General features: G+C 31.4%; 1 protein-coding gene across 2 annotated transcripts; it reads right to left on the bottom strand.

Annotated features, from left to right (window-relative positions):
- Positions 1 to 13,402: 13,402 nt before the first annotated feature.
- LOC127124559 (pectinesterase inhibitor 2-like) lies at positions 13,403 to 52,976 on the bottom strand. Of its 2 annotated transcripts, none has more exons than XM_051054168.1 (2): positions 52,606 to 52,976; positions 13,403 to 13,563 (listed from the first exon to the last, which is right to left on the bottom strand). In XM_051054168.1, the coding sequence occupies exons 1-2, from the start codon at positions 52,904 to 52,906 to the stop codon at positions 13,409 to 13,411; spliced, it is 456 nt and encodes a 151-aa protein (XP_050910125.1). In that variant the 5' UTR covers positions 52,907 to 52,976; the 3' UTR covers positions 13,403 to 13,408. The 2 variants fall into 2 exon arrangements, with proteins under 2 accessions (XP_050910125.1, XP_050910124.1); XM_051054167.1 differs by lacking the exon at positions 52,606 to 52,976 and adding an exon at positions 49,887 to 50,256.
- Positions 52,977 to 72,089: the final 19,113 nt, after the last annotated feature.

Raw genomic sequence — 72,089 nt, 5'->3', positions numbered from 1 at the left:
AAGGATTGGCATGAGATGTTGCCGTTTGCATTGCATGGGTATCGAACGTCGGTGCGCACATCTACTGGGGCAACTCCTTTCTCATTGGTATATGGGATGGAGGCTGTATTACCTGTTGAGGTTCAGATTCCCTCTTTAAGAGTCTTGATGGACGTGAAATTGCAAGAGGCTGAATGGGTAAGGACCCGGTATGAAGAGTTGAGCCTGATCGAGGAAAAGAGGCTAGCAGCCATCTGTCATGGGCAATTGTACCAGCAAAGGATGAAGCGTGCTTTTGACAAGAAGGTACGACCTCGGGTGTATCACGTAGGTGATTTAGTGCTGAAAAGGATCCTTCCTCCTCAAAACGATCGAAGGGGCAAATGGACACCGAATTATGAAGGTCCGTTCGTGGTTAAGAAGGTTTTCTCTGGTGGAGCCTTGTTGTTGACGACCATGGATGGCGAGGATTTTCCATCCCCTGTGAATGCGGACGCAGTTAAAAAATACTTCGTGTAAATAGACCCGCTGGACGAAAAGAACAAAATAGTCCAGGCAAAAATGGGCATCCCGGCGAACCAGAAACAGAAAGAAAGGTTCGGGCAAAAATTAGGGATATAAAATGAAAATTGTACACCCGGCAAGTCGAAAACCTGAAAAGGCAACTTGGGCAAAAAAGGGTATCCCGGTGGGCTGAAAACCCGAAAGGGCGGTCCAGGCAAAAGAGGGATTGAAACGAACAACTACGTTTAGCATGATCGTTTGCGCTTTGGTTAAAGCATCATGGATAATACCCGGTAGGGATCAATCAGAAGCGTCTTGTTCAGAAGGCAGAAAGCATGGAGAGTCTGAGGACATATGGGGTGTAACTGAGTTGGAACTCGATGAGATCACGGGTTTCACATTGCCATTAGGATAGATTTTTCCTTTTGAGTGCAATTACCTCTTTTCAGGAATTGCTTCCTTTTGTATTGCTCATTTGAGCCGCACTTTTCCAATCAATAAAATGCATATTCAGTCAAATAATTTTGTTTTTGTTTTTCATTACCGTTTTGATTGCAAAAACATCCCGATATTTTGATAAAGAATCTTGCATTTTTAAAACATACAGGTTTCCTTCCAATGCATGTTTATAAGATTGAAAGCTTGAAATCTTATTCGGAAGGTTGAGTGACCCAAGTGTTGAAATCTTGACACGCCTGGGGCACGGTTTTATCTGACGATCTGTTTTACAGGTACTGTTAGATATTCTTCACTCACTTGTAGGTTGTGATGTGGAAGCTTGGTCAAAATAAATCCCCAGAGAGTGCGCTCGGGGACGAATCAGTAAAAGAATGACGAAGTGACGTTGCGGCGTATGATGATCCTTGATGTTAATCAAGAAGACTCTTCAAAGTCGAAAGACTTGAAAGTATGTAATTCCCCGCAGAGTTCGATCAGGGACGAAGAAGGACGGAGAGACGACGAGACGTCCGACGACCTTTGGAATTAATCAAGAAGACTCTTCAAAGTCGGAAGATTGGAATTTCTGTATAAATCCCAGGAGTACGTCTCTCATCGAGCGCAGAGCGATTTTGGATACAAGATGATGGAGCAGAAAAGGTCCAGACGAGTCTGGGAATTCTCAAAAGTGGAAAGCTGATACGAGATTGGAGGTAGACACCATGGTTCGACGAGTTGACGGGTGTTTTTATACCAACTATTCTCATTTCCCAGCTAAGTCCCCAAGCAGAGTTATAGGACTAGCTCCCCAGCAGATCCAATGTCTGTGACTTCTCCAGCCGAGTCGGGATGGTTATCCCGGACAGGTTACAACGTTGTTTCCTCAGCAGCCAGGCCAGAAGGTTGCAGTTACCCGAGTGGAGCGGGTTCTTTTCACTGAAATATATCTCCAGCAGTGTTCATCCTACCTGTGGATTGAACAAAGTCCCGTAGCAGACGGATATTTACATCCCCAGCTGAGCGGATTATACCTATGGGTTGCATGGGTTGTCCCCAGCGGAGTAGTATTCGTTTCCCTAGCAGGGTCAGGATGGTTACCCAGCAGGTGATAGAGTGGTGCATCCCCAGGTGAGTCCGGAGATTGCTATTCCCCTAGCAGAGCCTCTGTGAGTGTTTCCCCAGTGAAGTCAACAGGTATCTGTGAGGGTTTTCCCGAAGCGGAGTCAGGGTTGATATCCCTGGCAAGTCAAGACAGTTGTATCCCCGCAGAGTGTTGGTGGTGCTTATCCCCAGCAGTTTCTCGAGCGGATTGGGTGCAAAGGAGGTTCTTCCCCAGCAAGGGTTACCTATTTCCCAGCAGCAGTGTTATTCCCCAGCAGGGCGGAATTGGAGCAGTGACGAGTTCCTCAGCAGAGTGTCTCGTACTCCTCGGGAGAGTCCCTTGAGGGGGATGTTTTTATTTTTATGCATTCATCATGAAAAAATAGCATGGCATATTGCATAGAAAAGTAAATAATCGCGTAGCATTTCCATGTTTATGGAGCATTACGCAGAAAAAAATCAATCATGCATCATGGCAAGCATAAGCTAGTCTCAAGCCGTGGTTACCGTTTGAGAGGTGGTTTTGCCCAAAGGTGAAGAGGTGTCACTCCGAGGAGTTCAGCATCGTGATTGAATCAAAGGTATTTCCCCAGTGGTGCGATACTGGAGTAATTGTTTTCCGTCGAACAGAGATGGGAAGGTTATGTGATCAGCGCAATTCAAGCCGTGGTTACCGCTTGAAGTTTTGTTGCATCAGATGGTGGAGGTGTTACTCTGAGGAGGTTAGCATCATGACGTCAGATCAACAATGTTCCCCAATAGTGCGATATTGGAGGAAATGTTTCCGTCGAGCAGAGATGGAGATGAAATCAAAGGACGTTACGCGATCAGCGCGATTTTGGGGTTCAACTGGAGAAAAGGAAGTGCTGAGGCATTTTCTGGGGTTCGAACGAAGATTGGAGTTGAAGATTGTATCCGGGATGAGGTCCTTAGGAGCGTCTTCTGTTCATGTGTCACCTTAGACTCTGGCTGAGGCCAATGGAGGTCGTTATAGGTGTCTTCTGAGGAAGAGATACACATGTTACCTTCTTTATGAAGGTTTACCCTCTGACATGTCGCCCTCAGAGTGGTTGGGTGTTATTTCCGACGTTGCCAGCGGAATTATCACGCGAGAGATTGGAGAAGAGGATATGCTGAGGCATTTTCCTGGGGTTTAAACGGAGAAAAGGATATGCTGAGGCATTTTCCTGGGGTTCAAATGGAGAAAAGGAGATGTTGCGACATTTTCTGGAGAACGGGGTTCATATTGGCGATCGTGAGTTATCGTCAGGCGACTGGGGTTCAAACTAGAGATGGGGTTCATTATTTTGGCAAAGAAGGAGTGCTGAGGCATTTTCTGGGGTTCAAATGCAGAGATCCGAGGATCGTTTGCGCAAAGAAAAATTTCGGGGTTCAAGAAAAGGATAAAGAGAAGAATGATAATCCCACATGGATGTGTGGTGATCAGACCATGATTATCCCTGCGTTACCATTTATTTTGGTATCCAGGTCGACGTTTGTTCAGAGGTTGTTTCTTCGCCGATGCTGACGGGCGTTGTTAATTATTATCCCATTAGAGTGCAAATTGTTCGTCTGTTCTTGGTATTCAATCACTCTTCATCCTGATCATCTGAAAGCCGAGGCTGTTCATATCAACAGGTTCACAGTGGATTGAATAGGGGCAGCTGTAACACCTCAAAATTTGCCCTCCTTTTTTAAAAAAAAAAAAAAAAAAAAAAAAAAAAAAAAAAAAAAAAAATTTTGCTATGAGTCGACCATAGGGGTCAGCGCATAGACCACGGGTCAGCGCATAGCATGTTTGAGCCGACCTATGGTCGACGCATAGCAGGCTATGGTCGACGCATAGCAGGCTATGGTCGACGCATAGCAGGCTATGAGTCGACCGCTCGCGCGAAAATGCAGTTTTTTGAGTGTTTTTCACTGTGTGAAGCTGTTTTTTGGTTGTTAAGTTAGTTATTTTCCAGATTTTGTTCACATAACTCATTTTTCACTAATTTCACTTCATTTTGCTAATTGAGGTGATTAAGGATGGATTAAGTTGGAGTATATATTCCTAATCATAACAAACTCCTAACAGAATACACACTTTCCAAAACCAGATCTGAAAACTCATCACATTCTCTCAATTTCCTCAAGAATACAAAACCTTCAACTTCATCAAACTTCATCAAATCTTGATCAATCTTCGAAATTCTTCTTGCATTGATCTTGTATCATCATCTTCTACATCTGTTTTTGCTTCTCATCATCAATCGAGCCTCCAAACACGACTGTTCAAAGAAGCATCATTCATGGTGGATTGTGATTTCGCGCGTTAGGAGCTGTTTCAATCAAACCTAATCGCATCATTCAACTCCCTGAAGCATCTAGTTCATCTATTTGAGGTTGAAGCACGCAAAGAACAGCTAGAACACCACTGCCATTACAGGTATGTGATTTTTTCGAGTGTCACGATTCTTCAAGTGCTTAGGTGCGTTTTGTAGAGCATAGAACGTAGGTTATGGTGATGTGAGTAGTTTAGCAGATGATGCACTGTAGGCTAAGAGATCTGGATTTGAAATTATGAACCAAAACCCTAAGTTGATCGATTCATGAGATAGAGGAACAATTAGGATAAATTGAATGGATGTTTGGAATGTGCTTGAGCAGACGAGTTCAATGACTATATGCATGTCCATTTCTTTTGACGTTTGATGTTCTTCGATTTTTCGATTTTTCTGGAGAATTTCGTGAGGAAGACGAAGCTGGAAGGTGTTTTGATCTGAAAATCTGTTCAAATTTTCAAACTGGAGGTTTCCCTCCCGCGCCTGTTTTATTTACAATACTGCCACTGTGCAGTTTTAATTAATTTGCTTAATTCACAAAAAATCATTAACATGTTTAAAAATTCATAAAAAAATAGTAAAAAATCCTAAAAATATGGAGATTTTTTCCTTGACTTTGTTGACTTGTGTAGGATTTTTTTGACCTATTGGTCAAAGTTGTGCTTGGCAAATATTTTATTTGGCATAGGCTTTTCTAATGTATGTCCATTTTTGACACATGTTTGTAATTTGATCATGAAATACTCATATCATAAAATAAATGGCTGAAAATTTTTGTGGTGGTTCTTGACTCATTGAGGATTATTTATATGTAAATTTCATGAATTTTTGATACCTGGTTAGAGAGCAGCAAATTCTGGAACTTAGGTGTGACAATTTGTGTCACACCTCTTGATGTCAACTTGTTGAATTTAATTGGATAACCTATGCATGTTAGAATTGAATGAAATTTGGCATGGTGAATTGTTGATATGTTAGGATGTTGTATGAATTTTTGTAGAATTTTTCACTGCCTTTTCTAATTGATCATGATTTTTCATTTCTGGTGATTGAAATTGCAAGCTCATGTGATACATGTTGGTAGATTGATTGGGAAATCCTCATATTGTATTGTATGGCCATGAAATTTGATATGCATGAACTAGACACGTTGTGTGACCTCCCTGTTTTGGTCTCATCCATTTCTTTTTTGTTTTCAATGAGATATGAATTTTTGAAGTGGATGTATGCATTGATGTTGTGAATTGAAGCATGTAATTGTGTCTGTTTTTGTTGATTTTCATTGACATGGTTCCATTTACCCAATTGAGCTCAAATTTGACATGGTAGACCTTGATTGACCCCTGTTTAGGTGTATTTAGTTTGAGATTTTTTTGATGTGTTTTGGCATGGCTTTGAATGCAATACTTCTGTTTGTATATTTGGTGCTTCATTTGAACCAATATGGATTGTTTTGTGCATGAATTGAACATGATGGATGATATAAACATGAGACCAATGATGTTTGCTCTTGTTTGATGTTAATTTGATGTTGGTTGATGAATACCTTGCTGTTTTAGATTTTTTTCTTGCTTTTTGACCCTAGGCTTGGCCTAGTGGTCTAGTTGCTAATGTTTGCTTGATTTTTCAGGATTAAAAAGCAATGCACATGGATAATGGTCCAAATCAATTTTGATTGATGTTGTTGATGTTTGTACACTAACATAGCATTGTTTTGTAGGTGTTGAAGCTTGGGCTTAGGCCTTGAGCTTGCCTTGTGTTGTGTATAGTTTGTTTAAGATGGTTAACTGTTTATTGTTTACAGTTTGTCTGATTGAGTACTAACTGTGTTTGATTGTTTCCAGGTACTTTAGTTGCTCAGTTCCTTGTGAACTTTTGCTTTGCGTTGCTTAAGCAACTTGCATTTGAGGTATAACCTTCTTACTTCATGTAGTCTGGAGACCCGGCTGTTACCGAGCCGGGCAAATTGTCTGAAGTCCTCCTTAAGAGGCAATGCTTGTGTCTGTTTATTTTTAAGCCCAAGCAGGAAAAGCCCTTCAAGTAAGGCAATTGGTGGAAGGTAGGGACAAGCAACCTGTCCCCCACTATTCAGTGAGTCTTCTCCTTGCTCCCATTACATGGTTGTAGCATTGAGATCAAAAGCCCAAGATCTGTTGTGTCAGAGTCATCGAGTATAGAAGGGTTCCCCTATTCTGGACCCATGCTCATTTGTCAGCTCTCCCTGGTTAGGGATAAGAGCTGTGAGGTCTCATCCTCACTTCATCCTTTCATCTGCTTCACCTTAGCCTCGTAATGGCAAGGTTAAGAGCAAAACCAGCTTGTACAGACGACTCGCTTCGGCGGTCAAACCCCATTGATTGAGCCTCTTGTTTGGTTATAGTGGGTGTTTTGTGATTATTTGATTGACATGTTTGTTTGAGATGCCTGTTCTCATTTAATGTTGATATATGATTGTATGCTTGTGTGCTAGCTTCTTTCCTGGTTAGGTTAGTTTGCTTATGCAAGTAGGATAGAAAACCGAACTTAGGGTTGACGATGCATGACAACATTAGGCTCGAGTCTCAGCTCCCTAGTTGTGTATCTTTCCCCGGTTTCTGGTTAGCAATTTAGTCCCTTTCAGGGGAACTACATCGCCCTGATCCTTGTTCCAGACAAGGTATGTAGGCAGGTGGTCGTGCGAGACCACTCCGGGCAACCTTTTTATTTTGTTGGTTTGTTTGCCTTGTTATCTGATTGTTTGGTCTGGGTTCGGATGCTGACATAAGCCCAGGATTGGCTGTCGGGCTCCTCGTTTGCCCATTTGAGTGTGTTTTGGTTCGGATGCCGACGTAATTCCATCCAGTGGTTGTCGGGCTCCATGTTTGCCATCTGTATGATTGTTTTGTGTTGTTTGGCGTGCGTAAGCCGAACTACAGCGGCTCTGATTCTTGTTCCAGACAAGATATGTAGGCATAAGGTGCGACGCCTTATCGAGCCCGTTTCTCTTAACCCCACCTGCGTTCCCCGTGTGTGTGTGTGATGTTTAGCAACCTTTTCTTTATTCTAGGACGTGGATCCCGTCGAGTACGACGGACGTGAGGGGTGCTAATACCTTCCCCTCGCGTAACCGACTCCCGAACCTTTTCTCTCTGGTCGCGAGACCATGTCTTTCCAGGTTTCTCTGAGCGTTTCCTTTCCCTATCTTGGGATAAATAACGTTTAGTGGCGGCTCTGTGTGTTTTTATTTTTAGGCTCGCCGGTTGATTTTTCGCAGGATGCGACATCCATCTCCTCAATCGAGAGTTGTTTGGGGGTTGTGCCCAAACTCTTAATCCAGTCTTTCCTTTTGGCTTTACCCTATAGTGGCGGTCTTACTAGTCCATTTATTGGTAAATTTCTACCTTGCTCTTCGATTCAGAGTTTACCTCCTTCTTGGATCTAAGATACTATCCTTCTTGATCTCGAACTGTTTGTCCCCTAGCAAGTGATACGCTATTCCTTTTACTATACAGTGCTGCAATCATTCCTTGAATTGGTTTTTCTCTTGTGAGCCCCCATCGCTTAGACAAATATCTCTCTCCTCATTTCATGGCAGTTAACCTTTTTATACCATTCTGTTGGTACAAGTTATACTCTTCATCATTGTATGTCTCTCTTTCTATTCTCATGGTTCCGAACTACGATTGCTTTGATTTTCTCATTACACTATGAGAATACGTAGGCATGAGGATGTGAATCCTTAGCGAGCATACTTATAATTATTCTTCCTTTTACCTTAGGGAACCATCCATATCTTTCACAGTCCATTATCTACCTTCGATCATAAATCGTTCACCCAGTGACATATTACTCCTTTGACATCGAAATACACTTTCTTTGGAATTCCATACATACCCTATCTGGACATATAACGAATAGTCCTCATTTCTACCTAGAGTTGTTTGGGCTACACCCTCAAACACTTAATTCCTTCTTTTTTGCTAAACACACTATAGTGGCGGTCCTACTAGTCCACGTATCGGTTAAAGTTGTTTCCCTCTATGGTACAAATCTCATTTCTCTTATTGATTCCAATACACTTTCACCTTTCGGTTCCAAACAATACTTCTTCAGTCACTTATTTCTAAATATGCAATTTTGTGACTTCGGTCACTTCATTCCATTCATATCCATGATACACTCGTATTCTACGTTCCTTCATTCCATGTGATATACCAGTTATTTGAGCCAAATACACCACCTCTTTGCGCTCCTTCTTGCGTCACCTTGAGGACCAAGATATTATTATCCATGATACACTCGTATTCTAGACTTTTCTCCTTGGATATTAGCTTTGATTTTGTTCATAATTAATATGGAATATGTTTGATATTATATGTTCCATAAATTTATCAAACAAGATATTATTTGTTTCAATTTAAATTCAAATTTAAATCTTCATTCAAATATGAATCAATCTTCGTCCAACTATCAAACAAATCACCTAATCATATTGTTAATCCAATTAGCAATAAAATCTTATCCAATCTTTGACCAGAAAGTCTTCCAAAACATATCATCAATGACCTATTGCGCAAGACCCAGATGTCATGTAAACATGTTGTGACATTGTGTCCAACATGTGTTCCTTCTGCACCTCCATATAGCTTAAGCAAGTTAGATTAATCTTGAATACTTTGAGAATTTCTCTATATTTTTATTTTCCAAAATGCAGTCAATCCAAAAGGAACAACAATAATGAAAATAGTTTGAATCAGTTCACATTCGATTATAACATAGTTATAATTAATATATGAAATAATTTTAGAAAACATTTGATCTAATAGGCTTCATAATCGATTATACATCAATCATAATTAATTGTTCATCCAAAAGTAGATGCATAATTGATCATGGCACACCCATAATCAATTATGGGGTGAGATACACTACATAATCAATTTTGCACATAACCATCATATATTATCGAATTTAATAACCATTTTACTTTCCAAAAGAACATTCTTAAGAGCTTTGAATGAGTGATGTTAAGAAAACTACTTTTGTGAGTGTATGTATGTTTTAATATTAAGAGAGATATACATTACCATTTACAACATGATCCTAAGATAAAAATGACTTTGAATCTTGGATCATATTGCGCTTTTTGGTTCAGATCCATTCTTTGATGATGTTTGAGATATTTAATCATGTAGTGTCGGTTTTCAAAATTTGTTCAATGTTGAACCACATTCTACAATTTTTAATGATGACAAAATATCTCATAGGAGGTTGGTTAACATGACAACTAGAGATAAATGAAAGATAGAATGTTAGCTCCCGTAATAAATAGGAAAAAACTACTCCTTAAAAGTATACTTCTTACCATTTAATATTATTAAAAAAAAACAAAAAAAATATTTATTGTAGAAAGGTGTCAAAATTGAAAATGGGTGGCAAAGACCAACCCTGAGAGACACAAAATTAAACTAACTCAACTAGTCAACTAGAAATGTAAAGCCTATAATATATACATGATCCTAACAAATATTAAATATTTAGATTTTAGATTCGTTAAAACTATTTATTTTTTGTTTTCATAATGTTTTACTTTTTATCTTTATATTTAATTTAAATTGTACAATATATATTTATATTGAAAAAAGTAGTTGTTATATTTATTTTTATTTTTATTTTGAAAAACTAAAATTCAATAGTATACATATTATAAAGATCATTTTTTATTGAATAACTTTTACAAAGACTAAAATTAATATTAAATATAAAAACTAATATAATTACAAGAACAATTTTTTTTAATAATAAATAATATTATATTAAATTAATAAAAAGTGACAAAATCACTAAAGAGTTATAATAATAGTCTCAAAGAATAAGAAGGACTAATAAACATTTAAAAAGCAAAAAGATTAAAAAAAACTCATACAACAAAAAAAAAACTCTAACCAATTCTAGTGGCTATCAAATTAGATCATAAGCCACCACATCCATTATCAACAAATCAAAATCTATCTAAGAACCCCAAAAGAACCAAAAACCACAACCTACTAACACTCGATCCACTAAAAAAGAATTTTTTCTAATGAGTAAAATTGCAATTCTTAATATTTAAATTTGGGTTGATTACAAACAGAAAATATGATTCTCTATTAATATCATTTATTATTATATAGACAAAATATATTTATTGCATGTTTATTCAAACATTATACATAATAATAAAAATTGAACAACAATCAATTAGTTAGACAATAAGAAAGTTGATAAAATTTGAATAATTTGATCTGCTTGCAACACATCTCCAACAGATTTTGGAAGGGAAGAAGTATCTTGGAAACTCGGATCATTAATACAATTATTGATACCAGTCATGATATCATTTGCACCAACATTCATGAGCTTATAATTTCCTTCCTTCAAAACTCTTTGAATGTTTTCAAGCACAAAAAGAGCACCTCCATCATTTATAAATATTTGTAAACAAAGTTTGTAATGGTTTAATGCTTTGATACTACCAGGATGGGCGATTAGGGTATTGATAAGTTTCACTATGTTGGTCATATCAACACGAACCACATCAATTATGTATTGTGCAAGAGTTATTAGGTCTGCGCCTGATTTTGAATTGAGAAGATTTGAACAAAATGAAGGATTTTTGGCTTTTTGACAAATGACATTTATTGGAACAACTTTGGCTGCATACAAAGATGAAGCACATAGAAAAAACACTAACTAAAATGAAGAATAATTAATCATTATTTTACTTTTCGTATTAACTTTATTATATTAGTGTTTACTTTGATTGATTTCTACTTGATTTTATACTCATCAATGAAGATAAAAAGATGAATTAATAATTCTTAAATAGATTAATTATTTTAATTTTACCAAAAATATATATTTAATTAAATTTGACAACTTTTATATATGTATAAACATTGCATAAAAAGAGATTTTACTTGATTTCTATAATTAAATTTTTACTTGATTTCTATAAGCATTCCAAAAAAATATTTTTAATTAAATTTGACAACTTTTATATAATTAAACTTGATTTCTACTTGATTTTATGGAATTTTTCCAAATTAAGCTTAACATACAAATATTCCATAAGATGATATTTTTATTTAAAATATTATTTTTGAAATGATTATATTGTTATTAAAATATTGTTAATATATTAATTATAAAAAGAGTGTTTTATTAAATATTTTTCTATCATGTTTAATACTTTAAAATTCTATAAAAAGAGATTTTCGTAAAAATAGTTTTCAATTCATTATCATTATACTTAATTTTAGAAATTTCAATCCTTCTATTATTTTAAAACTCATGATAATTCAAGAAATGAGTTAGGTAACTTGTGGTAATTTTTGAATTAGTAATCACTATTGTAATGATTAAATTAAAATATTAGGAGTCTTGTTTGGTTTCAAAAATAATTTTAGAAAAAATTAATTATCAAAATAAATTATGAAAAATAAATATAATTATATAAAACTTGAGATACAATGTTAAAATAGTTTTTTTTTAAATCAATCCATTCTATAAGAGTTAAGATTTTTCAAAGTAAATTATGACACGATTTTACTAAAAAAATTAATATTAGGAAGATTAGTAAACAATCTATATTTTAAAATTAATAATTTTTTTATATATTTTATTTTGGAATTTTATTGTAGTCTTCATAAAACAAGATGCCTAATTGATCATGGCACACCCATAATCAATTATGGGGTGAGATACACTACATAATCAATTTTGCACATAACCATCATATATTATCGAATTTAATAACCATTTTACTTTTCAAAAAAACATTCTTAAGAGTTTTGAACGAGGGATGTTTAGAAAACTACTTTAACAAACATATACACTATCATTTACAACATGATCCTAAGAAAAAAATGACTTTGAATCTTGGATCATATTGTGTTTTTTGGTTCATATCCATTCTTTGATAATGTTTGAGATATTTAATCATGTAGTGTCGGTCTTCAAAATATGTTCAATGTTGAACCACATTCTACAATTTTTAATGATGACAAAATATCTCACAGGAGGTTGGTTAACATGACAACTAGAGATAAATGAAAGATAGAATGTTAGCTTCCGTAATAAATAGGAAAAAACTACTCCTTAAAAGTATACTTCTTACCATTTAACATTATTAAAAAAAACTAAAAAATACTTTTGGTAGAAAGGTGTCATAATTGAAAATGGGTGGCAAAGACCAACCCGCAGAGACACAAAAGAAAACTAACTCAACTAGTCAACTAGAAATGTAAAACCTATAATATATACATGATCCTAACAAATATTAAATATTTTGATTTTAGATTCATTAAAACTATTTTTTTTTGTTTTCATAATCTTTTACTTTTTATCTTATATTTAATTTAATTTTTACAAAATATATTTATATAGAAATAAGTAATTGTTATATTTATTTTATTTTTATTTTGAAAAACTAAAATTCAATATTGTACATATTATAAAGATCATTTTTTATTGAATAACTTTTACAAAGACTAAAATTAATATTAAATATAAAAACTAATATAATTACAAGAACAATTTTTTTAATGATAAACAATATTATATTAAATTAATAAAAAGTGACAAAATCACTAAAGAGTTATAATAAAATTCTCAAAGAATAATAAGGACTAGAAAACAATTAAAAAGCATAAAGATTAAAAAAAACTCATACAACAAAAAAAACTCTAACCAATTCTAGTGGCTATCAAATTAGATCATAAGCCACCACATCCATTATCAACAAATCAGAATCTATCTAAGAACCCCAAAAGAATCAAAAACCACAATCTACTTCAAAATCAAAGCAACCACTCGATCCATTATAAAAAGAGGATAGGATTTTGAAACCACAATCTATTTTGGAACTAAAACAAACACTCGATCCACTAAAAAAGAATTTTTTTCTAATGAGTAAAATTGCAATTCTTATTATTTAAAAGTGGGTTTTATTACAAACAGAAAATTTGATTCTCTTCAATTAATTAATTAGACAATAAGAAAGTTGATAAAATTTGAATAATTTGATCTGCTTGCAACACATCTCAAGCAGATTTTGGAAGGGAAGAAGTATCTTGGAAACTAGGATCATTAATGCAATTATTGATACCAGTCATGATATCATTTGCACCAACATTCATGAGCTTATAATTTCCCTCCTTCAAAACTCTTTGAATGTTTTCAAGCACAAAAAGAGCACCTCCATCATTTACAAATATATGTAAACAAAGTTTGTAATGGTTTAATGCTTTGATACTACCAGGATGGGCGATTAGGGTATTGATAAGTTTCACTGTGTTGGTCATATCAACACGAACCACATCAATTATGTATTGTGCAAGAGTAATTAGGTCTGCGCCTGATTTTGAATTGAGAAGATTTGAACAAAATGAAGGATTTTTGGCTTTTTAACAAATGACATTTACTGGAACAACTTTGGCTGCATACAAAGATGAAGCACATAGAAAAAACACTAACAAAAATGAAGAATAATTAATCATTATTTTACTTTTCGTATTAACTTTATTATATTAGTGTTTACTTTGATTGATTACTACTTGATTTTATAGTCATCAATGAAGATTAAAAGATGAATTAATAATTCTTAAATAGATTAATTATTTTAATTTTACCAAAATCATATATTTAATTAAATTTGACAACTTTTATATATGTATAAACATTGCATAAAAAGAGATTTAACTTGATTTCTATAATTAAAATTTTACTTGATTTCTATAAGCATTCCAAAAAAATATTTTTAATTAAATTTGACAACTTTTATATAATTAAACTTGATTTCTACTTGATTTTATGGAATTTTTCCAAATTAAGCTTAACATACAAATATTCCATAAGATGATATTTTTATATAAAATATTATTTTTGAAATAATTATATTGTTATTAAAATATTGTTAATATATTAATTATAAAAAGAGTGTTTTATTAAATATTTTTCTATCATGTTTAGTACTTTAAAATTCTATAAAAAGAGATTTTCGTAAAAATAGTTTTCAATTCGTTATCATTATACTTAATATTAGAAATTTCAATCCTTCTATTATTTTAAAACTCATGATAATTCAAGAAATGAGTTAGGTAATTTGCGGTAATTTTTGAATTAGTAATCACTATTGTAATGATTAAATTAAAAGATTATGAGTCTTGTTTGGTTTCAAAAATAATTTTAGAAAAAATTACTTATCAAAATAAATTATGAAAAATAAATATAATTATATAAAACTTAAGATACAACATTAAAATAGTTTTTTTAAAAATCAATCCATTCTATAAGAGTTAAGATTTTTCAAAGTAAATTATGACACGATTGTACTAAAAAAATTAATATTAGGAAGATTAGTAAACAATCTATATTTTAAAATTAATAATTTTTTTATATATTTTATTTTGGAATTGTATTGTAGTCTTCACAAAAGTAGATGTATAATTGATCATGGCACTATTAGAAGTAATTCATATTTAGTTGTACTATTTTCTTAGCCCCTAAGTTTGTTAGAGGGTATTTTAGTATTTTATCCTATTCTAGTAACCCTAGTTTTAGCTTATAAATAGGGTGACAATCATTGTAACTGTTATCATGTTTTGTAGTCGTCATTCTCTGAATAGAATATTTCCATTCATCATTTATTCTACGTTTGCACCAACAATTGGTATCTAGAGCTCCGGTTCGGATTCATTGGGAAACACGGGAAACACGAGTGAACGTGAGGTCTTGTGTGTTTGATTTTGATTCTTAGATTCGTGTTGAATCTTGAACAAAATTTGATCAGAATTTTAATTTTGTGGGTTGGGAAACACTGTGTGAGAAATCTGAGTGTACTGCGCAAGGTAGAAAGATGAACGGAAACGGCAACATGAACACCAAACTTCCAGTATTTGACGGTAAAAACTGGAATCGTTGGATGATCCAAATGCGTGTACTGTTCGGTGCTCAAGATGTTCTAGATCTTGTCACTGATGGTTATGTTCCGGTAGCAGCAGATGCGACGGATGAACAGAAAAACGCACAGAAGGAAGTAAGGAAGAAGGATCAGAAAGCATTGTTCTTCATTCATCAATGTGTTGATGTAAATGTGTTTGAGAAGATTGCAGATTCAACAACAACAAAGGCTGCGTGGGACACACTGGTTAGATGTTATGGTGGTGACGCATCAGTGAAGAAGGTGAAGCTTCAGTCCTTGAGAAAGCAATATGAGAATCTCAACATGAAGAATAATGAGAAAGTTTCTGAATACATCTCCAGAGTGATTCTGATCACTAATGAGATGAAAGCGTGTGGAGAAACTCTTTCTGAAGAAACAATCATGGAGAAGGTATTGAGATCCCTTACCTCTCAATTTGATTACATTGTGGTAGCAATAGAACATTCCAAATATCTGAGCACCATGAGAATTGAAGAGCTGCAGAGCAGTCTAGAAGCGCAAGAGTTGCGTTTGACTGAGAGAACTTCTGAAAGGGAAGTAGAGCAGCAGGCTCTGAAAGCAACTTCTGATAGGAGGTATCAGAAGCAGTCAGAAGTCAGGAGAAGATCTGATGGTGGTCAGAAGTCAGAAAGCTCAACCTCTGATAGACAAAAGAATGCTCAGAAGGGAAAAGAGAAGTATGACAAGAAGAAAATCCAATGTTACTGTTGTAAGAAGTTTGGTCACTTTGCTAGAGATTGTTGGTCAAACAAGGAGAGAAAATCAGAAGAAGCAAATATAGCCAGAAGTTCTGATGACGAATCTGTGATATTGATGGCCTCTGAATCTGATGATATGGATCTGATAGACTGGTGGTATATGGACACTGGCTGTTCAAATCATCTTACTGGAAACAAGAAATGGCTGGTTGACTTTGACTCTGAAAAGAGGACAAAGATCAGATGTGCTGATGACAAATATCTTAATGCAGAAGGTATGGGAAATGTCAGAGTGATTCTGAACAATGGGAAAACAGCATTGATTCAGAACGTGTGGTATGTACCTGGCATCAGAAGCAATCTGATGAGTGTGGGACAATTAATTGAGAAAGGTTTTTCAGTTACCATGAAGGACAATCTTCTGAAGTTGTATGACTGCAATCAGAAGTTGATTATGGAGTCAGAACAGGGAAGGAATAGAACATTCAAGGTGAATGTCAGAACTGCAGACTCAGAATGTCTTAGTGCAACAAGTGCTGAGAAGGAGAGTGAGTTGTGGCACAGAAGATTTGGTCATTTGAATTTCAAAAGCTTAAAACATCTGAATTCAAAGAAGTTGGTACATGGAATTCCTGCAATTAAGAAGCCTGAAAAGTCATGCAAAGTTTGCATGGAAGGAAAACAACCACGATTGCCATTTGCGTCAGAAACTGTTCCAAGAGCAAAACATGCCTTGGGAGTTGTACATTCTGATGTGTGTGGTCCATTTCCAATAGCATCGATTGAAGGGAATAAATACTTTGTGTTATTTGTTGATGAATTCACAAGAATGACATGGGTATCCCTTATTAAGTTTAAACACGAGGTGCTTGATGAATTCAAGAAGTTCAGAATGAAGGCTGAGAATCAGAGTGGTCAGAAGTTGAAGATTCTTAGAACTGACGGTGGAGGTGAGTATAACTCCAAAGAGTTCCAGAAGTTCTGTGAGGAGAATGGAATTGAGCATGAGGTCACTGCTCCTTATACCCCTCAACACAATGGTCTTGCTGAAAGAAGAAACCGCACTTTGCTTGATATGGTGAGAAGCATGCTAAAGGAGAAGAAGATTCCTCAAAAGCTCTGGGGAGAAGTTGTTGCCACCGCAACGTATGTACTCAACCGATGTCCTACGAAGAAGTTGAAGGAAATAGTTCCAATACAGAAGTGGAGTGGAGATAAGCAAAGTGTTAGTCATCTGAAGGTGTTTGGTTCTGTTTGCTATAAACATGTTCCAGAAGCCAGAAGACAGAAGCTGGATGATAGAAGCAAAGTGATGATTCTGATAGGGTACCACAGTACAGGTGCATACAAGCTCTATTGTCCAGAAACCAATAAAATTGAATTCAGCAGAGATGTGATTGTGAAGGAATCAGAAGTTTGGAATTGGGATAAGTCTCAATCTGATTTTGATGTTAGAACTTCTGAAGAGAGGTCAGAGTTAAGAATTTCTGAAGTTGGAGTAAACTCTGTCGTTGATTCTGATTCTGATAGTGATTCTGACTCTGGAGAAGACTCAAAAGATGAAGGTGACTCTGATGACCCAGACTCTGATGACCCAAACTCTGATGGTAATCCAGATTCTGGTGGCAATTCAGACTCTGGAAATATGCCAGACCCTGAAGATGATCAAAGCTCTGGAGGAAGTCAACCATCTGAAGCTAGAAACTCTGAAGCTCAAGACTCTGAACAAGTTCAGAGACCACAAAGAATCAGAAACATCCCCAGAAGATATGCAGAATTTGACATGCTGCAAGACACTGAAGTAGACTCTGAAGGAGAAGTTATTCAGTGTGCCATGTTAGTAGACTCTGAACCCATAAGTACAGAAGAGGCTCTTAAGCAGAAGCTCTGGCTGAAGGCCATGAAAGAAGAACTTGATGCTATAGAGAGAAACAAGACTTGGAAGCTTACAGAACTTCCAAAAGACGAGAAAGCCATCAGCGTCAGATGGGTTTTCAAGCAGAAGTTAAAGCCAGATGGTTCAATTGGCAAACATAAAGCAAGGTTGGTAGCCAGAGGATTTCTACAGAAACCTGGGCTGGATTACTCTGAAGTGTTTGCACCTGTAGCAAGACATGAAACAATCAGAATGGTGATTGCAATAGCTGCTAACAGGAATTGGCCTCTGATGCATTTAGATGTAAAATCTGCATTTCTGAACGGTCCATTAGAAGAAGAAGTTTACATGTCACAACCTCCTGGATTTGTGAAAAAGAATCAGGAAGGGATGGTGTACAGATTATACAAAGCTCTATATGGATTGAAACAAGCGCCCAGAGCTTGGAATTAGAAGATTGATTCATTTTTCAAGAAGCAAGGCTTTCAGAAATGTGAGATGGAGTACGGTGTCTATGTTCAGCATATTTCTGAAGGAAATATGACTTTGGTATGTTTATATGTTGATGATATACTGCTAACTGGAAGTTCTGAACAGGAGATAGCCAAGTTCAAGAAAGTTCTGATGAATGAATTCGAAATGACTGATCTAGGTAAAATGACATACTTTCTAGGGATGGAGTTCAGATACTCTGAGAAAGGTATTATTTTGCATCAGCTCAAGTATGAATTAGAACTTCTGAAGAGATTTAATCTGAAGAACTGTAAGATTGCTGTCACACCTTCTGATACAAATCAGAAACTGGATTCTGACTCTGATGGAAAGGATGTGGACGCTACAACCTTCAAACAGTTGGTTGGTTCTCTGAGGTATTTGTGCAATACCAGACCTGATATTTGCTAATCAGTTGAGATGGTTAGTAGGTTCATGAGTAAACCTAAGTGGTCCCATTACCAAGCTGCAGTCAGGATTCTGAGGTATATCAAGGGAACTCTGAAGTATGGAGTATTATTTCCTTCTGGAAGAAAGGATGAGTCAGAACTTCTGAGTTATTCAGATTCTGATTGGTGTGGAGACAGAGTTGACAGAAGAAGTACGTCTGGGTACTTATTCAAATTTCTGGGAGGTCCCATTTCTTGGTGTTCCAAGAAGCAACCTGTTGTGGCGTTGTCAACTTGTGAGGCTAAATACATTGCAGGTGCTGTTACTGCATGCCAAGCTGTGTGGATTCTAAATCTATTGCAGGATCTGAAGATTAAAGTAAACAAACCTCTGAAGCTGATGATTGACAACAAGTCTGCAATCAATCTTGCCAGAAACCCAGTGTTGCATGGGAGAAGCAAGCACATTGAGACCAAGTATCATTTTCTGAGACATCAAGTTCGAAGGGGAGTGTTAGAAGTTGTACACTGCAGCACTCAGAAACAGTTGGCAGATGTTCTGACGAAAGCTATCAAGACTGATCAATTTCTCAGATTAAGGGATAGAATTGGTGTTACAAGTTTTGATGGAATATGAATTAAGGGATGGTATTAGAAGTAATTCATATTTAGTTGTACTATTTTCTTAGCCCCTAAGTTTGTTAGAGGGTATTTTAGTATTTTATCCTATTCTAGTAACCCTAGTTTTAGCTTATAAATAGGGTGACAATCATTGTAACTTTTATCATGTTTTATAGCCGTCATTCTCTGAATAGAATATTTCCATTCATCATTTATTCTACCTTTGCACCAACAGGCACACCCATAATCAATTATGGGGTGATATACACTACATAATTAATTTTGCACATAACCATCATATATTATAGAATTTAATAACCATTTTACTTTTCAAAAGAAAATTCTTAAGAATTTTGAATGAGGGATGTTTAGAAAACTACTTTTGTGAGTGTATGTATGTTATAATATTAAGAGACATATACACTATCATTTACAACATGATCCTAAGAAAAAAATGACTTTGAATCTTGGATCATATTGCCTTTTTTGGTTCAGGTCCATTCTTTGATGATGTTTGAGATATCTCACAGGAGGTTGGTTAACATGACAACTAGAGATAAATGAAAGATAGAATGTTAGCTCCCGTAATAAATAGGAAAAAACTACTCCTTAAAAGTATACTTCTTACCATTTAATATTATTAAAAACAAAAAACAAAAAAAAAATATTTATTGTAGAAAGGTGGCAAAATTGAAAATGGGTGGCAAAGACCAACCCAGAAAGACACAAAATTAAACTAACTCAACTAGTCAACTAGAAATGTAAATCCTATAATATATACATGATCCTAACAAATATTAAATATTTAGATTTTAGATTCGTTAAAACTATTTATTTTTTGTTTTCATAATGTTTTACTTTTTATCTTTATATTTAATTTAATTTTTACAAAATATATTTATATTGAAAAAAGTAATTGTTATATTTATTTTTATTTTTATTTTGAAAAACTAAAATTCAATAGTATACATATTATAAAGATCATTTTTTATTGAATAACTTTTACAAAGACTAAAATTAATATTAAATATGAAAACTAATATAATTACAAGAACAATTTTTTTTAATAATAAATAATATTATATTAAATTAATAAAAAGTGACAAAATCACTGAAGAGTTATAATAATAGTCTCAAAGAATAAGAAGGACTAGAAAACAATTAAAAAATAAAAAGATTAAAAAAAACTCATACAACAAAAAAAAAACTCTAACCAATTCTAGTGGCTATCAAATTAGATCATAAGCCACCGCATCCATTATCAACAAATCAGAATCTATCTAAGAACCCCAAAAGAAACAAAAACCACAATCTACTTCAAAATCAAAGCAACCACTCGATCCATAATAAAAAGAGGATATGATTTTGAAACCACAATCTATTTTAGAACTAAAACAAACACTCGATCCACTAAAAAAGAATTTTTTTCTAATGAGTAAAATTGCAATTCTTATTATTTAAAAGTGGGTTGATTACGAACATAAAATATGATTCTTTTCGATCAATTAATTAGACAATAAGAAAGTTGATAAAATTTGAATAATTTGATCTGCTTGCAACACATCTCCAGCAGATTTTGGAAGGGAAGAAGTATCTTGGAAACTAGGATCATTAATACAATTATTGATACCAGTCATGATATCATTTGCACCAACATTCATGAGCTTATAATTTCCCTCCTTCAAAACTCTTTGAATGTTTTCAAGCACAAAAAGAGCACCTCCATCATTTACAAATATTTGTAGACAAAGTTTGTAATGGTTTAATGCTTTGATACTACCAGGATGGGCGATTAGGGTATTGATAAGTTTCACTGTGTTGGTCATATCAACACGAACCACATCAATTGTGTATTGTGCAAGAGTAATTAGGTCTGCGCCTGATTTTGAATTGAGAAGATTTGAACAAAATGAAGGATTTTTGGCTTTTTGACAAATGACATTTACTAGAACAACTTTGGCTGCATACGAAGATGAAGCACATAGAAAAAACACTAACAAAAATGAAAAATAATTAATCATTATTTTACTTTTCGTATTAACTTTATTATATTAGTGTTTACTTTGATTGATTTCTACTTGATTTTATAGTCATCAATGAAGATTAAAAGATGAATTTATAATTCTTAAATAGATTAATTATTTTAATTTTACCAAAATCATATATTTAATTAAATTTTACAACTTTTATATATGTATAAACATTGCATAAAAAGAGATTTTACTTGATTTCTATAATTAAAATTTTACTTTATTTCTATAAGCATTCCAAAAAAATATTTTTAATTAAATTTGACAACGTTTATATAATTAAACTTGATTTCTACTGTATTTTATGGAATTTTTCCAAATTAAGCTTAACATACAAATATTCCATAAGATGATATTTTTATCTAAAATATTATTTTTGAAATGATTATATTGTTATTAAAATATTGTTAATATATTAATTATAAAAAGAGTGTTTTATTAAATATTTTTCTATCATGTTTAATACTTTAAAATTCTATAAAAAGTGATTTTCGTAAAAATAGTTTTCAATTCGTTAGCATTATACTTAATATTAGAAATTTCAATCCTTCTATTATTTTAAAACTCATGATAATTCAAGAAATGAGTTAGGTAATTTGCGGTAATTTTTGAATTAGTAATCACTATTGTAATGATTAAATTAAAATATTAGGAGTCTTGTTTGGTTTCAAAAATAAGTTTAGAAAAAATTACTTATCAAAATAAATTATGAAAAATAAATATAACTATATAAAACTTGAGATACAATGTTAAAATAGTTTTTTTAAAAATCAATCCATTCTATAAGAGTTAAGATTTTTCAAAGTAAATTATGACACGATTTTACTAAAAAAATTAATATTAGGAAGATTAGTAAACAATCTATATTTTAAAATTAATAATTTTTTTATATATTTTATTTTGGGATTTTATTGTAGTCTTCACAAAAGTAGATGCATAATCGATCATGGCACACCCATAATCAATTATGGGGTGATATACACTACATAATTAATTTTGCACATAACCATCATATATTATCGAATTTAATAACCATTTTACTTTTCAAAAGAACATTCTTAAGAATTTTGAATGAGGGATGTTTAGAAAACTACTTTTTTGAGTGTATGTATGTTATAATATTAAGAGACATATACACTATCATTTACAACATGATCCTAAGAAAAAAATGACTTTGAATCTTGGATCATATTGCGTTTTTTGGTTCAGGTCCATTCTTTGATGATGTTTGAGATAGATTTTTTTTAAAATAACCATCTTTTTAAAATTAAATACGAAAATAACCAAGTTTTTAGACAAATTTCCAAAATAACCATGTTTGTGAGAGGATGCGTCGGGGGAGTTGGCGCATCCCTTGAAATTTTAGGGCACCTTCAAATCCCCCTAAAGCAGGCGCCCATGGGGTTGGCACCCTAGTGAAACCCCCCTAAGGCAGGCGCCCATGGGGTTGGCGCCCTAGTAAATCCCCTAAGGGAGGCGCCCATGGGGTTGGCGCCTTAGCCTCCAACTAAGGGAGGCGCCCTTAGGGTTGGCGCCTTTGTGTTTTTGGCGCCCCTAGGGTTGGCGCCTGTGTGTGTGTGTTTTTTAGGTGCCACTTCTTGTGGCGCCTATGTGTGTGTCTGTTGTCGGATTTATCGCCTCTATAAATACGATCACCTTGCATACAAATTTTCAGTCAAATTCATCTCCTAGTCTATATTTTCACTCAAATTCATCTTCTAGTCTAGTCCAACCATCAATTTTAATTTTCTTTGTTTTAACAATGTCTACATATATTCAAAAACGAAATGCTGATGTGATATTTTCTGCCGTTGCGGCTCCGATACAGGTTCGACTTTGGAACACAGATACGTTTGAACGTCTTAATCGAACGTTGTATAGTTGGTTAGAGGGAGAAATTGGAGAGGGTGAACAGATTAGAAGAATACAATGGCTTGTGTCCACGTTCAACCAAAACGGAGAAGTGCGTGAATGGGTGGATATTAAGACCGACCAAGACGCTCGTAGGATGATGCAGTACATGTTCAAAATTGTTTTGATGGTTGTAATCGCATGGTTTTTGTATTCTAGTTGTTTTAATTGTTTGTGTTATTTTTTATGAACAACTGTCTTTTCGTCACAGCCGTCTATTATGAAGTAAAATTAATTTTCCATATATTGCAACAGAGGTACTTTGAAATAAATTTAAGTTTCCATATATAGCAATAGAGGTACATCTGAATTTATCTGGTTGTGCTCATTCTAACACTAGGACAGTTATTACGATTGTGACCTGGTTGACGGCATGAACTACATAGTCTAACCATTTTGTTCGCCGTATCCATTTCGGTTCGAATTCGGGTGCTGTTAGGGCGACCCTTTTTCTTCCTTCGCATAACTTCGTTGTGCCAAATGATGTCCCCTTGATATTCTGGCCAATAATCCTCTTTTGCCACTACTGAAAAACTAATTTTATAAACATTTGAAAGGCTGGCGACTTTGTAAAGTTCAGATAGCAAGTAGGATGGATCTCTTCGAACCTTTGAGCACGCCGCTATGACATGGGAGCAGGGGGTACGGAAGGCTTGGAACCTTCCGCAATCGCACCAACCTCTATCTAATTCAACTTTGTACTGTCCCATTGGCATGCCCTCATTGTGATCCATGGACTCGGCAACACTAAACCAACCTTTTGTTCGGTCAAATACCGTAACCACGTGTGTGTTTGCTTTGGCAGCTTCATGTCTGATGAATTTCATTGAAGCATCACTGAACAACTGTCCAGATTGCAACACGGAACTCCATTTTGAGCGTCTGGTTTCAAACAATGCCCCAAGCCTGAAATATGTAGCTTGCACCAAAGAGGTTATTGGTAGGTTACGAATTCCTTTGAAGACAGAGTTCATTGATTCCACAAGATTTGTTGTCATGTGGCCCCAACGTTGTCCGCCGTCGTATGCCCTAGTCCACTTCTCCAACGGAATACTATCGATCCACCGAACCGCATCTTCGTTCGACAATCTTATTTCCTCGCGGTAGTGTTTGAAAGAAGGTTCTGTCAATGCGTAACCTGCATTGACAACCTTCTTACACAACGTCTTATCTTTGATTTCTCGCATGAAATTCTGAGCAATATGTCTAATACAAAACACATGCATCGAATGAGGATTTTGCCAGCCATTGTCAATGTTTTTATATGCACTGATGATTGAGGGGTGTCTATCAGAGATCAAACACAAGTTAGGTTGAGGTGCTACGTGCAATCGGAGATTTCTTAGGAAAAAACTCCATCCCTCAGCTGTCTCCCCTTCAACCAAGGCAAAGGCGATCGGAAAAATATTGCTGTTCCCATCTTGTGCCACTGCCATCAGTAACGTTCCTTTGTATTTTCCATACAACCATGTACCATCAATTTGTATAATTGGTTTACAGAAAGAAAAACATGTGATACACGGTTGATACGCCCAAAATAGACGGTGAAATATTCTATTTCCAACAGCACATGTACCATTTGGTGTATATGCGGTCAATGTTTCCATCTTGAAAATTGTACCGGGAGCATAGTGTTTTAGAGTGAACATGTATTTTGGAAGTTGTTTGTAAGATTCCTCCCAATTGCCAAACACTTTTTCAACAGCTTTTGTTCTAGCTATCCATGCCTTCCTATATGATGGTGTGTAGTTGTACTTTGCCCTAATATGCGAGATTATTGTACTCACCTTTAAAGACGGATTATCGGCAATGACAGACAATATTTCATCGCATATTAGTTGGGAGCTTAATTTACGATGATCCTGCATTGGGTTGGTCAGGATGCATGTGTGATCTGGACCCATTGATCCAATCTCCCAAGACTCCTTCCTCTTCCTGTACGAAGCTGACAACTTAAAAAGGCAGTGCTCATTCGGACAATAAACTTTATACCTCAATGCGTCAGTTCTGTCAACTCTGAAATCTGCTGATAGTTCCATGTGGAATTTTTTGATGGCTTTTACACATTCCTCTTTTGTGCGAAATGTGTCTCCTTGTTTCAGAGATCCTTGCATTTGCATGTAAGGATTGTACCATACATCTCCCGAAGGTTCATCAGAACCCAAATTTAACCTTGTCATGTGTTGGGGTGGGCAATATACATGACCTGCTGGTATTGGCTCCTCTTCCTCTTCAGCGTTCACCATCGAATCAACAATGATCTCAGGTTCCTCTTCTTCATCGTCTGGAACATTCACCTCAACTTGTTCGTCATCAGTCTCACAAAACACTTGTGACTGATTAATGTACTGGGACTCCTGTTGTTGATGTGGTAATATATACAACTCGATATCATTGTAACCAGATTGTTCGTGACTGCCAAACATATGTTGAACATCATCATCATCTCGAATCTTCTTCTGATAAAATTTTACCTGGTTTTCTGCAAAACAAACTGGATTTTTATAGATGATCTGACCGACATTATTGGACTGCAACTTCTTTTCTATTCTTTGTTTTAGGTGTGAAAAATTTGATCGCTGATTTATTGTAAAACGAGTCACCTGTGTGTCTTGAAAACAAAAACCGAACAACTGATGATCAAATATTTCACCGTCAACATGTGCACTGATCATATATTGTTGTGTGGAAGACATTGTGTTGAATGGAATTGAACTAAATGATTTGTAAATCTTGTTCAACCGCACAACATAAATAGTTGGCCAATGCATTAATAAATTCATAATAGTCTGTACAGACTTGACTATACTTGCATGCAGAGAAAAGAGTGAAAACAGACTTGACTATACTTGCACGCAGAGGGAAGAGTGAAAATATTACACAGAGGGAAGAGTGAAAAGAATACTCAATACAGAGGGAATCAAGAATCTCTGATTTCTCTGTGCCCTAATGTACCCTAATGTGCCCTAACATTAAACATAGGCGCCCATTCCCTTGGCACCATAAAGTAACATAGGCGCCAAAGGGTTGGGCGCCTCTTCCTTAAATTGTACATAGGCGCCACTAGGAAGGGCGCCTCTTCCTAAGCCTTACACTAAGGCGCCAAGAGGAAGGGCGCCTCTTCCTTGCATGTGAAAAATCACATGTAGGCGCCAAAGGTAATGGCTCTTCTTCCTATTGCATGTGATTTCTTCACATGCGCCTACTAGATTCCCTTCCATGCTATGCTAGTTTTGTCATTCACTTTGTGTCATTCATTTGTCTTTCAATTTTGTCCTCATGTGCCTTTGCATGCAACCAATCATAATTCTTTATGGTTTCTAAACCTACTCACTTATTCATCTATAAATACCCTCCCATATCAACATTATCAAACCATCTTCATCACACTCTTTCCTTCTACCACATTTCTTTCATCTAACAAACTTAAGCTTTGCAAAATCGAATCATGTCTTTGTTAACTATGGGCGATGAACACAGAGGCACAATCGAGAATATCTCGGCATTTGTATGTTGTCTCTATCTTTTAGTTACTATTTATGGATTACTTGTAATACATATGTTCTTTGTGTTATACCTTTCAAATCTCTTTCTTTTTAGTTTCTATTTCTGCATTACATCTAATACATATTTCTTGAGAATGTATTTCTTCTTCTAATTGTATTTTTGTTTTTTTGTTATTAGGATCCGAAGCGGTTTAGATGTCGTGTACATGAATATGTACCCCACGATCCTTTAATAGAACCATATATTAGAGGATGTGGATTTGGAAATCTCCTAAACATTGTTTCGTACTCGGTGGACTACAAGTTCATCCTGGCTTTGTTGGAGAGGTGGAGACCCGAGACCCACACATTTCACCTTCCGATTGGTGAGTGTACCGTCACACTTGAGGACGTGTACATGCTGTTGGGTCTTCGTATAGATGGAAAGGCAGTGAATGGGAAAGTTAACCAAGACAACAACATATGCAATGAATTACTTGGTGCCCCTTTGTTAGACAACGAAACTGAGGGAGACACATCCAGTCAAGCAAGGGGGCAAGGTATAAATTTAAAATACCTTAGACAATATTATAACAGTATAGTACTGTCTGAAGATTCAACCGAGTATGAGAAAATAATAAAAGCTCGGTGTTATATTATGATTTTATTTGGTAACTTTTTATTTCCAGAAAGTACAGGTAATTCTGTGAATATAATGTATTTACCTTTATTACGCAACATCAATAAGGTAAACACTTATAGTTGGGGTTCAGCTGTGTTGGCCCATCTATATAGTGCATTGTGTAAAAATGCAAAAAAGAATACCTGTACTTTTTTTTCATGTGCTTATTTGCTTCAAGCTTGGGGGTGGTCTAGGATGCCGTCGCTCGCCCCAGAAAATGAGCGTCTATTCGTGTTCCCCTTTGCAACCAAGTAAGTCTACCACTTTACCATTCACCATTTAGTTAATTATATCTATTATTTAAATTAACAGTGACTAATATTTTTCACTTCTTCTTATTATCTTAGGTGGTCAATAAGGGGAATGAACTACAATAGGTGTCCGAAACACGCTATTGTAGTCTATCGAAATCTATTGGATCACATTGGACATGATGATGTAATACTCCTACCAAACTATAGTTAATCTTAAAATAATTCTCAAATTATTTTCCATCTAACGATTTGGTATTTTTTTCCAGTTTGTATGGAGGCCATATCTGGGTCTGGATCATGATGTGAACCATGACGATGCTGCAGTTTGGACAGCGAAGACACCAATTATCCGATTCACTACAGTTGAAATGCACCAAAGTGACCGGGTCAAACTGCAGTTCGGAATGCTACAACATATTCCAGAGTCTCCCACGTGTTTGGGGAATTGGCATCAAAAAAGGGTCGATGCACAGTGGGATTATTCTGACTGGAGAGACTTTGCAAAAGACATGTGTCGTCAATGGAGAAATCGACGATAACACATCCTGAACGAACCAGTCATCCAAGGTGTAAGACCGACTCAACAATATATGGCATGGTTTAGGTCTGTAACAACTCAGCAATTCGTATCTGAGCTGCGGTATTTGATGGATCCGCGCCAACTTGCTTCGTCATCGTATGTCCCACATAAATTCACCACCCAACACCAATGTGAACCCACCCAAACCCAACAACCAACCACACAACATCAACCGACCACATACTCAAACCAACCAAACACCCAACATCGCAACCCGTTCATGCCAACCACCCAACAACGAACCATCCAACGTCGCAATCCCTTCATACCACCCACCCAAACACAAAACCAAGAACCAAACCCCGCAACCACAACCGTCTATACCACCGATGATTCATATGGGTCACGTCATCCTAGCCCCCCACCATTTAACACCCAACCACTGTTTAACTATAGTACGCCCCAAGAACCATTGCTTCGTTTTCAAAACGACTAAATGACCCAATTTGGGCAACTATACCGTCCCCAATTCACCCAATTCAGCCAACCCCAACGCCCTAACTACGATGACATGGGCACCGAACTCCATTACGGAAGCGCCGTTGGCCACAGCCCCTCCGGATATTGGGAGCAAATGATGGCACATTTGTCGAATACCGCCGGAACCTCTGCTAGACCTTCCAACCATCCATCGCTCGATCAGGTCAGCACCCAAAGACCACAAACACCTCAAGAAAATCGTGGGAGACCTCGGAGACAACCTAACGCACCGGGATGTGGAACCGGGGGACGTTATAATCAGGCGGGTCATTAGGGTTTTGGTCATTCTAATGTAATCAATTATTATATATTTAATGAAGTCATTTTATTTTTATTTTTATTTATTACGTATTAAAAAATTAATATGAAATATTAAAAACAAAAAATATTATAAAGAATTATAATATTTAAAAAATAAAAAATAAAAAAATTAGTCACAGCCTCACAGGCGCCAACCCTAAGGGCGCCTCCCTTAGTGAGCAGGCTAAGGCGCCAACCCCATGGGCGCCTCCCTTAGGGGATTCACTAGGCGCCAACCCCATGGGCGCCTCCCTTAGGGGTATATGCAGGCGCCAATTTCATTGGCTCCTCCTTTAGGAGCCCAATGCAATTGGCGCCAGTACGTTTGGCGCCTACCCTAAAATTTTAAGGGATGCGCCAACTCCCCCGGCGCATCCTCTCACAAACATGGTTATTTTGGAAATTTTTCTGAAAACTTGGTTATTTTCGTATTTAATTTCAAAAAGATGGTTATTTTAAAAAAAAAATCTTTGAGATATCTCACCGGAGGTTGGTTAACATGACAACTAGAGATAAATGAAAGATAGAATGTTAGCTCCCGTAATAAATAGGAAAAAACTACTCCTTAAAAGTATACTTCTTACAATTTAATATTATTAAAAAAAACAAAAAAAACATATTTATTGTAGAAAGGTGTCAAAATTGAAAATGGGTGGCAAAGACCAACTCAGAGAGACACAAAATTAAACTAACTCAACTAGTCAACTAGAAATGTAAAGCCTATAATATATACATGATCCTAACAAATATTAAATATTTAGATTTTAGATTCGTTAAAACTATTTATTTTTTGTTTTCATAATGTTTTACTTTTTATCTTTATATTTAATTTAATTTTTACAAAATATATTTATATTGAAAAAAGTAATTGTTATATTTATTTTTATTTTTATTTTGAAAAACTAAAATTCAATAGTATACATATTATAAAGATCATTTTTTATTGAATAACTTTTACAAAGACTAAAATTAATATTAAATATAAAAACTAATATAATTACAAGGACAATTTTTTTTAATAATAAATAATATTATATTAAATTAATAAAAAGTGACAAAATCACCGAAGAGTTATAATAATAGTCTCAAAGAATAAGAAGGACTAGAAAACAATTAAAAAATAAAAAGATTAAAAAAAACTCATACAACAAAAAAAAACTCTAACCAATTCTAATGGCTATCAAATTAGATCATAAGCCACCGCATCCATTATCAACAAATCAGAATCTATCTAAGAACCCCAAAAGAAACAAAAACCACAATCTACTTCAAAATCAAAGCAACCACTCGATCCATCATAAAAAGAGGATATGATTTTGAAACCACAATCTATTTTAGAACTAAAACAAACACTCGATCCACTAAAAAAGAATTTTTTTTCTAATGAGTAAAATTGCAATTCTTATTATTTAAAAGTGGGTTGATTACAAACATAAAATATGATTCTCTTCAATCAATTAATTAGACAATAAGAAAGTTGATAAAATTTGAATAATTTGATCTGCTTGCAACACATCTCCAGCAGATTTTGGAAGGGAAGAAGTATCTTGGAAACTAGGATCATTAATACAATTATTGATACCAGTCATGATATCATTTGCACCAACATTCATGAGCTTATAATTTCCCTCCTTCAAAACTCTTTGAATGTTTTCAAGCACAAAAAGAGCACCTCCATCATTTACAAATATTTGTAAACAAAGTTTGTAATGGTTTAATGCTTTGATACTACCAGGATGGGCGATTAGGGTATTGATAAGTTTCACTGTGTTGGTCATATCAACACGAACCACATCAATTGTGTATTGTGCAAGAGTAATTAGGTCTGCGCCTGATTTTGAATTGAGAAGATTTGAACAAAATGAAGGATTTTTGGCTTTTTGACAAATGACATTTACTGGAACAACTTTGGCTGCATACGAAGATGAAGCACATAGAAAAAACACTAACAAAAATGAAGAATAATTAATCATTATTTTACTTTTCGTATTAACTTTATTATATTAGTGTTTACTTTGATTGATTTCTACTTGATTTTATAGTCATCAATGAAGATTAAAAGATGAATTTATAATTCTTAAATAGATTAATTATTTTAATTTTACCAAAATCATATATTTAATTAAATTTTACAACTTTTATATATGTATAAACATTGCATAAAAAGAGATTTTACTTGATTTCTATAATTAAAATTTTACTTGATTTCTATAAGCATTCCAAAAAAATATTTTTAATTAAATTTGACAACTCTTATATAATTAAACTTGATTTCTACTTGATTTTATGGAATTTTTCCAAATTAAGCTTAACATACAAATATTCCATAAGATGATATTTTTATCTAAAATATTATTTTTGAAATGATTATACTGTTATTAAAATATTGTTAATATATTAATTATAAAAAGAGTGTTTTATTAAATATTTTTCTATCATGTTTAATACTTTAAAATTCTATAAAAAGAGATTTTCGTAAAAATAGTTTTCAATTCGTTAGCATTATACTTAATATTAGAAATTTCAATCCTTCTATTATTTTAAAACTCATGATAATTCAAGAAATGAGTTAGGTAATTTGCGGTGATTTTTGAATTAGTAATCACTATTGTAATGATTAAATTAAAATATTAGGAGTCTTGTTTGGTTTCAAAAATAATTTTAGAAAAAATTACTTATCAAAATAAATTATGAAAAATAAATATAATTATATAAAACTTGAGATACAATGTTAAAATAGTTTTTTTTTAAATCAATCCATTCTATAAGAGTTAAGATTTTTCAAAGTAAATTATGACACGATTTTACTAAAAAAATTAATATTAGGAAGATTAGTAAACAATCTATATTTTAAAATTAATAATTTTTTTATATACTTTATTTTGGAATTTTATTGTAGTCAAGTAGATGCATAATTGATCATGGCACACCCATAATCAATTATGGGGTTATATACTCTACATAATTAATTTTGCACATAACCATCATATATTATCGAATTTAATAACCATTTTACTTTTCAAAAGAACATTTTAAGAGTTTTGAATGAGGGATGTTTAGAGAACTACTTTTGTGAGTGTATGTATGTTATAATATTAAGAGACATATACACTATCATTTACAACATGATCCTAAGAAAAAAATGACTTTGAATCTTGGATCATATTGCGTTTTTTGGTTCAGGTCCATTCTTTGATGATGTTTGAGATATCTCACAGGAGGTTGGTTAACATGACAACTAGAGATAAATGAAAGATAGAATGTTAGCTCCCGTAATAAATACGAAAAAACTACTCCTTAAAAGTATACTTCTTACCATTTAATATTATTAAAAAAAAACAAAATAATATTTATGGTAGAAAGGTGTCAAAATTGAAAATGGGTGGCAAAGACCAACCCAGAGAGACACAAAATTAAACTAACTCAACTAGTCAACTAGAAATGTAAAGCCTATAATATATACATGATCCTCACAAATATTAAATATTTAGATTTTAGATTCGTTAAAACTATTTATTTTTTGTTTTCATAATGTTTTACTTTTTATCTTTATATTTAATTTAATTTTTACAAAATATATTTATATTGAAAAAAGTAATTGTTATATTTATTTTTATTTTTATTTTGAAAAACTAAAATTCAATAGTATACATATTATAAAGATCATTTTTTATTGAATAACTTTTACAAAGACTAAAATTATTATTAAATTTAAAAACTAATATAATTACAAGAACAATTTTTTTTAATAATAAATAATATTATATTAAATTAATAAAAAGTGACAAAATCACCGAAGAGTTATAATAATAGTCTCAAAGAATAAGAAGGACTAGAAAACAATTAAAAAATAAAAAGATTAAAAAAAACTCATACAACAAAAAAAAAACTCTAACCAATTCTAGTGGCTATCAAATTAGATCATAAGCCACCGCATCCATTATCAACAAATCAGAATCTATCTAAGAACCCCAAAAGAAACAAAAACCACAATCTACTTCAAAATCAAAGCAACCACTCGATCCATCATAAAAAGAGGATATGATTTTGAAACCACAATCTATTTTAGAACTAAAACAAACACTCGATCCACTAAAAAAGAATTTTTTTTCTAATGAGTAAAATTGCAATTCTTATTATTTAAAAGTGGGTTGATTACAAACATAAAATATGATTCTCTTCAATCAATTAATTAGACAATAAGAAAGTTGATAAAATTTGAATAATTTGATCTGCTTGCAACACATCTCCAGCAGATTTTGGAAGGGAAGAAGTATCTTGGAAACTAGGATCATTAATACAATTATTGATACCAGTCATGATATCATTTGCACCAACATTCATGAGCTTATAATTTCCCTCCTTCAAAACTCTTTGAATGTTTTCAAGCACAAAAAGAGCACCTCCATCATTTACAAATATTTGTAAACAAAGTTTGTAATGGTTTAATGCTTTGATACTACCAGGATGGGCGATTAGGGTATTGATAAGTTTCACTGTGTTGGTCATATCAACACGAACCACATCAATTGTGTATTGTGCAAGAGTAATTAGGTCTGCGCCTGATTTTGAATTGAGAAGATTTGAACAAAATGAAGGATTTTTGGCTTTTTGACAAATGACATTTACTGGAACAACTTTGGCTGCATACGAAGATGAAGCACATAGAAAAAACACTAACAAAAATGAAGAATAATTAATCATTATTTTACTTTTCGTATTAACTTTATTATATTAGTGTTTACTTTGATTGATTTCTACTTGATTTTATAGTCATCAATGAAGATTAAAAGATGAATTTATAATTCTTAAATAGATTAATTATTTTAATTTTACCAAAATCATATATTTAATTAAATTTTACAACTTTTATATATGTATAAACATTGCATAAAAAGAGATTTTACTTGATTTCTATAATTAAAATTTTACTTGATTTCTATAAGCATTCCAAAAAAATATTTTTAATTAAATTTGACAACTCTTATATAATTAAACTTGATTTCTACTTGATTTTATGGAATTTTTCCAAATTAAGCTTAACATACAAATATTCCATAAGATGATATTTTTATCTAAAATATTATTTTTGAAATGATTATACTGTTATTAAAATATTGTTAATATATTAATTATAAAAAGAGTGTTTTATTAAATATTTTTCTATCATGTTTAATACTTTAAAATTCTATAAAAAGAGATTTTCGTAAAAATAGTTTTCAATTCGTTAGCATTATACTTAATATTAGAAATTTCAATCCTTCTATTATTTTAAAACTCATGATAATTCAAGAAATGAGTTAGGTAATTTGCGGTGATTTTTGAATTAGTAATCACTATTGTAATGATTAAATTAAAATATTAGGAGTCTTGTTTGGTTTCAAAAATAATTTTAGAAAAAATTACTTATCAAAATAAATTATGAAAAATAAATATAATTATATAAAATTTGAGATACAATGTTAAAATAGTTTTTTTTAAAATCAATCCATTCTATAAGAGTTAAGATTTTTCAAAGTAAATTATGACACGATTTTACTAAAAAAATTAATATTAGGAAGATTAGTAAACAATCTATATTTTAAAATTAATAATTTTTTTATATACTTTATTTTGGAATTTTATTGTAGTCAAGTAGATGCATAATTGATCATGGCACACCCATAATCAATTATGGGGTTATATACTCTACATAATTAATTTTGCACATAACCATCATATATTATCGAATTTAATAACCATTTTACTTTTCAAAAAAGAACATTTTAAGAGTTTTGAATGAGGGATGTTTAGAAAACTACTTTTGTGAGTGTATGTATGTTATAATATTAAGAGACATATACACTATCATTTACAACATGATCCTAAGAAAAAAATGACTTTGAATCTTGGATCATATTGCGTTTTTTGGTTCAGGTCCATTCTTTGATGATGTTTGAGATATCTCACAGGAGGTTGGTTAACATGACAACTAGAGATAAATGAAAGATAGAATGTTAGCTCCCGTAATAAATACGAAAAAACTACTCCTTAAAAGTATACTTCTTACCATTTAATATTATTAAAAAAAAACAAAATATATATGGTAGAAAGGTGTCAAAATTGAAAATGGGTGGCAAAGACCAACCCAGAGAGACAAAAATTAAACTAACTCAACTAGTCAACTAGAAATGTAAAGCCTATAATATATACATGATCCTAACAAATATTAAATATTTAGATTTTAGATTCGTTAAAACTATTTATTTTTTGTTTTCATAATGTTTTACTTTTTATCTTTATATTTAATTTAATTTTTACAAAATATATTTATATTGAAAAAAGTAATTGTTATATTTATTTTTATTTTTATTTTGAAAAACTAAAATTCAATAGTATACATATTATAAAGATCATTTTTTATTGAATAACTTTTACAAAGACTAAAATTAATATTAAATATAAAAACTAATATAATTACAAGAACAATTTTTTTTAATAATAAATAATATTATATTAAATTAATAAAAAGTGACAAAATCACCGAAGAGTTATAATAATAGTCTCAAAGAATAAGAAGGACTAGAAAACAATTAAAAAATAAAAAGATTAAAAAAAACTCATACAACAAAAAAAAACTCTAACCAATTCTAATGGCTATCAAATTAGATCATAAGCCACCGCATCCATTATCAACAAATCAGAATCTATCTAAGAACCCCAAAAGAAACAAAAACCACAATCTACTTCAAAATCAAAGCAACCACTCGATCCATCATAAAAAGAGGATATGATTTTGAAACCACAATCTATTTTAGAACTAAAACAAACACTCGATCCACTAAAAAAGAATTTTTTTTCTAATGAGTAAAATTGCAATTCTTATTATTTAAAAGTGGGTTGATTACAAACATAAAATATGATTCTCTTCAATCAATTAATTAGACAATAAGAAAGTTGATAAAATTTGAATAATTTGATCTGCTTGCAACACATCTCCAGCAGATTTTGGAAGGGAAGAAGTATCTTGGAAACTAGGATCATTAATACAATTATTGATACCAGTCATGATATCATTTGCACCAACATTCATGAGCTTATAATTTCCCTCCTTCAAAACTCTTTGAATGTTTTCAAGCACAAAAAGAGCACCTCCATCATTTACAAATATTTGTAAACAAAGTTTGTAATGGTTTAATGCTTTGATACTACCAGGATGGGCGATTAGGGTATTGATAAGTTTCACTGTGTTGGTCATATCAACACGAACCACATCAATTGTGTATTGTGCAAGAGTAATTAGGTCTGCGCCTGATTTTGAATTGAGAAGATTTGAACAAAATGAAGGATTTTTGGCTTTTTGACAAATGACATTTACTGGAACAACTTTGGCTGCATACGAAGATGAAGCACATAGAAAAAACACTAACAAAAATGAAGAATAATTAATCATTATTTTACTTTTCGTATTAACTTTATTATATTAGTGTTTACTTTGATTGATTTCTACTTGATTTTATAGTCATCAATGAAGATTAAAAGATGAATTTATAATTCTTAAATAGATTAATTATTTTAATTTTACCAAAATCATATATTTAATTAAATTTTACAACTTTTATATATGTATAAACATTGCATAAAAAGAGATTTTACTTGATTTCTATAATTAAAATTTTACTTGATTTCTATAAGCATTCCAAAAAAATATTTTTAATTAAATTTGACAACTCTTATATAATTAAACTTGATTTCTACTTGATTTTATGGAATTTTTCCAAATTAAGCTTAACATACAAATATTCCATAAGATGATATTTTTATCTAAAATATTATTTTTGAAATGATTATACTGTTATTAAAATATTGTTAATATATTAATTATAAAAAGAGTGTTTTATTAAATATTTTTCTATCATGTTTAATACTTTAAAATTCTATAAAAAGAGATTTTCGTAAAAATAGTTTTCAATTCGTTAGCATTATACTTAATATTAGAAATTTCAATCCTTCTATTATTTTAAAACTCATGATAATTCAAGAAATGAGTTAGGTAATTTGCGGTGATTTTTGAATTAGTAATCACTATTGTAATGATTAAATTAAAATATTAGGAGTCTTGTTTGGTTTCAAAAATAATTTTAGAAAAAATTACTTATCAAAATAAATTATGAAAAATAAATATAATTATATAAAACTTGAGATACAATGTTAAAATAGTTTTTTTTTAAATCAATCCATTCTATAAGAGTTAAGATTTTTCAAAGTAAATTATGACACGATTTTACTAAAAAAATTAATATTAGGAAGATTAGTAAACAATCTATATTTTAAAATTAATAATTTTTTTATATACTTTATTTTGGAATTTTATTGTAGTCAAGTAGATGCATAATTGATCATGGCACACCCATAATCAATTATGGGGTTATATACTCTACATAATTAATTTTGCACATAACCATCATATATTATCGAATTTAATAACCATTTTACTTTTCAAAAGAACATTTTAAGAGTTTTGAATGAGGGATGTTTAGAAAACTACTTTTGTGAGTGTATGTATGTTATAATATTAAGAGACATATACACTATCATTTACAACATGATCCTAAGAAAAAAATGACTTTGAATCTTGGATCATATTGCGTTTTTTGGTTCAGGTCCATTCTTTGATGATGTTTGAGATATCTCACAGGAGGTTGGTTAACATGACAACTAGAGATAAATGAAAGATAGAATGTTAGCTCCCGTAATAAATACGAAAAAACTACTCCTTAAAAGTATACTTCTTACCATTTAATATTATTAAAAAAAAACAAAATAATATTTATGGTAGAAAGGTGTCAAAATTGAAAATGGGTGGCAAAGACCAACCCAGAGAGACACAAAATTAAACTAACTCAACTAGTCAACTAGAAATGTAAAGCCTATAATATATACATGATCCTCACAAATATTAAATATTTAGATTTTAGATTCGTTAAAACTATTTATTTTTTGTTTTCATAATGTTTTACTTTTTATCTTTATATTTAATTTAATTTTTACAAAATATATTTATATTGAAAAAAGTAATTGTTATATTTATTTTTATTTTTATTTTGAAAAACTAAAATTCAATAGTATACATATTATAAAGATCATTTTTTATTGAATAACTTTTACAAAGACTAAAATTATTATTAAATTTAAAAACTAATATAATTACAAGAACAATTTTTTTAATAATAAATAATATTATATTAAATTAATAAAAAGTGACAAAATCACCGAAGAGTTATAATAATAGTCTCAAAGAATAAGAAGGACTAGAAAACAATTAAAAAATAAAAAGATTAAAAAAAACTCATACAACAAAAAAAAAAACTCTAACCAATTCTAGTGGCTATCAAATTAGATCATAAGCCACCGCATCCATTATCAACAAATCAGAATCTATCTAAGAACCCCAAAAGAAACAAAAACCACAATCTACTTCAAAATCAAAGCAACCACTCGATCCATCATAAAAAGAGGATATGACTTTGAAACCACAATCTATTTTAGAACTAAAACAAACACTCGATCCATTAAAAAAGAATTTTTTTCTAATGAGTAAAATTGCAATTCTTATTATTTAAAAGTGGGTTGATTACAAACATAAAATATGATTCTCTTCAATCAATTAATTAGACAATAAGAAAGTTGATAAAATTTGAATAATTTGATCTGCTTGCAACACATCTCCAGCAGATTTTGGAAGGGTAGAAGTATCTTGGAAACTAGGATCATTAATACAATTATTGATACCAGTCATGATATCATTTGCACCAACATTCATGAGCTTATAATTTCCCTCCTTCAAAACTCTTTGAATGTTTTCAAGCACAAAAAGAGCACCTCCATCATTTACAAATATTTGTAAACAAAGTTTGTAATGGTTTAATGCTTTGATACTACCAGGATGGGCGATTAGGGTATTGATAAGTTTCACTGTGTTGGTCATATCAACACGAACCACATCAATTGTGTATTGTGCAAGAGTAATTAGGTCTGCGCCTGATTTTGAATTGAGAAGATTTGAACAAAATGAAGGATTTTTGGCTTTTTGACAAATGACATTTACTGGAACAACTTTGGCTGCATACGAAGATGAAGCACATAGAAAAAACACTAACAAAAATGAAGAATAATTAATCATTATTTTACTTTTCGTATTAACTTTATTATATTAGTGTTTACTTTGATTGATTTCTACTTGATTTTATAGTCATCAATGAAGATTAAAAGATGAATTTATAATTCTTAAATAGATTAATTATTTTAATTTTACCAAAATCATATATTTAATTAAATTTTACAACTTTTATATATGTATAAACATTGCATAAAAAGAGATTTTACTTGATTTCTATAATTAAAATTTTACTTGATTTCTATAAGCATTCCAAAAAAATATTTTTAATTAAATTTGACAACTCTTATATAATTAAACTTGATTTCTACTTGATTTTATGGAATTTTTCCAAATTAAGCTTAACATACAAATATTCCATAAGATGATATTTTTATCTAAAATATTATTTTTGAAATGATTATACTGTTATTAAAATATTGTTAATATATTAATTATAAAAAGAGTGTTTTATTAAATATTTTTCTATCATGTTTAATACTTTAAAATTCTATAAAAAGAGATTTTCGTAAAAATAGTTTTCAATTCGTTAGCATTATACTTAATATTAGAAATTTCAATCCTTCTATTATTTTAAAACTCATGATAATTCAAGAAATGAGTTAGGTAATTTGCGGTGATTTTTGAATTAGTAATCACTATTGTAATGATTAAATTAAAATATTAGGAGTCTTGTTTGGTTTCAAAAATAATTTTAGAAAAAATTACTTATCAAAATAAATTATGAAAAATAAATATAATTATATAAAATTTGAGATACAATGTTAAAATAGTTTTTTTTAAATCAATCCATTCTATAAGAGTTAAGATTTTTCAAAGTAAATTATGACACGATTTTACTAAAAAAATTAATATTAGGAAGATTAGTAAACAATCTATATTTTAAAATTAATAATTTTTTTATATACTTTATTTTGGAATTTTATTGTAGTCAAGTAGATGCATAATTGATCATGGCACACCCATAATCAATTATGGGGTTATATACTCTACATAATTAATTTTGCACATAACCATCATATATTATCGAATTTAATAACCATTTTACTTTTCAAAAGAACATTTTAAGAGTTTTGAATGAGGGATGTTTAGAAAACTACTTTTGTGAGTGTATGTATGTTATAATATTAAGAGACATATACACTATCATTTACAACATGATCCTAAGAAAAAAATGACTTTGAATCTTGGATCATATTGCGTTTTTTGGTTCAGGTCCATTCTTTGATGATGTTTGAGATATCTCACAGGAGGTTGGTTAACATGACAACTAGAGATAAATGAAAGATAGAATGTTAGCTCCCGTAATAAATACGAAAAAACTACTCCTTAAAAGTATACTTCTTACCATTTAATATTATTAAAAAAAACAAAATAATATTTATGGTAGAAAGGTGTCAAAATTGAAAATGGGTGGCAAAGACCAACCCAGAGAGACACAAAATTAAACTAACTCAACTAGTCAACTAGAAATGTAAAGCCTATAATATATACATGATCCTAACAAATATTAAATATTTAGATTTTAGATTCGTTAAAACTATTTATTTTTTGTTTTCATAATGTTTTACTTTTTATCTTTATATTTAATTTAATTTTTACAAAATATATTTATATTGAAAAAAGTAATTGTTATATTTATTTTTATTTTTATTTTGAAAAACTAAAATTCAATAGTATACATATTATAAAGATCATTTTTTATTGAATAACTTTTACAAAGACTAAAATTATTATTAAATTTAAAAACTAATATAATTACAAGAACAATTTTTTTTAATAATAAATAATATTATATTAAATTAATAAAAAGTGACAAAATCACCGAAGAGTTATAATAATAGTCTCAAAGAATAAGAAGGACTAGAAAACAATTAAAAAATAAAAAGATTAAAAAAAACTCATACAAAAAAAAAAAACTCTAACCAATTCTAGTGGCTATCAAATTAGATCATAAGCCACCGCATCCATTATCAACAAATCAGAATCTATCTAAGAACCCCAAAAGAAACAAAAACCACAATCTACTTCAAAATCAAAGCAACCACTCGATCCATCATAAAAAGAGGATATGACTTTGAAACCACAATCTATTTTAGAACTAAAACAAACACTCGATCCATTAAAAAAGAATTTTTTTCTAATGAGTAAAATTGCAATTCTTATTATTTAAAAGTGGGTTGATTACAAACATAAAATATGATTCTCTTCAATCAATTAATTAGACAATAAGAAAGTTGATAAAATTTGAATAATTTGATCTGCTTGCAACACATCTCCAGCAGATTTTGGAAGGGTAGAAGTATCTTGGAAACTAGGATCATTAATACAATTATTGATACCAGTCATGATATCATTTGCACCAACATTCATGAGCTTATAATTTCCCTCCTTCAAAACTCTTTGAATGTTTTCAAGCACAAAAAGAGCACCTCCATCATTTACAAATATTTGTAAACAAAGTTTGTAATGGTTTAATGCTTTGATACTACCAGGATGGGCGATTAGGGTATTGATAAGTTTCACTGTGTTGGTCATATCAACACGAACCACATCAATTGTGTATTGTGCAAGAGTAATTAGGTCTGCGCCTGATTTTGAATTGAGAAGATTTGAACAAAATGAAGGATTTTTGGCTTTTTGACAAATGACATTTACTGGAACAACTTTGGCTGCATACGAAGATGAAGCACATAGAAAAAACACTAACAAAAATGAAGAATAATTAATCATTATTTTACTTTTCGTATTAACTTTATTATATTAGTGTTTACTTTGATTGATTTCTACTTGATTTTATAGTCATCAATGAAGATTAAAAGATGAATTTATAATTCTTAAATAGATTAATTATTTTAATTTTACCAAAATCATATATTTAATTAAATTTTACAACTTTTATATATGTATAAACATTGCATAAAAAGAGATTTTACTTGATTTCTATAATTAAAATTTTACTTGATTTCTATAAGCATTCCAAAAAAATATTTTTAATTAAATTTGACAACTCTTATATAATTAAACTTGATTTCTACTTGATTTTATGGAATTTTTCCAAATTAAGCTTAACATACAAATATTCCATAAGATGATATTTTTATCTAAAATATTATTTTTGAAATGATTATACTGTTATTAAAATATTGTTAATATATTAATTATAAAAAGAGTGTTTTATTAAATATTTTTCTATCATGTTTAATACTTTAAAATTCTATAAAAAGAGATTTTCGTAAAAATAGTTTTCAATTCGTTAGCATTATACTTAATATTAGAAATTTCAATCCTTCTATTATTTTAAAACTCATGATAATTCAAGAAATGAGTTAGGTAATTTGCGGTGATTTTTGAATTAGTAATCACTATTGTAATGATTAAATTAAAATATTAGGAGTCTTGTTTGGTTTCAAAAATAATTTTAGAAAAAATTACTTATCAAAATAAATTATGAAAAATAAATATAATTATATAAAATTTGAGATACAATGTTAAAATAGTTTTTTTTTAAATCAATCCATTCTATAAGAGTTAAGATTTTTCAAAGTAAATTATGACACGATTTTACTAAAAAAATTAATATTAGGAAGATTAGTAAACAATCTATATTTTAAAATTAATAATTTTTTTATATACTTTATTTTGGAATTTTATTGTAGTCAAGTAGATGCATAATTGATCATGGCACACCCATAATCAATTATGGGGTTATATACTCTACATAATTAATTTTGCACATAACCATCATATATTATCGAATTTAATAACCATTTTACTTTTCAAAAGAACATTTTAAGAGTTTTGAATGAGGGATGTTTAGAAAACTACTTTTGTGAGTGTATGTATGTTATAATATTAAGAGACATATACACTATCATTTACAACATGATCCTAAGAAAAAAATGACTTTGAATCTTGGATCATATTGCGTTTTTTGGTTCAGGTCCATTCTTTGATGATGTTTGAGATATCTCACAGGAGGTTGGTTAACATGACAACTAGAGATAAATGAAAGATAGAATGTTAGCTCCCGTAATAAATACGAAAAAACTACTCCTTAAAAGTATACTTCTTACCATTTAATATTATTAAAAAAAACAAAATAATATTTATGGTAGAAAGGTGTCAAAATTGAAAATGGGTGGCAAAGACCAACCCAGAGAGACACAAAATTAAACTAACTCAACTAGTCAACTAGAAATGTAAAGCCTATAATATATACATGATCCTAACAAATATTAAATATTTAGATTTTAGATTCGTTAAAACTATTTATTTTTTGTTTTCATAATGTTTTACTTTTTATCTTTATATTTAATTTAATTTTTACAAAATATATTTATATTGAAAAAAGTAATTGTTATATTTATTTTTATTTTTATTTTGAAAAACTAAAATTCAATAGTATACATATTATAAAGATCATTTTTTATTGAATAACTTTTACAAAGACTAAAATTATTATTAAATTTAAAAACTAATATAATTACAAGAACAATTTTTTTTAATAATAAATAATATTATATTAAATTAATAAAAAGTGACAAAATCACCGAAGAGTTATAATAATAGTCTCAAAGAATAAGAAGGACTAGAAAACAATTAAAAAATAAAAAGATTAAAAAAAACTCATACAACAAAAAAAAAACTCTAACCAATTCTAGTGGCTATCAAATTAGATCATAAGCCACCGCATCCATTATCAACAAATCAGAATCTATCTAAGAACCCCAAAAGAAACAAAAACCACAATCTACTTCAAAATCAAAGCAACCACTCGATCCATCATAAAAAGAGGATATGACTTTGAAACCACAATCTATTTTAGAACTAAAACAAACACTCGATCCATTAAAAAAGAATTTTTTTCTAATGAGTAAAATTGCAATTCTTATTATTTAAAAGTGGGTTGATTACAAACATAAAATATGATTCTCTTCAATCAATTAATTAGACAATAAGAAAGTTGATAAAATTTGAATAATTTGATCTGCTTGCAACACATCTCCAGCAGATTTTGGAAGGGAAGAAGTATCTTGGAAACTAGGATCATTAATACAATTATTGATACCAGTCATGATATCATTTGCACCAACATTCATGAGCTTATAATTTCCCTCCTTCAAAACTCTTTGAATGTTTTCAAGCACAAAAAGAGCACCTCCATCATTTACAAATATTTGTAAACAAAGTTTGTAATGGTTTAATGCTTTGATACTACCAGGATGGGCGATTAGGGTATTGATAAGTTTCACTGTGTTGGTCATATCAACACGAACCACATCAATTGTGTATTGTGCAAGAGTAATTAGGTCTGCGCCTGATTTTGAATTGAGAAGATTTGAACAAAATGAAGGATTTTTGGCTTTTTGACAAATGACATTTACTGGAACAACTTTGGCTGCATACGAAGATGAAGCACATAGAAAAAACACTAACAAAAATGAAGAATAATTAATCATTATTTTACTTTTCGTATTAACTTTATTATATTAGTGTTTACTTTGATTGATTTCTACTTGATTTTATAGTCATCAATGAAGATTAAAAGATGAATTTATAATTCTTAAATAGATTAATTATTTTAATTTTACCAAAATCATATATTTAATTAAATTTTACAACTTTTATATATGTATAAACATTGCATAAAAAGAGATTTTACTTGATTTCTATAATTAAAATTTTACTTGATTTCTATAAGCATTCCAAAAAAATATTTTTAATTAAATTTGACAACTCTTATATAATTAAACTTGATTTCTACTTGATTTTATGGAATTTTTCCAAATTAAGCTTAACATACAAATATTCCATAAGATGATATTTTTATCTAAAATATTATTTTTGAAATGATTATACTGTTATTAAAATATTGTTAATATATTAATTATAAAAAGAGTGTTTTATTAAATATTTTTCTATCATGTTTAATACTTTAAAATTCTATAAAAAGAGATTTTCGTAAAAATAGTTTTCAATTCGTTAGCATTATACTTAATATTAGAAATTTCAATCCTTCTATTATTTTAAAACTCATGATAATTCAAGAAATGAGTTAGGTAATTTGCGGTGATTTTTGAATTAGTAATCACTATTGTAATGATTAAATTAAAATATTAGGAGTCTTGTTTGGTTTCAAAAATAATTTTAGAAAAAATTACTTATCAAAATAAATTATGAAAAATAAATATAATTATATAAAATTTGAGATACAATGTTAAAATAGTTTTTTTTAAATCAATCCATTCTATAAGAGTTAAGATTTTTCAAAGTAAATTATGACACGATTTTACTAAAAAAATTAATATTAGGAAGATTAGTAAACAATCTATATTTTAAAATTAATAATTTTTTTATATACTTTATTTTGGAATTTTATTGTAGTCAAGTAGATGCATAATTGATCATGGCACACCCATAATCAATTATGGGGTTATATACTCTACATAATTAATTTTGCACATAACCATCATATATTATCGAATTTAATAACCATTTTACTTTTCAAAAAAGAACATTTTAAGAGTTTTGAATGAGGGATGTTTAGAAAACTACTTTTGTGAGTGTATGTATGTTATAATATTAAGAGACATATACACTATCATTTACAACATGATCCTAAGAAAAAAATGACTTTGAATCTTGGATCATATTGCGTTTTTTGGTTCAGGTCCATTCTTTGATGATGTTTGAGATATCTCACAGGAGGTTGGTTAACATGACAACTAGAGATAAATGAAAGATAGAATGTTAGCTCCCGTAATAAATACGAAAAAACTACTCCTTAAAAGTATACTTCTTACCATTTAATATTATTAAAAAAAAACAAAATAATATTTATGGTAGAAAGGTGTCAAAATTGAAAATGGGTGGCAAAGACCAACCCAGAGAGACACAAAATTAAACTAACTCAACTAGTCAACTAGAAATGTAAAGCCTATAATATATACATGATCCTAACAAATATTAAATATTTAGATTTTAGATTCGTTAAAACTATTTATTTTTTGTTTTCATAATGTTTTACTTTTTATCTTTATATTTAATTTAATTTTTACAAAATATATTTATATTGAAAAAAGTAATTGTTATATTTATTTTTATTTTTATTTTGAAAAACTAAAATTCAATAGTATACATATTATAAAGATCATTTTTTATTGAATAACTTTTACAAAGACTAAAATTAATATTAAATTAAAAACTAATATAATTACAAGAACAATTTTTTTAATAATAAATAATATTATATTAAATTAATAAAAAGTGACAAAATCACCGAAGAGTTATAATAATAGTCTCAAAGAATAAGAAGGACTAGAAAACAATTAAAAAATAAAAAGATTAAAAAAAACTCATACAACAAAAAAAAAACTCTAACCAATTCTAGTGGCTATCAAATTAGATCATAAGCCACCGCATCCATTATCAACAAATCAGAATCTATCTAAGAACCCCAAAAGAAACAAAAACCACAATCTACTTCAAAATCAAAGCAACCACTCGATCCATCATAAAAAGAGGATATGACTTTGAAACCACAATCTATTTTAGAACTAAAACAAACACTCGATCCACTAAAAAAGAATTTTTTTTCTAATGAGTAAAATTGCAATTCTTATTATTTAAAAGTGGGTTGATTACAAACATAAAATATGATTCTCTTCAATCAATTAATTAGACAATAAGAAAGTTGATAAAATTTGAATAATTTGATCTGCTTGCAACACATCTCCAGCAGATTTTGGAAGGGAAGAAGTATCTTGGAAACTAGGATCATTAATACAATTATTGATACCAGTCATGATATCATTTGCACCAACATTCATGAGCTTATAATTTCCCTCCTTCAAAACTCTTTGAATGTTTTCAAGCACAAAAAGAGCACCTCCATCATTTACAAATATTTGTAAACAAAGTTTGTAATGGTTTAATGCTTTGATACTACCAGGATGGGCGATTAGGGTATTGATAAGTTTCACTGTGTTGGTCATATCAACACGAACCACATCAATTGTGTATTGTGCAAGAGTAATTAGGTCTGCGCCTGATTTTGAATTGAGAAGATTTGAACAAAATGAAGGATTTTTGGCTTTTTGACAAATGACATTTACTGGAACAACTTTGGCTGCATACGAAGATGAAGCACATAGAAAAAACACTAACAAAAATGAAGAATAATTAATCATTATTTTACTTTTCGTATTAACTTTATTATATTAGTGTTTACTTTGATTGATTTCTACTTGATTTTATAGTCATCAATGAAGATTAAAAGATGAATTTATAATTCTTAAATAGATTAATTATTTTAATTTTACCAAAATCATATATTTAATTAAATTTTACAACTTTTATATATGTATAAACATTGCATAAAAAGAGATTTTACTTGATTTCTATAATTAAAATTTTACTTGATTTCTATAAGCATTCCAAAAAAATATTTTTAATTAAATTTGACAACTCTTATATAATTAAACTTGATTTCTACTTGATTTTATGGAATTTTTCCAAATTAAGCTTAACATACAAATATTCCATAAGATGATATTTTTATCTAAAATATTATTTTTGAAATGATTATACTGTTATTAAAATATTGTTAATATATTAATTATAAAAAGAGTGTTTTATTAAATATTTTTCTATCATGTTTAATACTTTAAAATTCTATAAAAAGAGATTTTCGTAAAAATAGTTTTCAATTCGTTAGCATTATACTTAATATTAGAAATTTCAATCCTTCTATTATTTTAAAACTCATGATAATTCAAGAAATGAGTTAGGTAATTTGCGGTGATTTTTGAATTAGTAATCACTATTGTAATGATTAAATTAAAATATTAGGAGTCTTGTTTGGTTTCAAAAATAATTTTAGAAAAAATTACTTATCAAAATAAATTATGAAAAATAAATATAATTATATAAAATTTGAGATACAATGTTAAAATAGTTTTTTTTTAAATCAATCCATTCTATAAGAGTTAAGATTTTTCAAAGTAAATTATGACACGATTTTACTAAAAAAATTAATATTAGGAAGATTAGTAAACAATTTATATTTTAAAATTAATAATTTTTTTATATACTTTATTTTGGAATTTTATTGTAGTCAAGTAGATGCATAATTGATCATGGCACACCCATAATCAATTATGGGGTTATATACTCTACATAATTAATTTTGCACATAACCATCATATATTATCGAATTTAATAACCATTTTACTTTTCAAAAAAGAACATTTTAAGAGTTTTGAATGAGGGATGTTTAGAAAACTACTTTTGTGAGTGTATGTATGTTATAATATTAAGAGACATATACACTATCATTTACAACATGATCCTAAGAAAAAAATGACTTTGAATCTTGGATCATATTGCGTTTTTTGGTTCAGGTCCATTCTTTGATGATGTTTGAGATATCTCACAGGAGGTTGGTTAACATGACAACTAGAGATAAATGAAAGATAGAATGTTAGCTCCCGTAATAAATAGGAAAAAACTACTCCTTAAAAGTATACTTCTTACCATTTAATATTATTAAAAAAAAACAAAATAATATATATGGTAGAAAGGTGTCAAAATTGAAAATGGGTGGCAAAGACCAACCCAGAGAGACAAAAAATTAAACTAACTCAACTAGTCAACTAGAAATGTAAAGCCTATAATATATACATGATCCTAACAAATATTAAATATTTAGATTTTAGATTCGTTAAAACTATTTATTTTTTGTTTTCATAATGTTTTACTTTTTATCTTTATATTTAATTTAATTTTTACAAAATATATTTATATTGAAAAAAGTAATTGTTATATTTATTTTTATTTTTATTTTGAAAAACTAAAATTCAATAGTATACATATTATAAAGATCATTTTTTATTGAATAACTTTTACAAAGACTAAAATTAATATTAAATATAAAAACTAATATAATTACAAGAACAATTTTTTTTATAATAAAAAAATATTATATTAAATTAATAAAAAGTGACAAAATCACCGAAGAGTTATAATAATAGTCTCAAAGAATAAGAAGGACTAGAAAACAATTAAAAAATAAAAAGATTAAAAAAAACTCATACAACAAAAAAAAAACTCTAACCAATTCTAATGGCTATCAAATTAGATCATAAGCCACCGCATCCATTATCAACAAATCAGAATCTATCTAAGAACCCCAAAAGAAACAAAAACCACAATCTACTTCAAAATCAAAGCAACCACTCGATCCATCATAAAAAGAGGATATGATTTGAAACCACAATCTATTTTAGAACTAAAACAAACACTCGATCCACTAAAAAAGAATTTTTTTTCTAATGAGTAAAATTGCAATTCTTATTATTTAAAAGTGGGTTGATTACAAACATAAAATATGATTCTCTTCAATCAATTAATTAGACAATAAGAAAGTTGATAAAATTTGAATAATTTGATCTGCTTGCAACACATCTCCAGCAGATTTTGGAAGGGAAGAAGTATCTTGGAAACTAGGATCATTAATACAATTATTGATACCAGTCATGATATCATTTGCACCAACATTCATGAGCTTATAATTTCCCTCCTTCAAAACTCTTTGAATGTTTTCAAGCACAAAAAGAGCACCTCCATCATTTACAAATATTTGTAAACAAAGTTTGTAATGGTTTAATGCTTTGATACTACCAGGATGGGCGATTAGGGTATTGATAAGTTTCACTGTGTTGGTCATATCAACACGAACCACATCAATTGTGTATTGTGCAAGAGTAATTAGGTCTGCGCCTGATTTTGAATTGAGAAGATTTGAACAAAATGAAGGATTTTTGGCTTTTTGACAAATGACATTTACTGGAACAACTTTGGCTGCATACGAAGATGAAGCACATAGAAAAAACACTAACAAAAATGAAGAATAATTAATCATTATTTTACTTTTCGTATTAACTTTATTATATTAGTGTTTACTTTGATTGATTTCTACTTGATTTTATAGTCATCAATGAAGATTAAAAGATGAATTTATAATTCTTAAATAGATTAATTATTTTAATTTTACCAAAATCATATATTTAATTAAATTTTACAACTTTTAGATATGTATAAACATTGCATAAAAAGAGATTTTACTTGATTTCTATAATTAAAATTTTACTTGATTTCTATAAGCATTCCAAAAAAATATTTTTAATTAAATTTGACAACTCTTATATAATTAAACTTGATTTCTACTTGATTTTATGGAATTTTTCCAAATTAAGCTTAACATACAAATATTCCATAAGATGATATTTTTATCTAAAATATTATTTTTGAAATGATTATACTGTTATTAAAATATTGTTAATATATTAATTATAAAAAGAGTGTTTTATTAAATATTTTTCTATCATGTTTAATACTTTAAAATTCTATAAAAAGAGATTTTCGTAAAAATAGTTTTCAATTCGTTAGCATTATACTTAATATTAGAAATTTCAATCCTTCTATTATTTTAAAACTCATGATAATTCAAGAAATGAGTTAGGTAATTTGCGGTGATTTTTGAATTAGTAATCACTATTGTAATGATTAAATTAAAATATTAGGAGTCTTGTTTGGTTTCAAAAATAATTTTAGAAAAAATTACTTATCAAAATAAATTATGAAAAATAAATATAATTATATAAAATTTGAGATACAATGTTAAAATAGTTTTTTTTAAAATCAATCCATTCTATAAGAGTTAAGATTTTTCAAAGTAAATTATGACACGATTTTACTAAAAAAATTAATATTAGGAAGATTAGTAAACAATTTATATTTTAAAATTAATAATTTTTTTATATACTTTATTTTGGAATTTTATTGTAGTCAAGTAGATGCATAATTGATCATGGCACACCCATAATCAATTATGGGGTTATATACTCTACATAATTAATTTTGCACATAACCATCATATATTATCGAATTTAATAACCATTTTACTTTTCAAAAAAGAACATTTTAAGAGTTTTGAATGAGGGATGTTTAGAAAACTACTTTTGTGAGTGTATGTATGTTATAATATTAAGAGACATATACACTATCATTTACAACATGATCCTAAGAAAAAAATGACTTTGAATCTTGGATCATATTGCGTTTTTTGGTTCAGGTCCATTCTTTGATGATGTTTGAGATATCTCACAGGAGGTTGGTTAACATGACAACTAGAGATAAATGAAAGATAGAATGTTAGCTCCCGTAATAAATAGGAAAAAACTACTCCTTAAAAGTATACTTCTTACCATTTAATATTATTAAAAAAAAACAAAATATATATATGGTAGAAAGGTGTCAAAATTGAAAATGGGTGGCAAAGACCAACCCAGAGAGACAAAAAATTAAACTAACTCAACTAGTCAACTAGAAATGTAAAGCCTATAATATATACATGATCCTAACAAATATTAAATATTTAGATTTTAGATTCGTTAAAACTATTTATTTTTTGTTTTCATAATGTTTTACTTTTTATCTTTATATTTAATTTAATTTTTACAAAATATATTTATATTGAAAAAAGTAATTGTTATATTTATTTTTATTTTTATTTTGAAAAACTAAAATTCAATAGTATACATATTATAAAGATCATTTTTTATTGAATAACTTTTACAAAGACTAAAATTAATATTAAAAACTAATAAACTAAAATTTTTTTTTTTTAATAAAAAATATTATATTAAATTAATAAAAAGTGACAAAATCACCGAAGAGTTATAATAATAGTCTCAAAGAATAAGAAGGACTAGAAAACAATTAAAAAATAAAAAGATTAAAAAAAACTCATACAACAAAAAAAAACTCTAACCAATTCTAATGGCTATCAAATTAGATCATAAGCCACCGCATCCATTATCAACAAATCAGAATCTATCTAAGAACCCCAAAAGAAACAAAAACCACAATCTACTTCAAAATCAAAGCAACCACTCGATCCATCATAAAAAGAGGATATGATTTTGAAACCACAATCTATTTTAGAACTAAAACAAACACTCGATCCACTTAAAAAGAATTTTTTTTCTAATGAGTAAAATTGCAATTCTTATTATTTAAAAGTGGGTTGATTACAAACATAAAATATGATTCTCTTCAATCAATTAATTAGACAATAAGAAAGTTGATAAAATTTGAATAATTTGATCTGCTTGCAACACATCTCCAGCAGATTTTGGAAGGGAAGAAGTATCTTGGAAACTAGGATCATTAATACAATTATTGATACCAGTCATGATATCATTTGCACCAACATTCATGAGCTTATAATTTCCCTCCTTCAAAACTCTTTGAATGTTTTCAAGCACAAAAAGAGCACCTCCATCATTTACAAATATTTGTAAACAAAGTTTGTAATGGTTTAATGCTTTGATACTACCAGGATGGGCGATTAGGGTATTGATAAGTTTCACTGTGTTGGTCATATCAACACGAACCACATCAATTGTGTATTGTGCAAGAGTAATTAGGTCTGCGCCTGATTTTGAATTGAGAAGATTTGAACAAAATGAAGGATTTTTGGCTTTTTGACAAATGACATTTACTGGAACAACTTTGGCTGCATACGAAGATGAAGCACATAGAAAAAACACTAACAAAAATGAAGAATAATTAATCATTATTTTACTTTTCGTATTAACTTTATTATATTAGTGTTTACTTTGATTGATTTCTACTTGATTTTATAGTCATCAATGAAGATTAAAAGATGAATTTATAATTCTTAAATAGATTAATTATTTTAATTTTACCAAAATCATATATTTAATTAAATTTTACAACTTTTATATATGTATAAACATTGCATAAAAAGAGATTTTACTTGATTTCTATAATTAAAATTTTACTTGATTTCTATAAGCATTCCAAAAAAATATTTTTAATTAAATTTGACAACTCTTATATAATTAAACTTGATTTCTACTTGATTTTATGGAATTTTTCCAAATTAAGCTTAACATACAAATATTCCATAAGATGATATTTTTATCTAAAATATTATTTTTGAAATGATTATACTGTTATTAAAATATTGTTAATATATTAATTATAAAAAGAGTGTTTTATTAAATATTTTTCTATCATGTTTAATACTTTAAAATTCTATAAAAAGAGATTTTCGTAAAAATAGTTTTCAATTCGTTAGCATTATACTTAATATTAGAAATTTCAATCCTTCTATTATTTTAAAACTCATGATAATTCAAGAAATGAGTTAGGTAATTTGCGGTGATTTTTGAATTAGTAATCACTATTGTAATGATTAAATTAAAATATTAGGAGTCTTGTTTGGTTTCAAAAATAATTTTAGAAAAAATTACTTATCAAAATAAATTATGAAAAATAAATATAATTATATAAAATTTGAGATACAATGTTAAAATAGTTTTTTTTTAAATCAATCCATTCTATAAGAGTTAAGATTTTTCAAAGTAAATTATGACACGATTTTACTAAAAAAATTAATATTAGGAAGATTAGTAAACAATTTATATTTTAAAATTAATAATTTTTTTATATACTTTATTTTGGAATTTTATTGTAGTCAAGTAGATGCATAATTGATCATGGCACACCCATAATCAATTATGGGGTTATATACTCTACATAATTAATTTTGCACATAACCATCATATATTATCGAATTTAATAACCATTTTACTTTTCAAAAAAGAACATTTTAAGAGTTTTGAATGAGGGATGTTTAGAAAACTACTTTTGTGAGTGTATGTATGTTATAATATTAAGAGACATATACACTATCATTTACAACATGATCCTAAGAAAAAAATGACTTTGAATCTTGGATCATATTGCGTTTTTTGGTTCAGGTCCATTCTTTGATGATGTTTGAGATATCTCACAGGAGGTTGGTTAACATGACAACTAGAGATAAATGAAAGATAGAATGTTAGCTCCCGTAATAAATAGGAAAAAACTACTCCTTAAAAGTATACTTCTTACCATTTAATATTATTAAAAAAAAACAAAATAATATATATGGTAGAAAGGTGCCAAAATTGAAAATGGGTGGCAAAGACCAACCCAGAGAGACAAAAAATTAAACTAACTCAACTAGTCAACTAGAAATGTAAAGCCTATAATATATACATGATCCTAACAAATATTAAATATTTAGATTTTAGATTCGTTAAAACTATTTATTTTTTGTTTTCATAATGTTTTACTTTTTATCTTTATATTTAATTTAATTTTTACAAAATATATTTATATTGAAAAAAGTAATTGTTATATTTATTTTTATTTTTATTTTGAAAAACTAAAATTCAATAGTATACATATTATAAAGATCATTTTTTATTGAATAACTTTTACAAAGACTAAAATTAATATTAAATATAAAAACTAATATAATTACAAGAACAATTTTTTTTAATAATAAAAAATATTATATTAAATTAATAAAAAGTGACAAAATCACCGAAGAGTTATAATAATAGTCTCAAAGAATAAGAAGGACTAGAAAACAATTAAAAAATAAAAAGATTAAAAAAAACTCATACAACAAAAAAAAAACTCTAAGATACAAAAAAAAATTAAAAAAACTACTTTTGTGAGTGTACGTATGTTTTAATATTAAGAGACATATGCACTATCATTTACAACACGATCCTAAGAAAAAAATGACTTTAAATCTTGGGTCATATTGCGTTTTTTGGTTCATATTCATTTTTTGATGATGTTTGAGATATTTAATCATGTAGTGTCGGTCTTCAAAATTTGTTCAACTAGAGATAAATGATAGATAGAATGTTAGCTCCCATAATAAATAGGAAAAAACTACTCCTTAAAAGTATACTTCTTACCATTTAACATTATTAAAAAAAGACTAAATAATATTTATGGTAGAAAGGTGTCAAAATTGAAAATGGGTGGCAAAGACCAACCCAGAGAGACAAAATAAAACTAACTCAACTAATCAACTAGAAATGTAAAGCCGATAATATATACATGATCCTAACAAATATTAAATATTTTGATTTTAGATTCATTAAAACTATTTTTTTTTGTTTTCATAATCTTTTACTTTTTATCTTATATTTAATTTAATTTTTACAAAATATATTTATATAGAAATAAGTAATTGTTATATTTATTTTTATTTTTATTTTGAAAAACTAAAATTCAATATTGTACATATTATAAAGATAATTTTTTATTGAATAACTTTTACAAAGACTAAAATTAATATTAAATATAAAAACTAATATAATTACAAGAACAAATTTTTTTAATGATAAATAATATTATATTAAATTAGTAAAAAGTGGCAAAATCACTAAAGAGTTATAATAATATTCTCAAAGAATAAGAAGGACTAGAAAACAATCTACTTCAAAATCAAAGCAACCACTTGATCCATCATAAAAAGAGGATATGATTTTGAAACCACAATCTATTTTGGAACTAGAACAAACACTCGATCTACTAAAAAAGAATTTTTTTTTAATGACTAAAATTGCAATTCTTAATATTTAAAAGTGGGTGGATTACAAACAGAAAATATGATTCTCTTCAATCAATTAATTAGACAATAAGAAAGTTGATAAAATTTGAATAAGAAGTATCTTGGAAACTCGGATCATTAATACAATTATTGATACTAGTCATGATATCATTTGCACCAACATTCATGAGCTTATAATTTCCCTCCTTCAAAACTCTTTGAATGTTTTCAAGCACAAAAAGAGCACCTCCATCATTTACAAATATTTGTAAACAAAGTTTGTAATGGTTTAATGCTTTGATACCACCAGGATGGACGATTAGGGTATTGATAAGTTTCATTGTGTTGGTCATATCAACACGAACCACATCAATTGTGTATTGTGCAAGAGTAATTATGTCTGCGCCTGACTTTGAGTTGAGAAGATTTGAACAAAATGAAGGATTTTTGGCTTTTTGACAAATGACATTTACTGGAGTTTAATTGAAATGCACTGACAGTGTAAAGATATTTTACACTGTCAATTAATCACAACCATTGATTTTTTTAGAGAAGTTTGACTTTTTCTATAATCACATGTAAAGTAACATAAACGGATGATTGTGATGTATTGACAGTGTAAAAAATTTTACACTGACAGTGCATAATAATTAATCTCATTAAAAAAATAATTATAAATAAAATATTTTTTTAATTAAAGTATACCTATTACAATTGAAATAAACTAATCTCAACATTATAGTGAGAAACATTTATCTACTTCTATGAAGGATTAAAATGACTCACACAATCAAGTGCTCAATAGCAACTCTTAATGCGACTATTGACATGAATTAATTACATGAATTAATTATTTGATATGTCACCAATGGGGTTTGAACCCGAGATCTCCTTGGAATTGTACAAGCCTTACCACTAGGCCAAAGATGTTATTGTTGAATACTTATGCAATGAATAAATATTAATCTAAATCTTGATTAAGATAGATTAATGAATTAATTGAATGGTATAACTCCGTTTTGGACACTGACGGATGCGTTAGAAGGATAACGTGAATGGCTATTATTATTGTTCCATGTTATAAAATATCATGTAATTGATAAAATGCTATGAATTATATTATGATGAATGTTAAACATTGTTGATATGTTTGATTGTGAAATAACATGATTAAAAACCTTACAAAGGTGAGTGAGGAAACCTAGGAGTATAACTTGATTAATAACTTAGAAAGATAATCTAGGTTATGGAACATGTGTGATACATGTATGAGAATACGGTATTCATTCGTACGACGCTTATGTGGAGGTCGTGGATGAATTGTTGCCATGATTGAGAATGAGATGCATTGTATGGAACATGCCATGTTATTGTTGTGTATTGTGGTGAATGAAGTCACCTATGAATGATGAATTTGTTATGGTTCGTGGAACCGATGATTATGGAACTGATCATGTATTCAAAATGTGTGTTTTCTGTGGTGGTACACATCTCTATTGGTATGCTTAGATGAGTAAGCATTGGGATGTGGAACCAATGATTCGAGCCTCAATTGGTTTTGAGCCCCAACCATGGCGGACATGGGGGAAAGGTGGACACCAAAGTGGGATAAGGCCCATACGGTGAAAGAGACTCAAAGTGGGTAAAGTCCCATACGAGTGATGGTTCTCAAAGTGGGTTTAAGTCCCATAGGGGAACCGGATATCCACCGTGAAAGTCGAATCATACGAGCATGCATGAACCGGGCCTGACTTAGACGTAAGTCCGTTCGGGAATTGATGCGTCGTGATCTGAATAATGATCGTGGTTGAGTTGTGAGAACTCAGATGCATGTTGCCATACAATTGCGAGATAGTTTCCCCACCGCTCAAGTCTTCGTTCCCTTGTTGACTTGAGTTGGATATCAGTTGAATATTGATTAGAAACCCTGTAGAGTCGAGTGGACCCATAGGATAGGAGAACTCACTGAGATTATTATCTCATCCCATTATTGTTGTTGTTTTTTCAGGTAATCCTTACATGTTGAATCTTGAGGAACTATTTATGGATGTTTCAAGGGATGTTGTTTATTATGATCTTCCGCTGTGGAGTTGTGTGCAATGAAGATATTGCACATAGTTCTTAGATTTTTTATTGTTTAGGCATTATTGTATAACATGTTCCATTGATGTTTTTAGTTTGGACATGTATATATATTGATGCCATTAGGCACTTATGTTGGATAAGTACCAATGATTAACACTTGTATGATATTATTCTAGATATATATTATACGGGTTGTTACATTTGGTATCAGAGCATGTTGATTCTCGATCTAGCCTTGAAACATCATAAGTAAATCTATTCCTGCCTCATATGTGTGTTTAGCCAACATGATTCTTAATATCATTGTGTGTAGTATTGGGCCTGATCAACCTAATGCTGTATGCATGGTAGGTAGGATCATGGTTGAGCGACCACGAGGACTCCGAAGTGTGGGGTGAACTTGTGCTTTGAGGATAGGCTCAAGCCAAGAGTTAGAAAGTAAGGAGAACTGGATAGCCGATTGATGTTTTAGAGGAGTTGTAATTTGGGTATTATGGAATTGAAGAGTAATGTATCGTTCAAGTGAATCTGCAGTGTTAACGGAGTTGAGAAGTCGAGGATCTCTATTGGATGAATTGTCAGAATTCTGAGGAATGAGTGAATTTGCTAGTAGAAGAAGATACACTCACTGATATGGAATAAGTATTGTGAGTAAATTCGTATGGTGAAGGAGAAAGATGGTTATGTTTCACATATGTCATAAGGTCTGGAAGTGAGGTAGTGTATCAGTGTTTCAGTCTCTAAGGCCACTAATATATTTTGGAAGAACGAGAGTACTTCATGGAGTTTATATATTTGGAATTGTATCTTGCAAGTGGCTAAGGACTTGAGGGATAAGGACGTTCAGTTTTGTTGGGAGTCTAAAGTAGTGGTGAAGTCTAAGGAGAGACTCGGGGACATGGTTGTCTATTCCAAGTGAAACATGTATGGACCAAATGGAGGTTAGAAGATAAACCAAGTAGGTTCAGTCTTAGAAGGGAGATCGGATTTGGGATAGCTCGTCAGCGGTTCAGTGTTAGTAAGAGACCATTATGGAATGTTAAGTTACCTAAGGATCAATTATAAGAGTTTGTGTTGGAGAGAGATAACCCACATTATATAGTAATGGAAGCTCCAGTGAGTTTTGGTTGTTGGAGATTTGGTTGAGGAGAAGAACAAATAAGTTGGATTTTAGGAATTCTAGTAGAATGGTTTTGTAATTGGAACTGAGAGAATTACCATAGGAAGATAAGTGGACACCGAGTGTGGAAGTAGTGTGGATGTTGCAATACAACTGTTGTAATGGGGTACATTTTAGATAAAGGCACAATGGGACCATTAAGATTCATTAAGACAAAGTTATGGGCGTGTAGTTGATGATTTTTTGCATCGAGGATTTCTGGAGTATGTAGTGGAATGGAGTAAGTTAAACCTTGGTATTAAGAGAAGTATGTGATAGCAGCATTATGATCACAAGTAAGTGTAATGGATTCCTTGTCTTGAGATGGATGTAAAGTAACATACATTTTGTTGAGTAGTGAGTCTTGTATTCTAAGAAGTTGAGTTGATGATATACAATGAAAGGTAAACTAAGATGGAGCATGTGGACTAAATGTAGGATATGGAATATGTTATGTGTAAGAGCTTATTGGGAGACAATAAGGATTATTCGTGGGAAGTCATAAATATAAGTAACCCCGATATGATGAAGGGTGTAGTAGGTATTGGTTTAGAAGGAAATTCCAGTCATAAGTGCGTGGCAATGATAAGGTTCATCTTAAGTGCATTTTATTTGAATTGTAAGAGTAGTAGTGGATTATTGGAAGTCTGGTTGTTATTTATCTTCTTGAGAAGTGTTTGGTTGGTTGGTCGCGGAGTATAAACATTCACACCATGTTGGAGCCAAGGATGTCTTAAATGTCATAAGTGTAGCGTTGTGGATGTACAAATTGAGGATGGAATTATAAGTCACCACAAGTCAGATTGGTAGTTTTAAAATTGGGATTTTTTAAGGTGTAGTGCGTAGTTGGTTATCTGTGGAGATATCATGGAAGTCAGACGTGTGGGAAAACCAACCTGGTGAACCATGCTCAGTTTAAGTAAGTCTGGGAAGTATCACTATTATGATTATGAATAACTACACGGAACAGATTTGGAAGAGACTTACTAAGTGGTGATATGGAAGGGATTAGTTCAGTGTATTGTATGTGTTAGTAAGGTGTAAATTGGTTAGTCGGAATATGGAATTCAATCATTTCTTGGATTCATGGATTTGGATGAGGACCTCTAGGAGAGTATTATTTTTGTATACAATGAGGCTCTACCCTATTGGAAGGATTTATGAATTATACTTCCCAAGAGGAACGGGAATCAGTTATTCCTAAAGTTAAACATGTAACTCGGACTGTATATTAGTAAGAGCATGAGCTAAGATTATGGAAGATGGGACAGGACAATTGAGATGAATGATTTTGGATACGAAGTGAAATGTTATCTCTAGATTTGTGTGAAGTATTGTGTGTGACTCTACGAGGTGTATGGACACTCATAGGTATGTTCTAGATTGCTTAAGTTCCTTAAAAGTGGTGTGTTGTTGATTATTTAAAGTTTCCTTGACGGTGTTACTTTGTTATTGGTTGAGATCATGTGTTGGGAGAAATCTTGAGTGAATCAAAACCCTATAAGAGTAATTGATATGGAATATAGTCAAACTGGATATTGTCAAACTAATTTGGTTTAGCTGCATCGAACACATGATGAATTTGGATGTTCTATGTTTTTATGGTTGTAGTAATGTAGCTCCTGGATACCTATCTTCTGAAGAGTGTTGGTCTTACTCTAAACTTTTGTGAATCATCAAGGAAGTTATTCTACTAATGGGAGTCGGCAAGGTTCTAGTAGCATTTTGGACGGTAGGCACTCTGGAGGGTAAGTGTGTTTCTTTGTGGATTGTTAGCTAAACAATAGTGCCTAGGAATCCCAGGTGTCCCACTATTGGAATCAGAGTACCACAATGGAAGGTGACGAAGGAAAGAGATCAATCAAGTCTATGGGGATCAGAGAGATAGTTACTCATAAGAATGAGAGTAAGACAATCTCGTGCTAATGGTGTTATCTCATTGGAGTAGTACGGGAGAAGTGAATTAGTAGGAGTAGAGGCTTGTAGCATGCATTATCAGATCAAGTGAGGTTGATGAGATTATCGATAAACGGATTACAAGTTGTCACATTTATTGAAGGCATAATAAGAAAAGAGTAGTCAATATTGTTTGTGGTCAGGGAATCAATAAATTTTCTTATGAAGGATTAATGAGTATTGATTAACCAAGTCGAGATAAGACGTCGTAAATATGTTTTGTGTAACTTAGTGCAAGGAAGGGAAGTCGTGGTTTCTGGGAGGAAAGTGACCAACTGATGTTGAGTGGTATATCAGAGGAATTAAGTGGGAGCAAGTCTAAATGTTAATCTAATATCAGAATAAGATGGTGATGGAAATCAAGAAGTTTCAAGAGTTCATAAAGAAGGAAATTTGTTAGCAAAGACAAGTTAGAAGAATGAGTATGACAGAGACTTGAAATCGAAGAGAAGTCAAGTGTTGGTCTAAGACTTGATACAAGGTTTGTTTGTTTGCTGAGTGAAGGAAATTCGGGGGCGAATTTCAATTTAAGGGGGGAGAATGTAATATCCCATATTCCCTTATATGCTCAATTAGTTATCAGTTAATACCAATTGAGTTCCTGTGTACTATATCTTTTGTTAGTTGTAACAATTGGAGCTCCTATGTGCTCTAAATGTTGTCAATTGGGACCAATAGAGTAACCAGTGAACTCTAAAGGGATTAATTAATAATAAAAGAGACGGACCAATATTAATAGGTACAAGAGAGGATATTTTTGGTAACATTAATAATTGGTCAATTGGTACTGGAAGATAAAATATCAATTGAGATATTTTATGTTACTACTTAATATTATATATTATTTATATATATTATATAGTATTTCGTGTGGTGGAAAAGAAAAGAAGAAAAGGACAAGAAGTAGTAGGAAGAGATAAGAATGAAAGAGAGAGTTATCAGAAAGGGAAAAGAAGAGAAAGAGAAAGAAAGAGGAAAAAGAGAAAAATAAAGAGAGAGGAAAAGAGAAAGAGGAAAGAGGAAGAGGAAGAAGAGAAGAAAATGAAGGAAGGAAGAAGAAGATGAAGCCATGGAACCACCATCATCATGTCATCTTCTTCATCATCTTGATCTCACCATCTTCATCTCCAAGGTGAGTTCTAGATAGAACTTTAGATTTAGAAATTAGGGTTGGTAAAACCCTGAAATTGATAGTGAGATTGTTGATAGTATGATGAGTTTCTATGAATCTTCATTGATGATATTTCTATGGGTGTTCTTGCATATGTTGGATTATTGTGATGAGTTTGTTGTTTGGAAGTTTGTTGATGAGTTTTTATGTCCATGCCAAGAGGTTGGTTGTGAAAAATGAAGTAAAAACTATGTTTTGTACATAAAATCGATTGATTCCTTTGTATTTTTCACATATCGATTGGTCCTTCCGATCAATTGTTTTAGTGAAATTTTTGAGAGAAATTCTCATTCAATCGATTGATTCATTTGATCAATCTATTGACATGAATTAATTATTTGATGAATTAAAATACGTCACCAATGGGGTTTGAACCCGAGACCTCCTTGGAATTGTACAAGTCTTACCACTAGGCCAAAGATGTTATTGTTGAATACTTATGCAATGAATAAATATTAGTATAAATCTTGATTAAGATAGATTAATGAATTAATTGAGTGGTATAACTCCGTGTTGGACACGGACGGATGCGTTAGAAGGATAACGTGAAGGGCTATTATTATTGTTCCATGTTATAAAATATCATGTAATTGATAAATGCTATGAATTATATTATGATGAATGTTAAACATTGTTGATATGTTTGATTGTGAAATAACATGATTAAAAACCTTACAAAGGTGAGTGAGGAAACCTAGGAGTATAACTTGATTAATAACTTAGAAAGATGATCTAGGTTATCGAACATGTGTGATACATGTATGAGAATACGGTATTCATTTGTACGACGCTTATGTGGAGGTCGTGGATGAATTGTTGCCATGATTGAGAACGAGACGCATTGTATGGAACATGCCATGTTATTGTTGGGTATTGTGGTGAATGAAGTCACCTATGAATGATGAATTTGTTATGGTTCGTGGAACCGATGATTATGGAACCGATCATGTATTCAAAATGTGTGTTTTCTGTGGTGGTACACATCTCTATTGGTATGCTTAGATGAGTAAGCATTGGGATGTGGGACCAATGATTCGAGCCTCAATTGGGTTTGAGCCCCAACCATGGCGTACATGGGGGAAAGGTGGACACCAAAGTGGGATAAGGCCCATACGGTGAAAGAGACTCAAAGTGGGTAAAGTCCCATACGAGTGATGGTTCTCAAAGTGGGTTTAAGTCCCATAGTGGAACCGGATATCCACCGCGAAAGTCGAATCATATGAGCATGCATGAATCGGACCTGGCTTAGACGTAAGTCCATTCGGGAATTGATGCGTCGTGATCTGAATAATGATCGTGGTTGAGTTGTGAGAACTCAGATGCATGTTGCCATACAATTGCGAGATAGTTTCCCCACCGCTTAAGTCTTCGTTCCCTTGTTGACTTGAGTTGGATATGAGTTGAATATTGATTAGAAACCCTGTAGAGTCGAGTGGACCCATAGGGTAGGAGAACTCACTGAGATTATTATCTCATCCCATTATTGTTGTTGTTTTTTCAGGTAATCCTTACAGGTTGAATCTTGAGGAACTGTTTATGGATGTTTCAAGGGATGCTGTTTATTATGATCTTCCGCTGTGGAGTTGTGTGCAATGAAGATATTGCACATAGTTCTTATATTTTTTATTGTTTAGGCATTATTGTATAACATGTTCCATTGATGTTTTTAGTTTGGACATTTATATATATTGATGCCATTAGGCACTTATGTTGGATCAGTACCAATGATTAACACTTGTATGATATTATTCTAGATATATATTATACGGGTTATTACATACATGACATTGAATGGATTTTAACCTAGAATCCTGATTAAGTTAAATTGATTGGTAATTTAGTTTAGTAACTACGTTTTGGATGTGATCGGGAGCGTTAGGAAGCTAACGTAGAGAACTGTGATATAAAAGAGATGTCTCTATGACTTATCCCAATGAATCATTCCCTTAAAGTCCGGTGAACCCCCACCATAGAATGATCAGGATGCTGTTATGAGACTTGGAAATGGAATAAGTTAGAATGAGATGGGTTGTGTTATAACCTTGTTGATGGGTTTGTAATGTGTTATGTTACCATGTGCGCCTTATGTAGGTTATGAATTATATCATGATACATGGTATATATTATGAATTGTTGTTGTGTGGTTTGTGTAATAACATGATTAAAATCTTATAAAGATGAGTGAGGAAAACTAGGAGCATAACCAGGTGAATAACTTCAAAGATAATCTAGGTTATGGAAATGAAATCATGTGGTGATATTTGGATGCAATGGTACCTCGATGTGTATCATGGACAAGTATTCTCCTGATTATGAACAGATAAGCTTTATATGGAACATGTGTATGGGTGGATATGATTACCTGAGAATTCATGTGTAACATGAGAATTGGTGAATGTATCACCTAGTATTTGATGGATACCATGAGGATTAATTGACATTTTAGTGAGGATCCTTTGTTTTAAAAGTCCTATTTGGTGAGGAGCCTTGCTCAGAAAGTCTTATTATTATTGTGAACCCTAATCATGTATTCAGATAGTGATGTGTACATACCATTTTAGAGGCTCATGTAAAATGGTAAATGGGGATGTTGCACTAATGACTCGTGCCTCAATTGGGTTTGAGTCCCAACCATGGAGGATATGGGGGAAATGTGGACACCTAAGTGGGTTAGAGTCTCATATGGTGAAAGATACTCCAAGTGGGTTTGAGTCTCATGAAGGAGAATTGCCATCCAAGGCGCAGCGGAATTTAAAAATTTCTCCATTTAGTGATCCTTACGAATGGGCATGATCAGTGATAGAATCGTTACCTCTTGTGGCGATCACGAAATTTGAACGATGACAACGCCTCTACTCAGTCCACATGAACGGATTCCTTCAATCTCAGTGCTAGCTGCTACGAATGAAGGCTTTGAGTGAGAGAGAGATGGAAACGAAATTCCAATTAGAGAGTGACAATGCTTCTACCCAAGGGTTCTATTTATAGAACCACTTGTGTGGGCTTCAAGCTAAAAAACCCACTTAAGTGTATTTTGGCCCATATCTTATAATATGCCCAAAATCACTTAAGCGTGTGGTACCTTACCATATTTCGTATTCCACTTAAGTGCACCGTACCTTACGATGTTCCTTAGTTACTCTATCTCTCATCACTCCGTCCTTTGTGTGTGACCCTGTAGGTTTTCGCGACGTTGGCAATTATATTAAATCACGCATTTAACATAATAAACAGTGAGCGGTATCTAGCAACACATCACTGCTACACAAGTCACGAAAATGTCATGTGATCTGACAAATCCTTCTGTGATAATGATTATGTGTATAATTACCCTTTTGCCCTTATGTCTATATTGAACACAAGGCATAGACCGTGTCATCCTTGTCCAGTTCAATATTGGGCCCATAGACATTTATCCTATTACGCAGGATGAGCAAATTCCATCTAGGTCACTCATGTCCCTCAGCATGCTTCGTGGAGTACCCATCAAATGTCTTTATGGTTATCCAGTTACGGACAATGTTGGATCAGCAATAAAGCACTCGACTCTACATCTAGGGTCCATAGTGGTTTCAGGTCGAAGAGTGGTATACACCATTATCACCATGAGAATAACTTATGACACTTTGCATAACATTCTATATAGTATTCTCATAGCGGGTCAATCCAGTATAAATATTACTCTTAATATTCATACCTATGTTTAAGACTTGATAACTCTTTATCCATGATCCATGAGATGTGATCATCAGTATACAAACATAATAGTCTTAATGCTTTAATGTTATCCCACTTCACAATAAAGCTCGACTACGGATACTTTAAGAATAATGTCCTTATGTTTAATGTGATCTCATGATCAAGTCATACTTGATACATTAAACGGACTAGCTATTCTAGGGACTTTATTAAACAAACATAATAAAGAAAAAGCCTTTTATTATTAATAAATAATTCGATACAAGTACCAAAAGTATTGGCCTCTTGGGCTTACACCAACAATATCCCACTAGCACTAGAGCCAATCAGGCATACCCCTAATGCCCATTGATCTAGTATGGCCATCATGCTTCTGCTGCGCAAGAGGCTTTGTCAGTGGGTCAGCAATATTGTCAAGTGTAGGTACTCTACATATTTTCACATCTCCTCTATCTATTATCTCTCGAATGAGATGATAACGCCTAAGTATGTGTTTGGATCGTTGGTGAGATCTAGGCTCCTTAGCTTGTGCGATAGCACCATTGTTATCACAATAGAGACCAATGGGATCCACAATGCTAGGAACTATTTCAAGTTCACTAATGAAATTTTTGATCCAAACAGCTTCCTTTGCTGCACTTGAGGCAGCAATATACTCGGCCTCGGTTGTAGAATCAGCAACTGTATCTTGCTTTGAACTTTTCCAGCTCACAGCGCCACTGTTTAAGCAAAACACATAACCAGATTGCGATCTAAAGTCATCCTTATCTGTCTGGAAGCTGGCATCGGTGTATCCAATTACAACCAACTCTTCCTGACCTCCATATATCAAGAATGAGTCCTTAGTCCTTCTCAAGTACTTAAGGATATTCTTGACAGCTACCCAATGGGCATCACCAGGATCAAATTGGTACCTACTCGTTGCACTTAAAGCATACGAGACATCTGGTCGAGTACATAACATGACTGACATGATAGATCCTATTGCAAATGCATATGGAATCTTATTCATGCGATCCTTTTCTTCCTTAGTTGAAGGGGATTGTGTTTTTGATAGACAAAGGCCATGTTGCATAGGTATGAATCCTTTCTTGGAATCATGCATGTTAAAGCGTCTCAGCACTTTGTCTATGTACGTACTCTGACTTAGGCCAAGCAGTTTTTGTGATCTATCTCTATAGATTCTGATTCCTAATATATAGGCTGCTTCACCTAGGTCCTTCATAGAAAAGCATTTCCCCAACCAAGACTTTACTTGTTGCAGGGTAGGGACATCGTTTCCAATGAGTAATATGTCATCTACATATAATACCAGGAACACAATCATGCTCCCACTAACCTTCTTGAAGACACAAGGCTCATCTTCGTTCTTGATGAATCCATATTGTTTTACTGTTTCATCAAAACAAAGATTCTAGCTTCTGGAAGCTTGCTTCAATCCATAGATTGACCTTTGTAGCTTACATATCTTTTGGGCTTCTTCTGGTATGTCAAATCCTTCAGGTTGTGTCATGTACACATCCTCAAGAAGATTCCCATTAAGGAAAGCAGTTTTGACATCCATCTGCCATATTTCATAATCATGACATGCAGCGATAGCAAGTAAAATCCGAACAAATTTAAGCATTGCAACTGGTGAAAAGGTTTCATCATAGTCAACCCCATGAATTTGTTTATATCCTTTTGCAATCAGTCTTGCCTTATAGGTATGTACCTTACTATCCATGTCAGTCTTCTTTTTGAAGACCCACTTGCATCCTATAGGGTTAACTCCTACAGGAGGCTCTACCAAGGTCCAAACTTGGTTTGTGTACATGTAATCCATTTCAGATTTCATGGCTTCTAGCCACTTCTCAGACTCGGGACCAGTTATGACCTCTTGGTAGGTCACAGGCTCATCTTGATCCATGAGTAATACATCACCTTGATCTGTTATGAGATATCCATATCTCTCAGGTAGGTGACGTATCCTGCTTGACCTACGTTGGTCTTGTTATACTTGAGTAGGTTGCTCTTCCACAACCACTTGTGTTTCCTGCTCTAATTCCTCCATAGGTGTATCGATGCTTTGTGATTCTTGAATTTCTTCAAGCTCTACTGTCCTCCCACTGATTCCTTTGGAAATAAAATCCTTTTCTAGGAAAACTCCAATTCGAGCGACAAACACTTTGCCCTCAGAAGGATTGTAGAAGTAATACCCTCTTGTTTCTTTAGGATACCCCACAAATAAGCATTTGTCAGATTTGGGCTCAAGCTTAGTTGAAATTTGTCGTTTCACATAAACTTCGCAACCCCAAATCTTCATGTAAGACATATGTGGTTTCTTGCCACTCCATATCTCATATGGTGTATTTTCAACCTTTTTGGATGGAACACGGTTAAGTGTGTGAGCTGCTGTCAATAGTGCATGTCCCCAAAAGGAGTTTGGAAGATCGACGTGACTCATCATGGATCGGACCATGTCTAACAGGGTTCGATTTCTTCTCTCAGATACACCATTCCATTGGGGTTTTCCAAGAGGAGTGAGTTGGGATAGGATCCCACACTCTTTCAGATGGTCATCAAACTTTAGGCTTAAATACTCACCACCTCGATCTGATCGAAGAGTTTCAATATTCTTACCTAGTTGGTTTTGTACTTCATTCTTGAATTCCTTGAACTTTTCAAAGGACTCTGATTTGTGTTTCATTAAATACACATAACCATATCTACTGAAATCATCAGTGAATGTGATGAAATACTGAAAACCTCCTATGGCTGGTATGTTCAGTGGTCCACATACATCAGTATGTATGAGGGCCAAAAGATCATTAGCTCTTTCACCTTTTCCTGTGAATGGAGACTTTGTCATCTTTCCAATTAAATAAGATCTGCATGTCTCATATGATTCATAATCAAAAGAGTTCAAGAGTCCATCTTTATGGAGTTTGGAAATGCGCTTCTCATTTATGTGGCCTAATCGACAATGCCAAAGGTAAGTTGGATTTAACTCATTACGTTTCATCCTTTTAGTATTAATGTTATAAATAGGCATTTCAAGATCAAGGACATATAGTCCATTGTTCATTTGTGCAGTAGCATAGAATATATCATTCAAATAAATTGAGCAACAATTGTTCTTTATTATAAATGAAAAACCAAACTTGCCCAAACAAGAAACGGAAATAATATTCCTGCTAATTGCAGGTACATAATAACAGTTCTCTAACTGAATTATTAAACCACTAGGTAAAGTCAATACGTAAGTTCCTACGGCTAAGGCAGCAACCTTTACTCCATTGCCAACTCGTAGGTCGACCTCACCTTTTGCCAAATCTCTACTCCTTTTTAGTCCATGCACATTTGTACAAATGTGAGAGCCGCATCCAGTATCTAATACCCATGAAGCAGAAGTAGATAAATTAATTTCAATAACAAAAATACCTGAAGTTGAAGTCTCTACTCCATTCTTCCTATCTTCCAGGTACTTTGGGCAGTTCCTCTTCCAGTGTTCGGTCTTACCGCAATGGAAGCAGGTGCCTTCTTTTGCTATGCCTCCACTAGGCTTCAAAGCAGCGATAGTGGGTTTGGGTTTGACAACTTCCTTGCCTTTCCCTTTATCATGTTTGAGGACAATCCTCATGTTTCGTTACCAATCCAAAAAAATTGTCCCAGACAATTTTTCCTTCTCAAGAATTGATCGCAAGACGTTGTTAGAGGTGTTTGTTGTCATGGTAATCTACATAAGGACTAATTAAAATATAAGTATCATTGACATATTTAATTAGGCCTTTAATTAAATATGCTCCCACTATTTTACTCAAAACAAATGACCCTCATCATTTGATTCGGAAAATCCCGTTGGAAGATTTTCTAGTGGGTCGAGATCCATATTTCACTTCGTTCTAAGTCCGCGTAGGCGGATTACACAAAACTAGGTTATTTAGGTAGGAACTCCTTCCAGTTGTATCTCATACAACTCTCGAAAATTTCAGTTGGGTGAATAACTCCTTATTCCAATCCATCATATGGATCATTCCCAACTCTTGCTTCTAAACATATATAAGATTATTATAATTAAGTTTGACCCATCGTTTTAGCAGTTGGATATTACAATTATCCCATCGCACCTTACCAGTATAGAAAATACACCTCGCGTAGGCGAAACCTACATTATCCGATACTAGTCTTGATGAGTGCTAAAACTTGGAAAGCAAACATATATAACATTATTATAATTTGTTTAGTTAAGTTTGACCCATTGTTTTAACAGTTGGATATTACAATTATCCCATTGCACCTTACTAATATAGAACATGCACCTCGCGTAGGCGAAACCTACATTATCCGATACTAGTCTTGATGAGTGTTAAAACTTGGAAAACATAAACTTAATATTTAATTTGAGGGAATTGCAATTTTTCTGATCTCGCCGGCTTATTTATCATATAAATCGTCTCTCACATGCATCAACATACATTCACATGCATCAACATACATACATACATAATGAAACAGTTATGGCCCCTAGCGCAGTTGTTCTCCCAAGCCAATGAGAGAACCTAAGCTAACCTAATAACGATCTAAGCTTCTTCAAGCAAGATCTTCAAGGTTGTCCTCCTTTGGCACTGACTTCTTTGCTTTCTTCATAACATTACATTACATAAAGAAACTCGTTTTACATACGAGGGAGTGAGATGAGAAAAGAAGTTACATTGAGAGATTAAAAGAGAGGCACGACACGCAGGTCGTATTTTAAAACCCAAAACAAAATAAAGGAAAACTAAGGCCATAACCGATCACCACAAGACAATAATAAACACATTATTATTATTATCAATTTTAATTCTTTTAATCAATTAAAACAAAATTAAATCTCGACGACCGATCACATTACGCAGAGTTAGCCGAACGGGTGAATTTTGCCTTGCGTTAACCGGTTAACCAAATGCGTTAACCGGTTAACACTGTTGAAAAACTGTTAGAAAATTTTCTTTCTATCTTGCGTTAACCGGTTAACCAAATGCGTTAACCGGTTAACACTGTTTGAAAATCTGTTCAAAATTTGTTTTCTGTCTTGCGTTAACCGGTTAACCAAATACGTTAACCGGTTAACACTGTTTGAAAAACTTAGAAAGTTGTATTTCGTCTTGCGTTAACCGGTTAACCATATGCGTTAACCGGTTAACACTGTTTGAAAATCTTTTAGAAAATCGTATTCCGTCTTGCGTTATCCGGTTAACCATATGCGTTAACCGGTTAACACTGTTCAAAAAAGTGTTAGAAAGCACAACTCTTGTGCAGTCACAACCCCAATCGCATAACTCTCTGACAACACAACCCTTGTGCCGTCACTAACCCTGATGCACCAATTTCAGACCGTCAAACATATCTCGATTGTTGATTCAGTATGATTGATCAACATGTCATTGCTTCACCATACTAATGTCGGATCAAGAAGCAAACGACCATTGATCGCTCAAAGGAAAACAACCATTGAGTGTTTGAATGAACGAAACGAGAACACTATATCATATATAATGTATTTTGCATCAGGATTACTTATATCATATATATAACTTGATCGATCTCAATTTAATTTTTGATTCATTCTGTCTTTAATCGTATTAATACAGAAAATGAACAGTTATCAGATTCATGGTTTCGTAAGTGGCTTTGATACCACTGAAGGAGAATTGTCATCCAAGGCGCAACGGAATTTAAAAATTTCTCCATTTAGTGATCCTTACGAATGGGCATGATCAGTGATAGAATCGTTACCTCTTGTGGCGATCACGAACGTTGAACGATGACAACGCCTCTACTCAGTCCACACGAACGGATTCCTTCAATCTCAGTGCTAGCTGCTACGAATGAAGGCTTTGAGTGAGAGAGAGATGGAAACGAAATTCCAATTAGAGAGTGACAATGCTTCTACCCAAGGGTTCTATTTATAGAACCACTTGTGTGGGCTTCAAGCTAAAAATCCCACTTAAGTGTATTTTGGCCCATATCTTATAATATGCCCAAAATCACTTAAGCGTGTGGTACCTTACCATATTTCGTATTCCACTTAAGTGAACCGTACCTTACGATGTTCCTTAGTTACTCTATCTCTCATCACTCCTTCCTTTGTGTGTGACCCTGTAGGTTTTCGCGACGTTGGCAATTATATTAAATCACACATTTAACATAATAAATAGTGAGCGATATCTAGCAACACATCACTGCTACCCAAGTCACGAAAATGTCATGTGATCTGACAAATCCTTCTGTGATAATGAT

This window comes from Lathyrus oleraceus, chromosome 1 (genome assembly GCF_024323335.1).
Source record: "Lathyrus oleraceus cultivar Zhongwan6 chromosome 1, CAAS_Psat_ZW6_1.0, whole genome shotgun sequence".
NCBI lineage: Eukaryota > Viridiplantae > Streptophyta > Magnoliopsida > Fabales > Fabaceae > Lathyrus > Lathyrus oleraceus.
Note: the sequence above shows the minus strand (reverse complement) of the source record. Positions and strands in the feature narration are given on the sequence as shown.

Bases quoted from the DNA above. Each gene is read 5' to 3' on its own strand.
- LOC127124559 (XM_051054168.1), bottom strand. From the start codon at position 52,906: ATGATTAATTATTCTTCATTTTTGTTAGTGTTTTTTCTATGTGCTTCA. The intron at 13,564-52,605 runs GTGCTCTTTTTG...TAAATGATGGAG, and splicing joins AATATTTGTAAATGATGGAG to GTGCTCTTTTTGTGCTTGAA.